The sequence below is a fragment of the Dromiciops gliroides genome, chromosome 4 (genome assembly GCF_019393635.1).
Source record: "Dromiciops gliroides isolate mDroGli1 chromosome 4, mDroGli1.pri, whole genome shotgun sequence".
Classification (NCBI taxonomy): Eukaryota; Metazoa; Chordata; class Mammalia; order Microbiotheria; family Microbiotheriidae; genus Dromiciops; species Dromiciops gliroides.
The window spans coordinates 247077255-247149343 of NC_057864.1; the positions used below are offsets into that span (position 1 = coordinate 247077255).

The 72089-nt window shown below is 39.8% G+C and overlaps 1 protein-coding gene across 8 annotated transcripts; it reads right to left on the bottom strand.

Annotated features, from left to right (window-relative positions):
* Positions 1–3935: 3935 nt before the first annotated feature.
* Positions 3936–45012, bottom strand: STK38 (serine/threonine kinase 38). 8 transcript variants are annotated; one of them, XM_044005115.1, is made up of 15 exons: positions 44891–44996; positions 39273–39359; positions 36998–37130; positions 32356–32407; positions 29851–29973; positions 28141–28224; positions 23856–23979; positions 20949–21103; positions 17356–17458; positions 14921–14982; positions 11098–11215; positions 9842–9965; positions 9216–9311; positions 7708–7802; positions 3937–6177 (listed from the first exon to the last, which is right to left on the bottom strand). In XM_044005115.1, exons 3-15 carry the CDS (start codon positions 37126–37128, stop codon positions 6047–6049), a joined length of 1398 nt encoding a protein of 465 aa, XP_043861050.1. In that variant the 5' UTR covers positions 37129–37130; positions 39273–39359; positions 44891–44996; the 3' UTR covers positions 3937–6046. The 8 variants fall into 8 exon arrangements, with proteins under 8 accessions (XP_043861053.1, XP_043861052.1, XP_043861050.1 ...); XM_044005110.1 differs by lacking the exon at positions 44891–44996 and adding an exon at positions 44529–44806; XM_044005112.1 differs by lacking the exon at positions 44891–44996 and adding an exon at positions 44529–44806 and having other exon boundaries at positions 36998–37133.
* Positions 45013–72089: the final 27077 nt, after the last annotated feature.

Sequence of the window (72089 nt, forward strand, 5' to 3'; positions counted from 1 at the left end):
TCCCTGCCTATGCCAGGAAGCCTCTCTCTTCCTCTCTGCCTCCATTCTTTCATCCTTTAAAACCAAATTCAAATGCCATGTCCTGGTTTCCCTTGATTCCCCCAGTCAATAAACATTTATTAAATACCTACTATGTGGCAGACACTGTGCTGAGCACTGGGGATAGAAAGGTAAGACAAGCCTTGCTCTCAAGGAGCCCATAGTCCAATGCAAATGACTAACTGCAAACAAACTATATACAGGATAAATTTGAAATAGTCAATAAGGGGAGGGGGTGCTAGAATTAAGGGAGATCAGGAAAGGCTTCCTGTCCAAGTCTTTAGCTGGGACTTCAAGGAAGTCAGGGAAGCAAAGAGGTGGAGATGAGGAGAGAGAATATTTCAGGCATGGGAGATGGCCAATGGAAATGCCAAGTCAGGACATGGCAGTGTCTTATTCAAGGAATGGCCAGTGTCAGTGGTTATCAACATATATGGAGGAGTGCAAAGTGTAGTAAAAATTAGAGAACTCTTCATAGGCAGCTTTTAAAGGACCTCCCCTTTTGGGGAAGGAAAGATTGAACGCTCCCTGAAGGAAGGCAGAGGGTGCTTCTGGAATGCTAGGCATCTTCTGGGACTCAGCCCTTTTTCGTGCTTGGCCCTTGTGGTGGTGGGGCATGTGCACTCTGTCTCTGGTGGTGAGAGCAACTGTAAACTTTCAGGTTCGATGAGTTAATTACAGAAAACCCTAAATTCCTTTGAACTAGCTTAACTGGAAACGGTCTGAGGATGGCATAGGTTAAGCTTAGAGTTAAGAGCATTTTTCTGTATTTCTATTTTCCTATTTCCTTATCTTTGATTTTTATTAGTTTCACTTTTGTTGTTTAATTCCCAAGTAATAAAATCTGATCCTTTTGTGAACTAAAGCTTAGAGGCTCCTTTCTTATTGGCCTGAAAGAAATATCTAAAAAGGGCAGTTCAGAGAGGAGGGTGAATCTAAAAGGTCCCTCATATTTCTGGGACCCCAATATTAAGGTGAGTCACCCAAATAACGCTCCATATATCAAATTTTCGCCCTCACAGAAGCAAGATTGGAGGTCAGCAGAGGTAGGGATGTATAAGCGGATCTGAGAATCATCAGGATAGAGATAATTGAATTTGATGAGATCATCAAGTGAAAGAGTACAGAGGGAGAAGGTCCAGGGTAGTGCCCACACAGATGGTTGGCAGGCATGACCCAAAGATCCACCAAGGGAGACTGAGGAGATATCAAATAAGAGAACCAGGAGAGAGTGTCACGAAATCCTGGGGTGAAAGGGGGGGGCAGATCGACGACAGTGTCAAAGGCTGAAGTAAAGTCAAGGATGAGGACTGAGGCCATTAGATTTGGCAACTAAGGATCATTAGTAGGATCACTGAAGAATCACTGAAGGATCATTGAAAAGTGCAATTTTGCTTGGATAATGAGGTCAGAAGTCAGACTGTAGGGAGTTGAGGGCAAGAGGAAAGGAACTGGAGGCACCAATTGCAGATGGCCTTCTCAAGAAGTTTAACCACAGAAGGCAGGAGAGATATGGGATGACAGCTAGAGGGAACTGATGGGTCAAGCGAGGGTTTTTAGAGGCTGGGGGAGACATGGGCATGTTTGTAGGCAGAGAGAAGCAGCCTGTAGACAGGAAGAGATTGAAGATAAGTGATAAAGTGAAGATTATGAAGGGGACAGGCTACTGGAGAAGAGAAGATGGAATGGGATCAAAGGTGAACATGGAAAAGTTTGCCTTGGCAGAGAGAAGGGTCATCTCAGGCGAAGGAGACGGTGGCAGAAGGCATCTGGGTGATATACAGTGAGAAAGGAAGAGGGAGTTCTCAGTGAATGGCCTTGCTTTTGTCAGTAAAATCTGAAGCAAGGGTCTCAGTTGAGAGGGCAGGCTTTCTTTTGCCCTACCTAGCCCAAAATCTCATGTAAGGCCTCATCTGCAGCCCTCAGGTACACTCATCATCAACTTCTTGGTACCATGTTTACTCATGTATAAATGATACACCTCTACTAAACAGATAAAGCATTTGAATGCTTATGATGTGCCAAGCATTATACTAAGCATGGGAAATACAAATACAAGTTTAAAAAAAACCCAAACAGTCCCCGCTTCAAGCTTACATCCTAACAGAAGACAACAAACAGAATTGCTGGCTGACAAGAGGAGAGGGAAGAGGAAAAGCACCCGTGTGGTGGCTAAGCAACACACAAAGACTCCCCTCTCCCTTAATGCTAGTGCCTTCCCTCTGTTGAAGAAACTTATCCTATATGCGTCTTATTTGTACCTAGTGTTTGCCGTTAGACTTGTCTTCCCCATCAGACTGTGAGCTCCTTGAGAGCAGGGACTGTCTTGTCTTTCACTGTATCCCCAGCACTTGGCACAGTGCCTAGCATATAGCTGGGGCTAAATAAATGTTAAATGACACAAAGAGAAAGAGTCAAGGAGAGAGTGAGGTAAAGCATGATTGAGGTCCTTTGCAAAATGGTGGTCCTAGGGAGGGAGTCACCAATGAGAACCCCAGGGTATTACCTACTAGACTATGTTCTATAAGGACATGCCATTTTTTATTCATTTTCTTTGGCATCTAACACATAGTAGGCACTTAAAAAAGTGTTTGTTGGCTTTAATTCACCAACCATGCTGGGTAACAGTTTACTATAATTAGGATCCATTCACAAGCCAGAGTATCCCAAATCCAAGTATTTTAAAAGGGGGCAGCTAGGTGATATAATGGAAAGAGCACTGGCTCTGAAGTTAGGAGGACCTGGGTTCAAATCTCACCTCAGACACTTAATGACTGTGTGACTCTGGGCAAGTCACTTAAACATCTTCAGCTACCTCCAGTCATCCTAATATACATCTTTCCACTGGAACCAGATGGCTCTGGAGAAGAGAGTGAGGCTGGTGACTTTGCACAGTCCTGCCTCACTTAAATCCAATTTGCTAGAAGTCAAGACATCACCTGGATGTCATGGTCCTCTTGGAGAATGAAGGACAAACAACAACAATATTTAAAAGACTGAAAGTTCATCAAGAACAGGCATTCTAAAACTTGGAATCCATGGACTCCCTCTCCCAAAAGACCCAAGGACAGATTTCAGGGGATGGGGGGGGGGGGGTTGTGAACCTGGATGGGAAATAAGTGACATCTCTATTTTTAGTAACTTTTCACTGAAATTTAACATTTCCTTTAGATATGATTGTGGGTAACAAAGCATTCTTCTGAAAAGGGGCCTGTAAACTTTACCAGACAGAACCCCGAGTAAAGAGGCAAAACTGATCTTTCCTGCTTCCTCTCCCCCACATACTCTCCTACTCTCCGTCTGGAGATGCTTCATTTGGGGCAGGACATGTTTCACAGCTCAGACATCAGGTATGCAAACTGCACATGTTGTGCTGAACAGACCAGAGAATTCTCTTGTGTACGTTACTGCAGCCAAGATCTCAAGGCTAGCAGTATGAGGCTGTGCTGTAAATAAAAGAAGGGAGAGCCAGTGGCTGACAGTCCTCACACCAAACCTGCTGATATCATGAACAGACTAGTAAACTACACGACAGTCTTTAAGGGGGACAAACCCATCACTTAAAAGGAAGACGTAAGTTGTTGTTAGGTCAGTTTTCAGTCTTGTCTGGCTCTCTGTGATCCCACTTGGGGTTTTCTTGGCAGAGATAATGGAGTGGTTAATCATTTCCTTCTCCAGCTCATAGCTCATTTTACAGATGAGGAAACTGAGGCAAACAGGGTGAAGCGAATTGCCCAGGGTCACACAGCTATTAGGTGTCTGAGGCCAGATTTGAACTCAAGAAGATGAGTCTTCCTGACTCTAGGCCCAGCATTCTATCTACTGTACCACTCAGCTGCCCTTAAGCACATGAGAGGTTCACAAAAATTATTTCTTAAATGAGTGGGAATGAATGGATTCCCAGACCATGATGGTCTTGGGGAAAGTTAAAGAAAGCATCAAGGTCCCATAGTTTCCTTGGCTAGTAGGCCAAATCTACTTAAAAATACACACCACAGATTCACACTACAATTACCACACAGTTTATTCAGAAGTTTTTAATGGTTAAAATGTAGAAGTCTTCTCCCTAAACAAATCACAACCCCCCAACCCCCTACTCTCCAACACACAGGATGCACACCCTGTATTTCTCTCTTCATTTACCATTCTGCAAAGCAAGATGGATCCAAGACATGACAATGACTACTTTATAATACAAAGGACTACAAATGTACATGTTAAAATCCCTTCGAATCCCTTTCTGCTAAACAAGCTATTACTGAGCAACTAAGAAGCCTAGTGCCAAACAGGTTTTCTCCATCTGGAGTTGAGACTTTCCTAATTTTCTTTTTTTCCTTTCAATCATTAAACCTGGAGCAGTTTTGTATGCTATCCTTATTCTATCATGCTCCCCAACCAGAGCAGGGGAATTCCTTTTTGCGAATGGCTATACTGACACACTTTCCTTTTAAAATTGATCTAAACGCTTTAAGATGGACAGAAACGAGCCTCCCAGCTGGAGCCTAGCCATGACCCTCTTGCACAGGCAAATTTACCGAACAGGTGCAAAATAATGCTTTAAGAATTATCAAAAGTTTAAAAAAATAATGCATTAATATGGAGCCTCCACATTGTTCTGACCAAGCCAGATTCCTCTAGAGGTGGCAGCTGTAAAAGAGAAGGCACTTTGGGCTAAGTTCAGGGTCTCTCATGGAGAGTACCCCACAGCAGGCATGGATGAATGTGCTTATTTATAGACATTACCCAGTGTCCTTTACACACATTTCATCCAATCCACATGAGACCCTTTGTGAGGGAGGAAGGGTCTCCTAGAAAGGCATCTGAAAAGAAAAACAATTCTCAATCATGGTACCAAAGTGAAAAGGCTACCTAAAGTTGGGAAAGGAGAGATACAGAGGAAGTGAGGAGGAAAGAGCTACAAACAAGGACGAAAGTATCTCTGCACCATTCCAATAGGCTGATTCCTTAACCTCTTTCCAGAAGGCCCGAGGAGTCAGCATGAGCAGAGCAGCCAAGAGATGGCAGTGGCTAATGCACCATTCCCTTGTTGAGTCCCAGGGTGGCTCTTGTTAATCCGCAGTCTTCCAGCTGGGCTGGGTTTCTTCAGGGAAAGTGGGTTTCCTATTGGCAGCATGACAAGATGAGCCAGTGGCCAGCTGGCCGGCCTGCCTGAGGGTTTTCACATACAGCAGTGAAGAGGAAGTAGGGGTTTATTTTTTTTCCACATGATCCAGGACTCCTTGGCAATGCATAATGGCTTTTCAGGTCGTCTAGGAGACCCAACTGGGAGGCCCTATCAACAACTCAAAAATGGAGTATGAGTATTTTGGGCAGGGGTCGGGGGGAGGGGAGAGGAGACAGTGATTGGGTGAGTAATCAAGGCCTAAGTGTGTCTTTCTCCTAGTACCATAAGTAAAGTGCATCATCACAAATGGAGGCCATGAAGAAAACTGAGAAGAATGCCATGAAAGGTGGCAATGGGGGAGGGGTATCTAATGAGGCCAGGGAAAATATTACCATCACTTCACACAACCGAGAAGCCAGAATATGCCCTCCACTTCCATTATTGCTTGATTTCCTGGGAACTGTAGGGCTATTTAGCCATGATGGGAGGACAACTGCGAGGACTAGCAAAGACACATCACAAAGACACAGGACTTGGCTGAGATTGGACAAGAATGAACTTACAGGCTCAGTCATGATGGATGACAGAATTTTCTTCATTCTAAAGAACTTTTGAGTACGTGTGAAACTGGCCCATCCTGCCCGTGAAGAAGCAGGACAGTTGTCTACGTCTGATGCAGTAGAAATGTGTTGGAGTCTTCGGATACCTCAGAAGTAGAAAATCCACCTATCACATTTCAGAAAGTTCACTGTTCACCAGGACAGAACAGGTTCTATAAAACCTCTTAGAAGCTCATAGCCCTTACACACGCATGAGAGAGAAGAAAGCCTCAGGGCTGTGCACAGAACCATGTTCCTCCAAATGATCCCACTTCACTGCTGACTATTTTCCTGCTTTCATATAGGAAGGTATTGCTCCTCGTGCTGTCAGGCCCTCAAAACGTTTGTAGGTGTAATTGATGAAAACCCAATCTTTGTTCTTGTAGTCCGTCTCTGGGTGGTTACTTGTGGCCACTAGAACAAAACAGAACTGGGGTTGACTCATCCTTTGCCTGGATGCTCTATTCAACTCTACACAATCTTGTATTCTCAAGACCTTACTTCAATTTCTAAAGTGGAAAACTTACCTTGTGGCCTCTCCACATATCACTTTTGGCTCTCATTTAAATTTTTAGTACCTAAGAATAATCTCCTTAAAGTGCCCCAATGAAAGATAAAAACCAGCAGCTTTTGCTTTTAGTTTCTGGCAAGTTTTTAAGCAAACAAACCAGGCCTTGAGGGCAGACTTTAAAGGGGCTGACTGAGCTGTATGAATAGGAAGCTTTATTTGCTTCCTGTCATAAAAATAATAGGATTTAGAGCTGGAAGGGACCTTTGAGATCATTTGTTTTAGCCCCTTTATTTTACAGATAAGGAAAAAGAGGCCCCAAGATCTTGCAGAGGGCAGAGCCAGTCAGTCTTCAAACCCCACAGCCCAGCTTCAGTCCTGTGGTCTTTCTACTAGACCAGTGCCATCAAGCTTAAATAGAAATAAGGGCTGCTAACCTGTATATAAAGTTCCCTGTGGGTGCATAATGACTTAGAAAACCACATATTAACATTATCTATGTTCAACTGTATTTTTACTTATTTTATTTACTATTTCCCAATTACATTTTAATCTGGTTTGCTTGCCCCCTTGAGTGGGTTCAGTCCATGTGCTTGATACCTCTGGACCAAACCACACCTTCATCTTTCCACATCCTTCAATGCATCACTGCTCTTAGGGGTTGATGCAGCTTCATGCTGAAAGAAATAATACTTAGGAAGGATTGAAAGGGTTTTAGCTTATGCATATGATCTGCATCCTTATGGTTTGGTTATTACTATTCCAAACTTGGGGGAAAGCTATGGCAACTATTAGAATAAACAAAGAGAATGGGAATAGAAAGGAATATAACTTCTTCTCAGTAATACATGGGACCTACATAAAAATTGACCATGTATTAGGGCATAAAAACCTTACAACCAGATGCAGAAAAGCAGAAATAATAAACACATCCTTTTCAGATCATAATGCAATAAAAATTACATTCAATAATGGACAATTGAAAGAGATTAAAAATCAATTGGAAATTAAATAATCTGATCCTAAAAAACAAATCGGTCAAAGAACAAATCATAGAAACAATCAATGATTTCATTAAAGAAAATGACAATGATGAGACAACGTATCAAAATTTATGGGATGCAGCCAAAGCAGTACTTAGGGGAAAATTTATATCCCTAACTACTTATGTCAATAAAATAGAGAAAAAGCAGATTAATGAACTGGGTGTACAACTAAAAAAACTAGAAAATGAACAAATTAAAAATCCCCAACTAAACATCAAATTGGAAATCTTGAAAATCAAAGGAGAGATTAATAAATTAAAAGTAAGAAAACCACTGAATTAATAAATAAAACTAGAAGCTGGTTTTATAAAGGAAAAAAAAAAACAATAAAAAAAAAATAAACCGTAATCGAAAAAAATAAACAAAGAGGAAAGCAGAGAGTGTTGTTACCTATTGGTTTAAGAATATCGGATTCAGGAAACTCATCAAAGTTTGAGGTGTCATCAATGCTTCTTATCTCAATTGATATTGCAGCAGGTCTCTCCCTGCCAAAAAGAGACACATCAAGAATAAAATTAGTATAGTTATCCCTTTCACATTGCCACTTTCCCCACTGCAGTTTTGATATGTTATGGGTCAGCATAAGAAATACACTAAGAATTTTGGGGGAGTTTTCCACAAGGCACAGATGACATGTGAAGACCAACAGATGACACAGAGCCTATGACCAAATACTTAACACAAATTTTACAGTAAGGTACTATAAATACCCTATAAAAGAAAAAGGAAAAAACCCCCAAAACCCAGACTTCTTCTCTAGTACTAAGGAAGGGGCCAAAATAGTTTATGCAGATTTTCCAGATCATAGGGACACTGCACCCTGAACACCCCCTACCCAATGTGGAAGGGATAATTGTAATTATAGGGGACAATATCAACCAAATTGAGCTTTATTCCTTTGGTAAAGGTACTATAGAACTGCTTAGGTCTTAGTAAGAACAATTATCTTGTCAATCTGATACTTTGGACTAGAAAACCAGTCTGGCCACAAGAAAGACAGCTCCAGATAGATGACATGCATTTTCTCTACTAGACCGGGAAAGGCTAATCAAGGCAGGGCAATGAACAGGCTCCAACTAAGTAAAAGAAACATATGGATAATTCCTCATCTTTCATGGTTATACGGCAGGGCAAGGAGAGAAAAGGTAAATGAAAACCAAAACCACACTAGACATTTCAATCTCCTGTCCCTTTTACTAAGTCAGCTACTAATCAGGACAGAATGCATTTAACCTCTCCTCTCCTCTTACTCACTTTCTAGGTATGAGAAATCTAAAAAGGCTGAGGGAAGGAAAAGGAAAACTATGGATCTGGTACATCTACCCTTGAGATGCTGGGGCTCTGATTCCTCAATGTCAGGGGGCTGGAGCCAGGCTGATTTCTCAATGGCCTGTTCAACACCAGGTGTTCAATACTAAACAGCCACTGAGGGCTGGCCCCCTCAAATCACTGTGGACAGTGCTCTATCACTGCCCCAAACCATATAGACTTCTATTCCTTCTTTTCTCTCCTCCAACTTCCCTTTCTTCTCTTTCCCCACATATACCTAAGGTCCAACACTAGCTTCATTTGCATCATCTGACCCTTAATGTTAGATCTCAATTTTCAAATTCAATTTCTGATTAAGTTGAACATTTATTGAGCAATATGTATGAGGTAATATAGAGACTGCTTAGCTCTAAGTAAGAATAATTCTTTTCTGATTATGATCCTTTAGTCTAGGAAACCAAAGTCTACCCATGGTTACTCCCTTAAGCACAATCATATATAATATAGATATCAGGAATGGCTGGCTTTCAGTCCATGTACCTAACTTGGCAATGATGCAGGTTCAATTCCCAAATAAGAATAAGCTTTCTAAAATGCCACATGGACTAAATGGTTTTCAGTAGTATTACCTGATATGTTCCCAGTCAACTCCTTCAAAAAAAGGATTACTCTTTATTTCTTCAACACCAGGTGCTCCGATTCTATGCTCCCATTCACAGCAGAATCTAGAAAAGAATAAGGCCAACAGGTCAATCTCTTTCTCTTCTATAGATGTAGACTTAGATGTGTATATGGAGATCTACATACATATCTATGTACACACATACACATGTATGTATGCATGCATGTACACACATACACACACACACAAACATACATACACACCCTATCTGCACCAAGCCTGGAATTTAGTTGGTATAAGGCATACCAATTAATTAACTGATTGATTAATTAATTAGTTCCCTCTACCAAAGCAGATCACCATCTGCTAGGCAAGTTTTGGTCTTAAGAGAACTGCTAAGTTAAGTGAATTGCCTAGGGTCACATATCCAGTACATGTCAGAGGCAGGACTTGAACTCAGGTCTTCTTGCCACAGAAAACAATGTACTACGTCATGCTGCCTTTATCATTAGAAAGAGACAGGTTGTTGTTGGTTTTTTTTTCATTTCCTTCTTGAAAGAAAGGGTTAAATGTTAAATTTTCAATTTGATTCCTAAGCACCAAAGACTATGCAGAGTTCTCTCTATTGGGTACCTTAAAATAAGATCCTTGGCTTTCTCAGAGATTGGAACTTCTGGAGGAAAAGTCAGCGTTTCTTTCCAATTCATCACCTTCTTATAAGTTTCTTGAGGAGTCTCAGAACAGAAAGGAGGGTAACCTGGAATTAGAAAAAGAATATGAGGGTCCCTATCCAGAGTCTAATATTTCCAAAGTGACTAATTATGATTACTTTGCTTAGCTGCTAAACATCGCAAACTCTTAACTAAACTAATTAATGTATCTTGCCATGACACAGGATTCCCACTGATGTTAGAAAAATCTAAGTTATCATTTCATTTTCTCAGAGTTCCTGAAACAGTAGGACAGTCACCCTCTTTGATGCTGCTGGGGAGACACCAGCCAAAAGTTTAGAGTGAGAGAAAAAAGAGGGAAGTAATTAGCCCAGGGCAGAGGAACCAAAACTACTGAAGCAGAAATGAAACAATACTAAAAAAACAAAAACCAAAAAAACCCACCTCAGACAGGAACATTCTCATATGAAAATGGAACAAAAGAACTTAAGTAGGTCTAGGAAGAAAATGCAGGATTTGAGATGACCTTCATTTCTCAGTTTGAAGACCCCTGAGAAGGACAGGCACAAAAGCATGCTCTCATCTACTACCTATTGCTCCTTCACACTTTCACCTCATATACATGTATCCTCGCCCAGATACCTCAAAGAAAGACACTACCCTTCTTTTAGAAGACTATCTTCATCCAAGTGTGTGTATGTGTGTACATGTATGGTCTGTACCCAGATAACTGCACAGATATATGCATCCCCAAACACCTAATCAAAACTGATGGTGAAGAGATACACATGTGGTCATTTTATAAGTGAAAATAAGTGAGTGAGTGAACACAAAGATGAATGATGGTATGGGATAAGTGGAGTAGAATCCAATTTTCCTCTATAGGAAGCAAGTGTTCCATAAATTTCACTGATTAAAAAGAATAGAGATGAAACGAATGAAAAAAGAAGCTGAAAAGTAAGGTGAAATCCAAAAGCAACCAATGAGACACTGAAAATCTCATGAATAAGTGACTGCTCTGAGATTTAAGTCTCATTTTGAGAAATTAGTAGGAGGAATCTTTACCACCAGAACCAAAGGAAATATTGTTTATGAGGAGTGAGCAGGGGGTGTCTACAAAAGGGATCCTTAAGACCTCTCCCAAAGACAACTGAATCTAAAGTCACTGAAGGATCTTTGGTTAGAAAGAATTAGGTCCTCAGATAGCCTGTAACTTACCAATGAGCATTTCATACATGATAACTCCAAGAGACCACCAATCGCAGAGTTTATTGTATCCAGTTTGCAAAAACACTTCAGGAGCAATGTAATCTGGAGTGCCCACTGTGGAGAAGGCCTGAAAGATTTACCAAACGTCAGAGGAAAATGCAGAGGGAAAACATATCCATTGTCATCCTGACCTACACAAAGAGCCCCACACGCCTCCAGGTCAAGTTTTTGATTTGCCCAAACAGTGAATCTTTTTAATATCATGAATACAGGTTTGTTACTGAGATAAAAGCATATGACTAAAATCTGGTAGTTTACTGAGCCCAAAGCCAATCTAGGTGAGGAAGAAAGGATATAGTACAACGGAAAGGATTCTGGCTCTGGAACTGGAGGACCTGGATTCAAATCCCAACTTTTAACATTTAATGGTACCTATGTGACCTTGACTTTCCTGGATCTGTTTCCTTATCTCTAAATGATGAGGATGGATTAAATGGCCTTGGAGGTTCCTTCTGGCTATCCATCTATAATGAGTTTCTTGTATTTAAAGAAATCAAAAGGTTTAGCCTTTGGTTGTAACATTTATGTCTAAAAGCCTTATTTTAAGATACGACTGAGGATCCTCCAGGACTTATTTGGCAAGTCTAAATGCTGTGTTTAAAATGTTATGTCCAAGGGGCGGCTGGCTGGTGCAGTGGATAGAGCACCGGCCCTGGAGTCAGGAGTACCTGAGTTCAAATCTAGCCTCAGACACTTGACACTTACTAGCTGTGTGACCCTGGGCAAGTCACTTAACCCCAACTGCTAAAACAAAACAAAAAAAGCCCCCAAACATGAAATGTTATGTCCATATGAAAGTCATGTTTTTAAAATCCCAATTGGGTAGTACCAGTAAGCCCCTAGAGAGCAAAGTATTAGTAAGAAGTATATGTAGGTACTAGGGGAAAATGTTGGTTTATTTTAAAGTTCACTTAAAGTTTTAGATTTGAAACTTATAGACTGGGTACTCCCCAAGAAAAGCAGGTATTTGCAATGCCAACTACAGATAAAAGAAGCTAGAGCTAGGTATCCTCTGCTTTAAAGAACAGATATTCTTCAACAAAGTTAGCGGTAAATGAAATTCCATTTTCCCCAGTGACTTACATCAAACAATTAGAGTATTCCTTTAGAAAATAAAAACCCTTTAACAGAATAAACTGAATATTCTTGGTAAATAAGGCATTCAGATGGTGGCAGAGCTGGTATAATATGGGGATATTGTGTTGCTTAATAGCATGTCTCTACTGGGAGTTGTCCTCCCCATTAGAGAGTTCACTTTTCTTTAGGCCACGTTCCTAACTTTGAATTCTTTCCCTCCAATCATTTGACCGATCCTTCTTCCTTATAACATGCTCGGAATATTCTCAGGTGTCGATCTGTTTCACCTTCACATTTACCATTTCTAGACCTTGACTAAGCTTTTCTCTCCCTCTCTCAGGACTGTTTGACCCCTGTAATAGCCATCTAAAACCGTATTTTCTATGACAACGTGCACGTTATTTCACATCAAAGCTTCGTAACCAAATGAGTTTCTCTGTTTGACTACTCCTACACATTTTATAGAAATGAGTTTACTTAGAACAATGGACACATATATTTGACCATTGGAGTCACGTTGGGGAAGCTTTCGTTTTCATTCTTATCTCTTAAGTATACATTGTAAAGTATATAGACATTCATCTACTTCCAAGTGGTTGAAAAGACACCCTGGAATCCTACTATTTAAACACACACACACACACACACACACACACACACACACACACACACACACAATAAAGCTGCTTGAGATGGTCAGTGGAGTAGAGGAAGTTACACTGCTGACACTAGATTAGCTCTTGTTGAACCTAGTTTGCAGCCTAATAGGATTTATGATGAAAGGTCAAAGGACACAGTTCTTTGCCCTAAGGATGATAAAACTAACAGGTGGCATGGCTTCAGCCCTAGGACAGGATATTATAAGCCTCTTGACCACCTATTCTCCATTTCAGCTGAGAAGGGAATAAAATGCAATAGCCCTAAATCACAGTACGAAAGACTGGTAAATTCATATGTAAAAAAAAAAACAAGATTTTTAACTACTAAGGGTTATAAAAAAAATTGCAACAGGGAAATTGCAAAATCTTCCTGGGTGAGCTAGAAGTGGCTCCCAAGCTATACTTCATGGATTTCAAAGGCTAATTTAAGTTATTTGTACTTGATTACTCAAATACTTAACAAGTGCTTACTATGTATTAAGACCTCTGCCAGGGGCTGGAAATAGAAAACTAAATAATACATTATTCCTACTTTCACAAAACTTAGAATGAACACATTTTTAAAATTAGCACAGTGGATTAAGGTTAAATTTGTGACCTTTAATTACAATGCTGTAAGAAACAATGACTAGGGGCAGCTAGGTGGCACAGTGGATAGAGCACCAGCCCTGGAGTCAGGAGTACCTGAGTTCAAATCCAGCCTCAGACACTTAATACTTACTAGCTGTGTGACCCTGGACAAGTCACTTAACCCTAATTGCCTCACCAAAAAAAAAAAAAAAGAAAAAGAAACAATAACTAAAGAATATAAACATGGGAAGATTTATATGAACTGATGCAAAGCGAAACAAGCAGAACCAAGAAAACTATGGGCAATAACAATAATAACTTAAAAATGTGTAATTATAACAACCAAGCTTGGCCCCAAAGAAGAGATGAGGAAATATGCCTTGTTTCCTTCTTGGCAGAGGCAGCAAGGATGGTGGGGGTGGGGAGCCACTGGGTGTAGAACATAACCTTCACTGTCAGATTCAGTTATGTGCTGGTTAATTTTGCTGAAGTACCTTCCCTCTCTCCCCCCACCCCCTTTTTATTCTTTGTTACAAGGGCCTGGGAAGCCATATATTTGATTTTTAATTTTTTTTTTTTTTGTGAGGCAATTGGGGTTAACTGACTTGCCCAAGGTCACACAGCTAATTAAGTGTCAAGTGTCTGAGGCCAGATTTGAACTCAGGTCCTCCTGAATCCAGGGCCAGTGCTCTATCCACTGCGCCACCTAGCTGCCCTAAGCCATATATTTGAAAATGAAGGTGATATAAAAGCAAAAGACTTTTTTTCCCCCAAGAAAAGATTGTAGGAGTGACTTCTTCATCCTGTTAGATGTAAAATAAACTTCCAATCAGTCTGCACTATTTGAGCAGCAGGCTCTATGGTGAGAAATAAAGGAACTTCTTAGCAGGTTCTGTTTCTGATCTTTTTTTCTCCTTAAGCCCAAAACTGAATCACAGATTTTTAGCAGCTTTGCTATTTAAAGAAGATCTGGAGTTCCCTAGAAAAAGGAGAACAGGTACTACACCAAGCTTTAGTATTCCCGAAACAAATACCTTAATGTCCAAAGAAATCAGAAGTGCCTTTCAATTCAGTCTTATCCAAGCAGCCACTGAGTTTCTTAAAGTGTGAGCAACCTTTATAAAACTTTGCTTTTGAGTACCAGGTTTAACTTTAAGCCACTAGGCTAATTTTTTTTATTGTGGAGGTCATTTAAGCTTTGTAAAAGTAAATAGTAAATGTCCCCCTTTCCCACCATAATCATGATTAAAGTAAGAATACTGATTCCTGGCTCTCAGCTAGTTTGGGACTGTGGAAAGGCAGACAACTGCAAACTCCAAAGTTCTTTACATCAACCAACTATAAATTCTTTATCAAAATCCTTCTTGAACTCCTATATGTTTTTCATTTTGAACATCAGCTCAGGTAAAGGGATTCCCAATGCTTGCTCAGCATTCATTAAATCATACATCCAAAAGATTACTTACTAGCTGTCGTCTATTTCTTTTCCAGGTTTCTGCTTTCCTTTTGGAATTCATATTCTGGAAAGCTAGAGGTAGGAGAAAATGAGCATGAATCAAAGTTCAGAAAGCTCTGTCCTACTTTTAGTTTTCAGATTCTTCAAGGGGCACTCTAAAGTTTTGTTACTTTGACTCACCTTCAAGTAAACACTAATCACTTTTTTTTGGTGGTAAGCTATAAAATCAGGATTCTCTGAGAAGCAAATTTTCTAATTCAGAATTTGCCATAATTCAGATATATAGAATGCCAGGGTATGGAAAGAAAAAAACTCTGTTGGCCAAGGACTAATTCTTAGAGGTCACCTAGTCCAAGCCCCTCCCAGAAGCAAGAATCCCTTCTACAATATCCTAGACAAGAGGTCATCTAACCTCTTCCTAAAGTTGCCTTCTACGACCCAGGTCTTTGGGTAGGAGAAGAACATGAGTAAATAGGTAAATTAATGGGGAAAAACCCCCCACCCCAACTATTTTTAACAGGCCTATAATCTAATATTAATCCCATCAAAGTTCTTAAAAGTACAAAATTTGTTTACTTCATTTCATAAGCACTAATTATTGCACTGCGGTTCATATGGCCCTGCTGTGGGAGTTACATAGCCAGCTGTATGTATCAGAGTTGCTAAATGAATACAAAATTTTAAGTAATTTTTTCCTTTTGAAAATTTTCAGGGTTTTGTTTGTGTGAAAGGAAAACCTAGGTTAAATTGTTTTGTTTTTAAAAAACAACAATGACAACAACAAAAACACAAACCAAACTACGGGCTCTGAAATTAAAGACATGTTAAAATGTATCTCCAGATGTCTAGGCTGTAAACTTCATAAGGGCAGGCAGTGAATTACCTAAATTTTGAATCCTTCAGTTAGCCCAGTGCGCCACACACACAGGCATTTAATAAATGTTTTACAGGCAAAAGAGAAAGATCAAGGAGAAAAAGTAAAAGACAGAAAGAACATTAAGAAAAACAAATAAAACTGGGTGCAGGAGTTAAAACTTTTCTCCATTTAAGATCCTTCTAAAAATGTTTATCTACATCAGCCACATGATCCTGGGAAAGTCACTTTGCTTCAATTTCCTCATCTGTAAAATTGGGATAATCGGTACTTACCTCCTAGAGTTGTTGTGAGTATTAAATTAGATAATAATTATAAAATGCTTAGCACAGTGCCTGGCACACAGTAATATAAATGTTAACCATTATTGTTGTTATAAGGATCAAATGAGATGATAAATCTAAAGTGCTTACTCAGCACAGTGCCTGGCCCACCAACAGATGTATACTGGGAGCTTGCTCAGGTCTGCTACAATTTGCACTCTACTGCCAGGGGCCAAGAGAACCCCAAGGTCATGTCCATGTCATGATCAAGTATGGGAATAGACTTCAGTGGCAACAACAAATTTTAACAATTAATTTGCCTCTTACTTATTAGTACTATTCATAACTTATTACTATATTTTTTTTTCTGGTGGGGCAATGAGGGTTAAGTGACTTGCCCAGGGTCACACAGCTAGTAAGTGTCAAGTGTCTGAGGTCGGATTTGAACTCAGGTCCTCCTGAATCCAAGGCCAGTGCTTTATCCACTGCACCACCTAGCTGCCCCCATTGTATTTTATCTAAAAGTAATATGATCACATTTTAAAAAATGACTCAGAACCACTGTACCAACCTTCATTAGTTAAATTGGTGAGGGGAAGGGAACATCTACACTCCCATAAGAGGTCTGTAATGCTTAATGTATTTATATGCTGCTCAAGGACAAGCACTTTGATCATAGCCATTGGCATGCTATCTCCCCCAGTAACTCTCTGAGCTCCTTGAAAGAAGTGACTGTGTTTTGCCTTTCTTTGTATTCACAGCACTAAGCACAGTGTCTGGCACTTAGTCTGTACTTAATCAATGCTTCTTGACTTGACTTGATCAAGATAAAATGTCTGCTGCTTGGGCTGAGCACTTTTATGGTGATGCTGTCAGTCACCTGGTTTTTCCTCTAGTCCTCTGGTTTTTGCCCATGGTCATCAGCAGTAACCTGAAAAGTGGATATGTAAAGAAATGTCTTAAGGCTCCACCTTCCATCTAAGGTTGGAAAGGACTGTGGGTCATCTAGCCCAACTGCCTCACTTTACAAATGAAGACACTGAGGCCTAAGGATACTGAGTTACTTGGCCATGGTCAGGCCAAGATGGGAGTTTATAACCCCATGATGAGCCATCTCACATGCCATCTATCCCAAATTGATTTCCAGGATCTAAACGGCGGCATCATTCTGAAAGCTAAACCTGAGAAAAAAATGCTTTTCTGTCATGAGTACAACTACACCAAGATAACACAACAAATTTGACTTTTTTGACTTATCCACTTTATTTTAACCACCAGGGAACCTCTTTTGAGGTTTTAGAAACTTACTGAAATCACTTGGGAGACTGTGATTCAAGTTCCTATAAAATTCTGTCCTATGAGCTTTCTTTAGTCCTGTGCAGAGGCCAAAGTCGGAAAGCTTCACGTGGCCCTAGGAAGAAAGCAACAAGGCAAATGAAGACCAGAAATAACAATGAGCAACAGAAAATGACGTACACCCATGGTGGCCACAACAACTCCAAAGTGAATGCTTGGTGATTTTTCAAAAATGAATCTAACTTCTGAAGAGTTCTCTATCTTCTTCAAGGTGTCCCAATAAGCAAACAGAAGTAATTTCCCAGGGCACAGAGTCAGAAAAACTTATCTGGTTAATGGAGGAGCCATGATCATCTGGGACAAGCTATCAAAGCTACTGGGCATACACTTTCACCAAAAAAAACCCACCAACAACCAAAAAACCCCCACAGTTCCATGTGTTCAAATGTGGTAAAGTAATAATAGATAAAAATAGGTAATTTCTGGTACAGGTTTTTGATCTATCGTCTTTGATTCCTTTCTTCTTTCTTTAGACTGGTAAAGTAGCTTGTTCTACAGGTAAGGGAAGAGAATCCAAATTATAAATGTCAAAGTAGTAGGAACCAGACACTTCTCAGCTCTCTGGAATGGAGATGAGTGTCTCCAAAAGCAGCAGAGTAGGTTCTTTGATGACCATGCATGAACAGAGAAGACCTCTCAATCAGTCCCTTCAGAGCATACTCTTTAAATCTTGAATTGCAGGGAAGTCTATAGTTGTGAGTACATGTAAAATTCAGCATGAACGATTACATTTCCAAAGCAAGTTAAACATGTAAATTAAATGCTGGAATGCAGATCCTTACCATATTCCAGCTTTATTTTATTATTTGACCCTACAACTTGAATTCTGCAGTAAGCATTAAAAGCCTAGGCTTTCTGTTGATGCCCAAACCACTGTGAACAAGATAAAGATGATAATTGGTACCTAATAGTCTTTTTTTTTGGTTTAGTTTTGTTTTGCAGGGTAATGAGAGTTAAGTGACTTGCCCAGGGTCACACAGCTAGTAAGTGTCAAGTGTCTAAGGCTGGATTTGAACTCAGGTCCTCCTGAATCCAGGGCCGGTGCTTTATCCACTGTGCCACCTAGCTGCCCCCACCTAGTAGTCTTTCTTTGCCCCACCTAACCCCTCCCTTATTTTAGCCCCAGTTGTCTTGCCTTGAAACCTGTCTTCTCTAGAAAACAAAGCCTAGCTCTGGAGCACGTTGGGCCCAACAGCATGGCAGCCTGGTTTAAAGCAGGCCAAGAGAAGAGGCTGATAAAAAACTCATAAACATTCATTCAGTTAAAAATGGATTTCATCCCCAATTGAGAAATGGTCAAAGGATATGAATAGGCAGTTTTCTGATGAAGAAATCAAAGCTATCTATTCCCATATGAAAAAATGCTCTAAATCTCTAATGATTAGAGAGATGCAAATAAAAACAACTCTGAGGTACCACCTGACACCTGTCAGATTGGCTGATATGACAAAAAGGGAAAATAATAAATGTTGGAGAAGCTGTGGAAAAATTGGAACACTAATACACTGTTGGTGGAGCTGTGAACTGATCCAACCATTCTGGAGAGCAATTTGGAATTATGCCCAAAGGGCTATAAAGCTGTGTATACCCTTTGACACAGCAATATCACTTTTGGGTCTTTTTCCCAAGGAGATTATAGAAAAGGGAAAAGGACCCACATGTACAAAAATATTTATAGCAGCTCTTTTTTCTTTTAATAGCTACTCTTTTTGTGGTGGCAAGGAATTGGAAATTGAGGGGTTGCCCATCAGTTGGGGAATGGCTGAACAAGTTGTGGTATATGAATGTAATGGAATTCTATTGTGCTGTGAGAAATGATGAGCAGGAGAAGTTCAGAGAAACCTGGAAGGACTTGCACGAACTGATGATGAGTGAGATTAGTAGAACCAGAAGAACATTATATACAGTATCATCAACATTATGTGTTGATCGGGCAGCTAGGTGGCGCAGTGGATAAAGCACCGGCCCTGAATTCAGGAGTACCTGAGTTCAAATCCAGCCTCAGACACTTGACACTTACTAGCTGTGTGACCCTGGGCAAGTCACTTAACCCCCATTGCCCCGCAAAAAAACAAAAAACAAAAACAAAACAAAAACAAAAAACCAAAAAAAAAAACCCATTATGTGTTGATCAACTGTGATAGACTGGATTTTTCTCACCAATACAATGGTACAAGAAAGTTCCAGGGGACTCATGATGGAAAAGGCTCTCCAAATCCAAGAAAAAAAAAAAAACAAAACTATGGAATATGGATGCTGATTGAACCATACTATTTCTTTTGGTTTTGGTGCTGTTGTTTTTCTATTTTGAGGTTTTTCCTTATTGCTCTGATTCTTCTCTTATAACATGACTGATGCAGAAATATGTTTAATGTTGTTATGTATATGTGTGTGCATGTGTGTGTGTATATATATATATATATATATAAATAAACTATATCGGATTGCCTGCTGTCTGGGGGAGGGGGGAAGGGAGGGAGAAAAATTTGAAATTGGAAATTTTATGTAAACAAATGCTGAAAGCTATCTTTACATGTAACTGGAAAATAATAAAATACTTTTCTTTAAAAAAAAAATGGGGGCAGCTAGGTGGTGCAGTGGATAGAGCACTGGCCCTGGATTCAGGAGGACCTGAGTTCAAATCGGCCTCAGACACTTAACACTTACTAGCTGTGTGACCCTGGGCAAGTCACTTAACCCCAACTGCCCCTCACCCCACCAAAAAAAAAATGAATTTCACAGAATCAAAGAATGTCAGAGCTGGGATGGACCTTAGAGACCATTTAACAGATAAAGAAAACTGAGGCCCACAAAAGCAAAATGACTTGCCCAAAATCATCCAGCCAGTTAAAGGCAGGGTTTGGAATAGAATACCGAAAGCAGAATTTCCACAGTGTTTGCTGGAGGGCTTTTGGTTGTCACTTTTACTTGTTATTTGTGTGTTTATGTGTAGCGGTCCTTCTCTTTTTGTATTTGCTTTTTCACAACTGCCATGGGTTTTGGAGACCAGAAGACTTTTAAAGCCTATCAGAACCGTCCTCGGCTTAAGAACAAACAGGATGTGAACTCGTGATTGAAGGCTGTGCTATGAGTTGGAAACGTGTGGTTTTCATGCACAGGCTTTGTAACATCTATTCTGGAAGCCCAGATTTCCTATCTTAACTGTGGTCCTGAATAAGTGAGATGTTATTAAAGAGTTAATAATACCAAATCAGTACAATATGACATCTTCTGGGGGCAGCTAGATGGCACAGTAGATAAAATACTGGTCCTGGATTCAGGAGGACCTGAGTTCAAATCCGACCTCAGACACTTGACACTTAGTAGCTGTGTGACCCTGGGCAAGTCACTTCACCCTCATTGCCCCACAAACAAAATAAAAAACAAACTATATTCCAACTATGTCTTTCAACCTATATAAAGTATACAAATGTACCCTTCTAAGAGTGGAGAGAGCTAGCAAGCTACCTCCAAGTTCTCTTATCTTAATTACTAGAAGTAGTATTGGTGTTAAAGCACAGCTAATTGACATTATTCTTTGATACCTTGCTATCCAAGAGGAGGTTATCTGGTTTGATGTCTCTATGGATAAATCCAAGTTGATGAATTGAATCTATTGCTAGCACCGTTTCTGCTATATAGAACTGTGTCTCCTCTTCAGTTAGAGTATCCTTTTTCATTAATAAGGTCATCATGTCACCTGGAAAAAGACACAAAGCAACCACACACAAAAGAATAACAAAAAATAAGTCCTGGTCATCTGACTTTTTGCTCCTGCTACTACTAGTGGAGGGCGGTATAATGAAGGGAGCCCCAGACGTGGGGCCAAGAAATCAGGGGTCACATCTTGGCTCAGCTTTGTACTAGCTCTATGAGCTTGAGCAAGGCACTCCTCTCTTTGAACATCAATTTCCTCATCTGCAAAATGGGAGAAATGAAACCCTTCTCACCTCTCAGGGTCGTTGTGGGGATTAAACTGCAGAATGTAGGCAACATGCTCGGTTAACCCTAAAACCCTAAGAGAACGTGAATCATTTGCTATTCTGTTCTACGGTCACACAGCTGGAAAAATGAGTACTTTTCTGTGTTCTGAAACTCATTTGCGCTCCAAGCTTAGGGTGGAAATGGAAAAAAAGAAACCACCCCAAAATGCAAAATAGCTTTTGTAATCAAGTTGACTAATTTTGTTCATAGGGCTAGAATTCTGCTTTTGGGGAATCAAAGGAATTCCTTATGACTAAGGAAGTGTTAAGAGATGCTAAATGTGCATCATGTTAATCGTGACGTGTCTGAAGGAGGGTACAGAGCAGAGTATCTACTCTGTTTTATTGTCAGTCTCTTCTAATGGCTACGATGCTATTCCTGTTTAAACACATACACACATATACATTTACTATTAAACAGCACTTCCACAAAAGTTGTACTCGTGTGCTATTAAAGAGCTATTGGGCAAATATGTGGACATTCTTCATTTTTAAGGATATTCTCTCTCATTTTTGTTCACAATACTGAATTGGGACACCAAACAAAAACACAAAATTGGCACTCACATAAATGTTAGTTGACAAAATTAAAAATGAATGATAATAATCAGCTGCATATTGGGATCTTTTTTTAAAAAGAATGGTTTCCATAAGCACACACTTAACACTTGTCAGGTTCATTTATTTTTCAGTTTCATAAAAAGCCATGTTAAAGGTGCATAATGTTACACCATCTACAATATTTTGAAAACAATAGAAAAACTTTTAACAATCAGAAGTTAACTTCCTTTAAGTTTCTGTGAAGCCAAAGTTTTATTATTTCTTTCTTTTTACAAATGAAAGGGTAAAAAGAAAATTCTGACCCAAAATCAGGAGTTAGAACAAAGCAAAAAGTAGGTAAATATGCACAGAAAGTACATTTAAAGCTAAGAGTAAGAGATGAAATACACAGTACAGGATTCATATGTGATTATAGTAAAGGAGGCAGTAAACAAGAGGGAAAAACCCTTGGATTTGAATTCAGTATCATGCTGTTTTCTACATTTAATCTCACTCACAATTTAGAAAGAGGGGAAAGTTATTTTTGGAACAAAGCAGATTACAAACAATTATTAAATGATCCAAGTCCTTTCTTTTTTTCTGATCAGATCTTGAAAAATCTGATTTCCCCCACTCATCGCCATGAGTAGGTGACACTCCCTCAGACATATCTGGGTGTACTTCAGCAACATGGCCTTGGCATCACCAAAGAGTTAGGCTAGCCACACTCAAGCATACTCAGGTGACTGGAGGACTCAAGCAGGGTGCTCTGTACATACAGCCTAAGTCCACTTAGACAATGCCAGATGCAGAGTCCAAAGAATGTGAAGAAAGTCATGAGAGGGGGAGCAGGAAGAGCATGGGCGAACTGGGGGCATGGGTGTGAAGGGAGTGGGAAGAGCAGAACTGTGGGCAGGCAGAGAAGAGTTAAAATCAAGAACCTAACGTTGAGTGCCAATTATCAAGCTGGGCCTCTCCAAATACCTGAGCACTCATATTCAATTTTAAGAATGTCTTGGGGCAGCTAGGTGGCGCAGTAGATAGAGCACTGACCCTGGATTCAGGAGGACCTGAGTTCAAATCTGACCTCAGACACAACACTTAACTAGTTGTGTGAGCCTGGGCAAGTCACTTAAGCCCAACTGCCTCACACACACACACAAAAAAAGAATGTCTCTACCTCACTAGGTGTCAATCCACTTTCTTTTCACAGACTGTTACTAAAAGGCAGATAATAATACTGTTTAGGACAAGATGGGAATCTTAAGTAAAAATTATCATTAGCAATTATTTCTTTTATTATTTTGCTCTAGGAAACAAAAAATGTTTTTTTTTTTTTCTTTTCCCCACCAAAACCTGCTCAAAGCTCATCTACCCACTGGGGAGTAATTCATGTTCATGAGCACAGATGGTATCAGCCTACAGTCACTGAGGTTTGCTTCTGATTTGTCTGGAAGATGCACATGCTAGATAAAGTAAAGCTTGGTGTTTATGAAATGTGAAAACTTCTGGCTGTCAATTTGGATAATGAAATATTTCATAATCATTAATTAGGGTTTTTTTTTTCAAAGGTGTTAAGTCAAATAATTGTGTAGCATTGGCACTGTCAGCTGGGGACTTATAAAATGATTTTCACTGGCAGGAGAGCATACAGAAAGGGCTCCCCAGTATACACTGATGTAAAAAAAAAATGGAATGTCCATCTGAAATCATGAGAATGGATGAGAAAGTGACTTATGGCACTAAGGTTGTAGGTAGCAACCCAACCCAACTGGACAGGTTAGTGTCCTCCTTTATAAACCTAAAAAAAAGATACAGAGAGTACCTTCAGTGAGCACAATGAGAAGTAGGAAGGAGGGTTAATTGGTGAGAGAGAAAACAGCCACAGAACAAAAAGGAAAAATGACCTTTTCATCATCAAGTAATTACCTCCAGGCAGGAACTCCATGATTAGGTAGAGGTTTAGCTTATCCTGAAAACTATAGAACATTTTCACAACCCACAAACTGTCTGCCTCCACTAGAATGTCACGCTCCGCACGAATGTGGCCAACCTGGAGGTATATGCATTTGATTAATGACAAGCCTTGCTCTGCTTTATTAGACGCATTTTTGTTCAAACAATTCAAGCACCGTTTGAAGATTCAGTTGCGAAATGATGCAAGAGAGAATAGATTTCTGCTGAAAGCAGTCAAACCTCCCAACCCCCAATTGGAAACACTGAGACACCAGCTTGAAGGTCCTCAGTGGTGAGGGCTCGACTGATGAAAAGGAGAAAAAAAAAAGCAAACAACAAACAAAAAACAGCCACACAGGTGGTTTTTAAGCAAATTGCAACTCACAAAAGAACCCAGTGATCCAAGGACTTTTCATAGTTAGAACTGTCCAGTGATTGCCACTATCCTTTTCCATGGACTCTTCCCCCAAAATAATCCTTAGCAATGGGAATAAGATAGAAACTGGGGCTCTCTAAATAACTTCCACCTCAAGATATATATAGAAATGAAATGAGAAACTCCCTCCTTAAAAATGTGACTGTGAGTCGGCCCTCTATAAGTCTTCAAGTACTAGTGCTTGACTAGTTTGATGCTATGTATACAGTAGGGACTCAACAAATGCTGACCAAACTGAACTGAAAGATGTGAGTGAGGCCCTGAGCCAGTAGAGTTCTTTACATTCCAGCTTGGAATACTAGTCTTTTAATCTCAACACACTATCTCTGAAAGCTTCAGTTTTAAATCGTGTTCCCTGACAGAAATGTGATGGACAGGGTGGGAAATCTTAGGAGGTTACAGTAAAAATATGGAAAAATTCAAACCAGGGGTAGGGAAGGATGGACCAAGAAAAAACTGCTTATTTTCTTAATCTTCCTTTTTCGACTTGTCCTTTACATTTTTAAATATCTCAAACTTGCTAATTTATGAGCAAACTGAACATATAACTCTGTGATCCCAAACTAACAAGTTATCTTAAACATGTAAAATACATTTTCATTTTTAGCTTTTTTTCCCTTTCCCCCAAGGTTTCAAAAATTTCAGAAATGTGAAATACCTACTCCTTGATTGGGAAAGATAGAGAGAGGAAGAAGGAAGAAGAAAGGGGCACCATCAGGAGAGACTGAATTTCTTTCCTTCCCAATCTCCATCCCACGTACAATGGTCTTCAGCTTGAGTGATCCTACATAGATCTCAGAGAGTCCCAATACGGTGCCATATTTTAGAATGTGACGTGGAAGGAATCACATCTTTTCTTGACAGAGTCATCTGATCTCCACAGGTATTGGATACTTTCTTTTGTATCTTTGGGCTCCTACTTACTACTGTGGAGCAGAATGGAAAGAGTGCTGAGGGCTTTTGTCTCCCCTCTCTGGTTCCCTGTAACTCCTAGTCATTTCTACATCTGAAACATCAACTGGCAGCCATAGAAACCCTGTTAGTTAAGGGAGGGCAGGCAGGGCATCACTACTACCTTCTCATCCTGCTGTGGCTAAAACAGCAGTCAGGACCTCAAGAAGTGAAGGTGGGATATGAATGAAATGGAAAACGAGAGGTCAGTCTCCTAATACAACATAAATACAGGTAGAGCTATAGGGTTTGTATGTCCCTTTACCTGCAATATACTGGTGTCTTACTATATATAGTTCTTCCTCTTAAAGTGAAAAAGAAACTGTGTTGACACTTTATCTACTTCACTTTCTACTTAGCAGCGGGACAGAAGGACCTGTCTAAGCCACAGAGGACACATCTACTCTGATCAGCTGAACGAAAACTAGACTCCTTTTCCCCTTACATAAAGTAGTATCTATGCCTCTAACCAAGTCTCTATGGGTCAAAACCATTATTGTAAATGGAGAAGCAGGAAACAAAATGTTCAGTTTTCTTCAGTTACCTTACATGGAAATTTAAAATGCTATCTTTTGTTTATAGAGATGGTTCTTAATGACCCACCGCCATATTCCAGTCATTTTTTGAGCAGAAGTGATGGCTTGCTATTAATCCAATTATATGCTAATTTACTCAGAAAGTAAAGGAATTGGGGGGCCCTTCTAGCTCTAAAATATCCTTTCTCTAACAAGCACCTGGAAGATGACTGGCCAGGGTGAGTGGTAGTCTGTGGCCCAGAAAGTAGCAAAGCTACCTAGTCCGTGCAGATGTGAAAGCCTTGATCTGGGCCCCTTTAGCACAGCGTTCTAAACAACTGAGCCAAGCAGGCACAAATGTAACTCTTATAATTATAATTCTGGTAGGTATTTCCATTAATCAGCATGAGAACATCAACAGAAAAATGGGCCAGTGCAGTGTAATAGAAAGAGAATCCTGCCTTCAAATATCAGGTCTGTTACTCACTAGGGCTATGGCACTGGTAAGGCACTGACCTCTCCTGGCTTCCTTATCTGTAAAATGGGACTAATATCATTTGCCCTGCCTACCTAAGGGGCCTGTTATGAGGAAAGCATGTGGGAAACGGGAAAGAGCTCTATAAATATGAAATATTAGGACTGTGATGAACCTACCACATTAGGGTTGTTACACAGTACTCCCCATCACACACTCTCAAGTTTCAGCCTTCACACTTAGCAGATACTTGATAAATGCTCATTGTACCAACCTGAATTATTGTACCCATAGAAAACAAACATCTGGGCAAGGGCACATTTAACTATACTATGCTGTATTACGATTTACAACAGGAATAAAGAAATGAATAAGCTAGGCTTCTTTACATATTTATTTTCAAAGCTCTTTGTTGAAGTAGGGTCTTCTGATTTGGAAAAAGATGTTAGTATATGAAAATATGCCTGATAGGAAATATGAATGTGAAACTAACACATACTTGTGAAATACAAACATACCTTCATCTAACAATAAATGTGAAAACTCTCAGAGGTTTACAAATAAACATTTAATTCGTTTATTTGGTAGGATTTTTTTCAATTATGGATAATAAGAAATGGTTACAAAAATCCCCCAAAGCATTTTAAATTTAATTGCACCCATGAGCATGTGCTAATTTTTCATTCCAGTCTTTATTGCTGTATGTTTTCTTTCCTTTTCCATCTCTCTACCAGTTATTAGATACTCATACTGCACAAGTGCTAAGTTATAGACTAATTTAGATTTAGTCCATAGGGATGAGTTTTGTGCATTTTGAGTTGGCAGAACTTGAAAATTACTGCTGGCACATCTGGAATCCTCAAAAGACATTTTAGGGACTTGACAGCTTATGGAATTGAGAGGGAAGGATTCCATTTCTAGAATATCTTCAATAACCTAGGGTTTAACCAAATTTCAAGAGCAAGTTGGATTGAATCCTTCACCCTCCTTACACACCTCTTCCCTGGAACCACAAAAGACTGAGTAAGAGTCCTTGTCCCTTCTCCAAAAGCCTTTCCATGAAGCTATGATCTCCAGCCATCTCTTTGTGCTGACTTTACCATATGACCTTCCAGCATGTAGACAATACATCAGGAGTTACAAAAGTCTAACCTCCGATGGTCAGCTTCTTCCTACGAAATACTTAACCAAAAACCTAGAGGTATGACTTAATTAAAATAAGCTCTCATTCAAATTTGTGTCTTTTTTAAACTGCCCTTCATTTCAAATCCCAATAGTTTGTTCTCAGAGTTACAAAATTTGCACTTTTAATTGATCAGTTTTCAAGATGGAGCATGATTTTGCATATAAATCAATCATGAAAGAAAGATTAACATGGTTACTACAGCATGTGTTCAAATTTATTATACTACTCAACTCCACTGACAAACCTAAGTTCCAACCTTCGTTTGTGTGTACCGAAGGAAGTAAAATGGGATAGATAGACTGAAAACCCCAAATCCCAACTCCTTGTTCTCAGTTCCGAAAACTACATACAAACAAGTTCAAACATTCAGCAGCTGGGGCACAATATGCTGCTCCTCCTCTCTGAAACCAGGTTTCACACTTAATTTTTAGTTCCAAATGACAAGTGTTAATACCTCCTGATTCTGTGCCAAGATACTGGTATTTACACTTTAACTTTAAAAAATGGACACAATAGATCCTAAGAACTATTTCCTTCAAAAATCTGCATATAGGAATGTTCATTCTTTAAAAATTGTACACGCTGTAATACAAACATCAGAGGAAAAATGCATTTGAATTTGCAATCAAGCTAAGAAGCTTCTAACAACAGATACTCACATAACCTGAATATTAACAGCTGCAGTTTCTTCTTACCTGCTCTTTTTCAAGCATATCTGCTTTGCGAAGTATTTTCATTGCATACACGTGACCTGTATCTTTCTTCTGAACAAGCCTCACCTAAAAAAATTGTAAAGGAAACACAAAGTCAGAAAGTACCACAAAGCACAAGGCTAATAAAAAAATATTATAAGAAATAACTTTATTTAAAGAGAAAACATTTGTCTTAAATCAGCAGAGCAGAACTGCTGTATTTATTTAAAATTCTTCCCAATTATTTAATCATTTAAAATCCAACAAAAATGCTACAGTCTGAAATATTCCCTGATCCCCTCTTCTCCCTAAGCCCAGCCAGTAACAACCTTCCCACAAACCTGGCAAAGCCAGTTTTAATGGACATGTCATGTATTATTATCATTGGTGTTTTATCTCCTTACCAAACTCTAATTATGACAAGGACCTTGATTTATCTAAGTTCTTTCCTCCCCAGTACTGCCTGCTTGAAAAAAAAATCCATTTATCAGATAAAAAAACCAACACACAGGAATATTGACAAATAATATGAATTTCAATCACCTTTCATATATCTGCCTGATTAAAATCTAATTTAAACTCCATATGGGTTTTAAAGATCTCGAACAAGTGATAGACAATCCCCACCCCCAGACCAACTTACTTAACAGTTTTTATTACTGACTATACTCTAGTTCACGCTCTTCATTCCAGCCAAGAAAACAACTTGACATGCCTTGTAAATGAGTCTCACCACTCTGGGCTATCCCAAATGCTATTCTGCCTACCTGCAATATCTTCTCTCCCCCTTCCTTCTCCCCTCCACCAAACTATGGCCTTCCATATGGCCTTCAGGGACTGAAAGTAAGGATGGTTTCTTCTCTTTCCTATGGGTTAAATAACAAATGATTTCATTTCCCTACTATGACCACATATAATTCTCTTTCATAGATTCTATTATGTGTGGAAATCTTATTGATTAAATGTTAGTCTGATAGCTTGGGGGCAGGGTTGGAAATAGGGAAATGTAGTACTACCACAAATAGCTCTGACAACACAAATGGCCACTGTGTCAAATGAGAATGAGTTTCTGGGAGCTTTGGGCAGTTGAAGAAAACAGAAGCACAAGAGTAATTAAGATGCCAATGTGGGCAAAAGCAATAAGCCAGTCACTTACAGAGGTATGGGTGTGAGAGTTGGACTATAAGGAAAGCGGAGCACCACGGAATCGACGCTTTTGAATTGTGGGGCTGGAGAAGACTTTGAAAGGCCCTTGGACAGTAAGGAGGTCAAATCAGTCAATACTTAAAGAAATTAGTGTAAGCTATTCACCGGAAGGTCGAATTCTGAAGCTGAAGCTCAAATACATAGTGAGAAAACAGGACTCACTGGAAAAGACTCTGATGTTGAGAAAGATTGAAGGCAAAAGGAGAAGGGGATCACAGAGAATGAGATGGATAGTCTCATGGAAACAATGAACATGAAGTTGGACAGACTTTGAGAGAAAGCAGAGGATTAGAAGGGCCTGGCACTATGGTCCATGGGGTCATGAAGAGTCAGACATGACTCAAGGATTGAACAACAACATTACCAGGGGATGACACACACAGCATTTCTGCCCCCTGATTTATACCATGTTTTCCCCCACCCCTGGCCTTAACCTGTTAACAGCTTTGCAGACCTGGTATACAACTGTTACTGTATTATATTTGTTGAACAGTTGTATGTTTTTACCTCACCAAATGCTCCTCTGCCTATTACTTTTAAGGACTCAAAGTCTTCCAGTCCAAGTCTTGTTCTTTTTAATCGAAGAAACTCTGTTTCCTTCCGAGCATGTGCTGATCTCCTGAGTCGTTTCTAAATGGTTAAATTAGGGGAGTAAAATTAGGATTCTGAAACTTCAACAAAATTACCATTTATAATTGACCCATCTGGAAAAATGGACCAAGGATTACTGTTGTTCATTATCATTTTCCATCAGCCCTCCCTCTATCTTTCAGCAAAATGATAGCATCCCACAGATGGACATCTCCTCACAGAGCCTTTATCTCCAAAGAAGATTATTAGATCACCCCTTTCAACACTAAATTCCTTTGTCCTTGGTATGCATGGGGGTCCATCCATCGTATCCAAGCTTTCTGTTTTTCTAAATAAAGGGTAAGCAAACAACAAACGATGACAAACATTTTATTTATCCCAAAAGAAGGTTAAAGAAGGTATCTGAAGTCTGAAAATGTGGGTCCCAGTATCAGCCCTGACACTTACTACCTACATGACAATGGTCACATGACTTTAGGTCTCCAAGAGCTGCTCTTTGTGTGATGAAGATGAGTGCACTACTTGTCTCACCTGGGGGTACAGGGGTCATTGTGAGCAAAGCCAACCTTAAAGGCCTCCGTGTGACTCTTAGTTATCATTCTTTTTTTTTTTTTTTTTTTGCGGGGCAATGGGGGTTAAGTGACTTGCCCAGGGTCACACAGCTAGTAAGTGTTAAGTGTCTGAGGCCGGATTTGAACTCAGGTACTCCTGAATCCAGGGCCGGTGCCTTAACCACTGCGCCATCTAGCTGCCCCCCTTAGTTATCATTCTATGCCCCATTCCCAGATGTGTTGCTCACAAGGTATGCTGTCAGGTTCTGCATCCACAGTGGGGCAGGACCAGGTAACCTCTGAGATGTTTTCTGATTCTAGGATCTTCTAGTCATGAGTAGATCACTCTCTGTCAGCTGCCTCTTCTGTAGAGTTGGAACAGACTTTGCAGAGGAGCAAACTCAAGCCCAGAAAGGAGACATGACCTGCTCACTGCCAGGTGGTAAGCAGCAAAGCTCAAGTTATCTGACTGTAAATCCAAAGCTCTCTCTCCCTGGCACTATCCTGCTAATAACTAGGATCATTACAAGGAAAGCACTTTGTAAATATTGAAGTAAGATAGAAAAGCAAGCTATTAATCATAGGCATAGAAATCTACAGCTGTGAGGGACCTCAGAGGCTATATATGTAGTTCAATTCCCTCATTTTACAGATGAGGAAACTGAGGTTAAGTGACTTCCCCAAAGTCACACAGGTGTTAAGTATCAGAGGTGGGATTTGAACTCAGGTCCTCTAATTCCAAATCACATGCTCCTGGTTCTCTTCTGATCATTTCCTATTTCAATATTTCCTTTTACTCATTTTCATGAGCAATATTTCCTTACAATGATTCAATATCATTTGTCCCCATAGCCCTTCTTTGTGGCTTTCCTAATTTGGCTTCGGCTTGCTGTGCTGTCACAAGTGGATTCCTTCACATCTTCCATGTTTTCAAATGGAAGGAAAAAGGGCAAAAGAGTTTAATTATGCCTTCAATATAGTTTGCCTATGGAACATCCAGGAGTCTTCCTAGAACTCGGCCTTCTAACAGGAGGCCCTTTTGATGAATTCCCTAGGCCTGGTAATGACTGCTTTTCCAAAATAGGACACCATTTTACTAGTTTTGGTCCTTCCTCTTCTTGGCATCCTGAAAGCTAACAATTTATTATCCTTTTTTTTTTTTTTTGGCAGGGCAATGGGGGTTAAGTGACTTGCCCAGGGTCACACAGCTAGTAAGTGTCAAGTGTTTGAGGCCAGAACTCAGGTACTCCTGAATCCAGGGCTGGTGCTTTATCCACTGTGCCACTTAGCTGCCCCTTTATTATCCTTTTTACTAAAGTCGTTTTCTGCCCTTGGATTCTCAATTAACTTAATCCCTGTAGAGAGTACTAAAACTGGGGCAGTTAGGTGGCGCAGTGGATAAAGCACTGGCCCTGGATTCAGGAGGATCTGAATTCAAATCCAGCCTCAGACACTTGATACTTATTAGCTGTGTGACCCTGGGGATGTCACTTAACCCTTATTGCCCTGCAAATAAATAAATACATAAATAAATAAATAATAAAAAAAATAAAGAAAGAAAGTACTAAAGCTAAAAAAATGTGATGGCTCCAGTAAATTTTTCTATCTCTGAATCAGAACATTGTCTCCTATAAGCCCCCTTTAAGACCTTGTTTAACAATACATGATCTGGGGGCTGCTAGGTGGTGCAGTGGATAAAGCACCAACCCTGGACTCAGGAGTACCTGAGTTCAAATCTGGCCTTAGACACTCAACACTTACTAGCTGTGTGACCTTGGGTAAGTCACATAACCCCATTGCCCCCCCCCCATAGAACAGTATATGATCTGTTATACTATTTTCAAAGAATGTATTTTTAGGCATTAGTTACCTCTTCATCTTTTAAGCCTTCTTCTTCCATCACTTTCTCTAGCTTCTTCTGTCTAGACACACACAAAAAAAAAACAAAAACAAAAACAAAACCCAACACTCCACTTAAGACTATGAAATAACCTTTAGATGACATTCTTTCAAAAGTCCATTAAGACTTCTATACTAATTTTTACATTTTAGAAAACTCATTATAGGTAGAGCTTCAATTGTTCACTCAAAAATACATTTGCTACACACACAAAAAGAAAAGTTAATGTTTGTTAATTCTGCATTGCACTGATAATTTAACAGAAAATCCTGTTAAACATTGAACTGTGTGTGTGTGTATTTCAGAATTTCCTCTTCCCCAAACCACAAAACAGCTGGTATATGATAATCTTTCATAACAGGCATGCATACACACACACACACACACACACACACACACTCTCTCTCTCTCTCTCTCTCTTATAAAATGAAATCAACTTCCTTTATTTTTACATCTTCCTTCTCAATGCCATATCATCATTGCCCAAGCAAAGTGAATGGCAAACGACACCTATTAAAGGCACTAGAACCCAATCACTTGGGGGTCAAAAGGTGACAGTTTGGTAGCACTGCCAGAATTTTAGGTTAAGGTGTTTCCATAATGCATCAGAAGAGGTTTTAGGGCTTTATTTTAGAAATCTGTGGCCAAGTACATTTCTGATCTACAGGCTCATATTAATTAGGTCATTATGTAAGTGAATTAAAATCAGCTACCATAATACTGACCTGCATAGGTTTGGGGGTAATATAATTCATTTGTTCATTCAATACCCACCATGAGCCAAGCGCTAGGCTAGGCTTTGGGGATAGAAAGACAAAAATAATAGTTCCTGACCTCAAGGAGCTTACATTCTTCAAGGAGAAACATCACATGCATAATACAAGTGTAAATCAACACAAGATTTAGTTAAAATGAATAAATTTAATATAAAGAAATATGGGGAAGGGTTATATGAATTGAGGCAAAGTTAAGTAAGTAAAGTCAAGAAAACAATATATACAACAACCCCAAGAATGTAAAGGGAAACAACAACAAAAATGAAAACTCAACACTGTAATGATGAGGACCAAGTTTGGCCCTGAAGAGATGAAGACTGGGTGTAGAACCCTGCATATTGGCCAATACATTAGTTACTCTTGCTGAACTGCTTTTTTTCTTTTTCATTCTTGGAAATGAAGGTAATATAAGGACAAAAGTTATCAATAAAAATTTTAAAACAAAATAAAATGAATATAGTTCAAGAAACTGCACTTCCAATCTATAAGATCAGAAGATGCAACACAGTAGGTACCTACCCTCTCTGGCAAATGAGAATCAGATGCTCCTATCCCTCCCTTCCTAGGGAAAGGATAAAGGCATCTATGTATTTCCTAACTCCCCACTTTCTTCTCCTAATTCTTGACTATCTTTTTGCATGAATTTTGTTTTGTTTTGTTTTATTCAGGAGTAGATGAGTGAGAGGAATTTAAAATTCTAAATTTCTTGATGGCAAGAAAAAAAAGAACTCTAAACTAATCAAGAATAGTTTAGCTCATCTCTTCTGTATTAAAAAATGCTGCATTCTATGATATAAACTGATGTACTTCAAAGCTATATATGTACATATTATATATGTGTGTATGTACAGACATGTATATCCATATACACATATACACGCGCGCACACACACACACACATATACATGATGATCTTGGGTTTTTGAGCATATTACTAATGGCTACCTATACTTTTACTTAATTTTACTTCTTCATGTGAGGAAAAGTTGTCATCAACAAAAAGTTCCACATCAGAAAATGATATGATTTTGTCAGTGGGAATGACAAAGCAGCAGCAGCGTCTGCTTTGGTGCTGCTCCCTAAGGACCATGAAATCTTTCTTTCTGACTTGAAGCTGCAGTCACCCACGTGTTGTCTTCCCTATTAGAATCTGAGCACCTTGAGAGTAGGGGCCTTTTCATTTGTATTCCCCACACTTTAACACAGAGCTTTGCATCTTCTAAGCACTTAATAAATGCTTCATTTACTCATTTATTCATTCGTTGTAAAGCTAACCTGATAGTGTATTTTTCAGGATTACTTCTTCAGTACTTCAAGGACCCAGGATTTTATTGGTATGGGTTCTCCTGTTCACTGGTGCATATCTCATATGCACAAAAAACCATGCCTATGAATGGTCTTCATGAGAACTGTGACCCAACTCTGTCTCTGGACTTAGCTAGGCTGATCCTAGTAGGACAGAGTCACTGCAGGTCACTGGACTTACACACTCAAAGTCTTTCTTTCCATTTTGATAAGATATTCTAGAGTTTATGCTCAGCCAGAAAAGTCCTCTAGTTCCCAAAGTCACATTGCCATGCTACATTAAGGGAGTAGTTGAGGACTTCTGTCAAAGAAATCAGGCTCTTTCACTATAGAACATACTTGTTTACAAAAGCATTCCCTTTATGGAGAGAGGAGACTGCCAGGCTCTTTAAGTCTCTTGGAGCCCATTGGAGACCTCGGGTTCTAGTCACTTTGCACATTTCTGGCTTCCAACTTTAAGAGAGAAGATGAAGGATGCCAATCCTACTTCAGGTGGCCAAAGGGAGAGTAAGACTTTAGGAAGAAGGTCATATGAGAGAAGCTAGCAGTCCCCATCGTGTCCCTATCCCAGTTTGTTATACTACAGGCTTTGGGTCTGAGGTGAGATCTAGGACTCTTTCTCACTCCCAGTGGGAGAACTCTTTCACTAGATATTGTCTGGTATGTGTTCTCCTATGTATACTTTCTTTGATTTCTGTTTGCTATTGACTTGAATAAATGGGTTTCTGTGCTACCCGCCCCTCTCCCCGCCAAAGGGAAGCATTCCCTATAAAGCTTCAAGTATAACTCGGTCAACCAAGGACTGTTCCTATGGGCTTTTCTTGTATATCCCCTCCCTTATTAGACTATTAGCTCCATAAGAGTTAGATGCAGGTTTATCTAAATTTCTCTTCTCCAGACCTTGGCATCGTGCTCTGCAAACAAGTCGTATTTAATAAGCATTTGTTGGATAACTGAATAGATCTGTTTCCCAAGGTGACCAGGAAAAAAGGAAAAGAACTATACGTTCTAAAAGGTTTCTAGCAGCACTCTTTGTGGTGGCAAAGAACTGGAAACTGAATAGCTAAACAAGTTGTGGTCTATGATCATGATAAAATACTACTGCATTGTAAGACATGATGAGCAGATTGATTTTTTAAAAAACATGGAAAGACTTGCATGAAATAATGAAAAGGGAACTGAGCAGAACCAAGAGAACACTGTATACAGTAACAGCAATATTGTCGAAGAATAATTGTGAACAACTAAGTTATTCTGAGTATTGTAAATACTTAAATCAATTGCAAAAGACCTATGAAGATGGTATCCACCTCCATAGAAAGAACTGATAAAAAGAAGTATGTATAGTACGGTCTTACATATATTTATAAATCTGCATCAAATAATGGCCTTCTCTAGTACAGGGTGGATGGGAGGAATTTGGAACTTAAAATGTAACAAAATTAATTTAATTTTTTAAAATATGTGAACAAATGACACAGAGCTAGCCTAGTTATATATGGCCAAAATGATAGAATTTTGCTCATAATGCAAATTGTGCCTGTGGTTACTTCTGAAAAGTACTGTACCAGTCCAGCTTTGCACTAAAGCAAAGGCCATGGTATATAAGGAAAATAACACTAGGTGAGAGTGCTCTCAGTTATTTTGATTCTTCCTTCTCTTTCATTCCCCATTATCCAATTAGTTGCCAAGTCTCATCAATTCTACTTCCAGAGCATTTCACACATCTGTCCCCTTCTATAAATTCACAAAACTTCTTTCCTACTTTTGGTCTTCATTACTGGGACTACTGTATAGACACTTAATTGGTCTTTCTACTTCCGTTCTCTTCCTTCTCCAACCCATCCTCCACACAGGTGCCAAAATGAGCTCTATTCCTAAGGCACATGTCTGACTAGGTCATTACCTTACTCCAAAATCTTCAAGAACTCCCTAATGTCTCGATAATATAATACAGATTCTTAAGTATGTCGCTTAACACCAGCTGTAACCCTTCCAAGCCTTAGCTCATCTATGTCCCAGTCAAGCTAGAATACTAGCTATTCCACAAACCCAGCATTTCATGTCCATCTTCAGTGCATTTGCCAGTTCAGTACCTCATACCTAGTGAGCATTCCCCCTTCATCTCCACTTCTCAAAATCATTACCTTCAAGATTCAGCTCCTCTATAAAACGTTTTAGAACTCCTGCCCCACCCCACTCCCAACTGTTCATGCTTGTTCATCTTCAATCTATCTCATATTTACACACACACACACACACACACACACACACACACACACACACACACAATTTTACTACAGTGAACTCCAAGAAACTGTTCCCATTGCTCAGCTGTATTAGAATGTTTACCCAATGATTAATGCTTGAAATGAGCAAGTCGAAGGCTAAGGTGTGGAAACCTTTCTGCTGTAAGTAGACACATCTCACTGCTATTAGCTAGATTACAAAAGATGGTTACAATGGGTTTTTACTATGCTAAATTTCACTTCATGCCCAGAACATGTGATGTCTTCAAGTAACTATTTTACCTCATTTCCCGTTCTTCATGTTGTGCAATAAGGTTGCTGTAAAAATTCTCCAATGTTACTTTTGTCATCGTAACCCGTTCCTTTGTATGGTTACTCATGGATGAACAAGGTGTTGAGCCTGTCATTGCCATGGCTGCTGGAAACCAAGGAAAATGGAGATGTTGGTTATTCAACTAGTTTTGCCATTTCTTCCCATGAAAACAATCCTAAGATAAGAGTCCTTAAAGCTTCAAACTGAAGCGACTTCTTAGTCTATGTACAAGTTCAACTATCATCGGAGACAGTGAGAGATGCAAGTCGTCTCTCCCAGAATCTGCATTACACATAAAAAGATCAATCAAAGTTCAGAGCTAGAAGGAACCATCAGAGGCAACCAGGACCAAGCATTTCATTTTACTGATGAGGAAGCTAGAGTGTGAAAAGCAATGTGAATCAGGCAGAGTTCTGTGGCTTCTCAGTGGCTGAGTAGGGGCCACAATATACCCGACTCTGCCCTCATCTCCTTAACATCATACTTCTTACCACAGTTTTGCAAGGAAAGCGTTCAGCTTTCAGAAGCAAGCCATCAGGGATGTTTTTCTTCTAAAATGAAAGCCATGTTTTTTCCAGACAGTTTTGCCAACCCATGTTCTCATTCCTGGCCAGATGGCTTAAAGAGTCCAACCTGTCCCATCCCTAGCAACATGTTACAGTACTTTACTCCTTCCCCCTCCCCCAAGCTTCCTCTGAAACAACACCCTTTCACCCCAACATAAAACCAGTTTGAAAACCAAGAGAGACTAATGGATAGATTAAGGGACAATCAATGATTTAATGAAAAGCTTACAAGATTCCTCTCTGTTCCCAATCATTTGGCTGTTTTTTAAAGATAGTTTGCTTTTTAGATTAAGATTTAAAAGGAGGAATCCTAGAAAGTCAAGTATGAACATGTACTTGTTATACCTAGGAAATAAAATGTTAAAAGTTCACCAGTTTTTAAAAACACATTCAGGCAATGAACAAAGGCTAATCCCACAAGAGGAAAAAGATTCAAAATGCAGGCTCAAAAACTGCCCCCACTTTCATTCCTAATGTGCCAAGATAAGCAACCCATACAGGCTCCAAATTATTCACTACAGACCTACCTCATCAAAATATACCAACTTACATTTTTACGGAAGGGAAGCAAATTCAAATGTTTTTCAGAGATCTACACTAGAAGAAAGAATTTAGAAACCTCTGCTTGGTTTGTGAAGCTTGGGTGTGGTTCCTTATTTGTCACTCTCATGCCCTCTCCACCCACAATGAAAACCACATGTAAAACTAAATACATTTTTGAGGAAAATTTTAACTCAGTCTTCCTTCTCTCTTTTTAAAAATTCAGATGTAAGAGCCATGTTTATTTGTACCTTTGGGTAGGGATTCTTCTGTCTGATAATGAGAAGAAATTTTAGGCCCAGTGTACCTTTGTTTGCATTTTAAGAACTGAAATGCTTTTGAAAGAAAAATCACAAAATTAAATGACATCATTTTACTGTTAGGCCAGATTTTTCTCATTACTTCAGAGATTGGAGTTAAAGAACAAAGATGATATTTCCACTGGTGGTATACACCCTATTTAAGGCTAAGGGCTGTGACAAAACGAAAAACAAACAAAAACAGTCAAATGTGGACTCCAACAGAAAGAAAAGGGAAAGGTATGAAACAGTTATAGGCTCATGGCATTTAGAGCTGGAAGGAACCTTCAAAATCATCAAGTCCAACCCCATCATCTTTCAGAGGAGGAAACTGAGGCCCAGAATCAGTGGACAGTGACTTGGCCACAGTCATACAGCCAGTAAGTGGCAGAGCCAGGAGTCTTTCTAACTCCAAGTCTAGTGCTCTCACCACATTGGCTCCTCAACATTATTTTTGAAATATTTTAAAGCCAGCAGGTGGTTATGTAAGGAGAAAGGTTAAACTTTTCTTAGCACTATGAATCCTCTGGTTAAATAGCTTCCAACTTTCAAATACAGGCTTCTTACAACTTCAAAGGCTACATTATCACTCCCTTTGACCTTTCTTCAAACTTCCTCTTTCTATAGTCATAACAAGGTTTAAGCCCAATCCTAATAACCTTTAGTAAAAAGATACTATTTCTCTGTAGCAATTCACATATTAGGTGAGGAACTATTCCTCCCTACCCCCACCCCCAGTCTCCCCCAAACCAAGAAAACTGATCTGATTTTATGCCAATGCATTTCCTCTTGCTTTTATTGACTAAATGCTTTCATTTAAAATTTCCTCATGTTCCAACCTGCAGGCCATTGGTAGCCCTGGACCTTTTCTGTTCTAGGTCTCCTCAGGCTAGGCAGAATACCTCTGATGTAGGTGATATGGGTCACTAAGAAGGAAAAGAGAAATCAAGAGATTAACTATATTAAGTGGCAAAATGTAACAGTAAAATTTTTATTTTGAAAATAGCTTGAGAAGCTACTGCAATTTATACAGGAATAGACAAAACATAACATAGCATATATGAGTATTCCCAATCTTGGTTTTAAAACCCCCAAGGATTTTTCTTTGGTTATCTCAAAAGGGTGTCACAAACTTCTCAAAATAAATAAATTTGAATTCATTTTTTGTTAAAGCCATGGTCATTAAAAAAAAATTAGCCTTGCCATTCATATGAGAATAATAAAGTGGATAAACACGGAAGTCTGACAGGACCTGAACAGGAAAAGTAGCTAAGGCTGAATCACATCTGTGAAGGTACACAGCACCATCATCTATCCCTAGCTGTTCCTTTCACAAAAACTCATCTTTTAAACACCAACAATGGAACATAAACACTCATGTTATAGCCATCAATCATGGAAGACTGGAAGAATCACATTGCAACTGACCCTGAGGAAAAGGGAAAGTGAATGTAAGAAAGCTGAGGCATACTGGCTATAAATTATACTGGAGAAGTAGTCTAAAAAGCATTATTGAGGTCCTGTGAGACCAGAAAGGAGGTAGACTGGTCACATAGCAAGAAGGAGGGGCCCTGATACAGTTGCATTAGTATCCACAAAAATTAAGAGAATCAGAGAAAGGCCTCTGCTACTTTGAATAAATCCTTCATGGAGGGTTTATGGAAAGACATGGAAAAGAACAGCACAGGATGAAGGAACTTGGAAGGGTTACAACATGCACTAATGAAAGGAATCTCCTTGATGTTAATTAAAGTTCATGGATCCACTAAGGGAGTTGTTTTTTTCAATTAAAATTCAAATTTCTTAAGAGGAGAGATCTTTACATATACATTTTCATTCTGAAAAAAAAAAAAAGTTCATGGGGCAGCTAGGTGGCACAGTGGATAAAGCACCGGCCCTGGATTCAGAAAGACCTGAGTTCAAATCCGACCTCAGATACTTGACACTTACTAGCTGTGTGACCCTGGGCAAGTCACTTAACCCTCATTGCCTCGCCCAAAAAAAAAATTTCAGCATTTTTTGGGTAAAAGGATATTTCATTACACATTTTCTCCCTCTTTTGGAAAAAAAGTCAGAGGCAAGTGAGACTTTTTTGGGATCTTTCAATATGGTTTTTCTGTCTAGAAGAAAACCACTAACAACTGATAACTTCAAAAAACTCAATAATCCCCAATACAGGCAAATACAAATCCTTCAGTTCTAAACATTTTGATGAAACTTGGGAAAATGATGAGGGAGAAACCTCTGGCAGTCTAAAAAACAAGTTGGTTAGCACTATCAGGTAAGCAGAGATGCTCAGTATATTAAACTTACTCTAAACACGTTCCCCCTACCAACACCTTGTCCGTCCCTGGAATTTATAAGAAGCAGCATGTGGTATAGTGGAAAGTGGGCTAGATCTGAAGTCAGCAATGGTCTTAGATTGATCCTGTCTCAGATTTTTATTAGCAATCGTAGGTTCAATCATAGGTAAGTTGATTAACCTAAGCCTCAATTTCAGCATCTCTAAAATGGGAATAACAACACAGGTTATTGGGTGAGATAATGTATGTCAAGTATGTTTAGAAAACCTTGAAGTGTTGTATGTCAGCTATTAAAAAAAAATATCCTGGGAATAAACTGCGGTATATTACCAACAAACTGTGCAAAAGGAATGATGCAAATGATATGAAAGAGATGTATAATTGAGAAAGGAGAAAGGTCAGTCACGTACCAAGTGTGAGGAAAAACAAATGGACAGCCCAAAGTTGCACTGGTACTTATTTTATATTAAGAAAACTTTAAAGGAAGACCCCCAGCATACTGGGTGAGTCTCCTGTGTGGGATTTATGGTATGACATGGTGAAGACTTAAAGAATGAGAAGGCAACAATCTACATTGTTGGCCAGAGGACCCATATCGTTTCACTGAAATCTTGAACATACCTCACTTAGAATATTGACTTGCATCTAAAGCCAATATTACATATTCATCAAAGGTTAATTGGTTAAATGTTTCATGTGTGTATACTTATTCTCTTCTGCTAAATAGTGAACTCCTGCACAGAATAAGCACTCAAACACCTGCTGAAACATACTTGTTGATTTCCGGTTCTCTTATGTTAAGATCCTTGTGTGTGTATAAAGGGGGATGGGGAAGAGAGCTGGTAACAATAAAGAGTTAGAGAACAGAACCCTTGCAATCACACAAGTAAAAAGTAAACTAATAGCTAGCTGATTTAAGTTTATGTGGGGTTTTTTTTTTAGATTTAGGGAATTTTTTCCTACATAGACTGGGTTGATTCAGAGCCTAGGTGACATTCACCCAATGCATGCTCCCTTGGGAGTTGTACAATAATGAATGAGATAGAACATTTCTTTCATTCCAACCCTGACTTCTCTGCCTTCATATTCTGAATAACAGGAAGGGTCTCTTTCATTCATTCAATGACCATTTTTAAGCTTAGACACTGTGCTAGAAGATGGAGATCCAAAGACCAAAAAAGAGAGTCCCTGTCCTCAAAATGCTTTTGTATATTCGGAAGCAGCATGTAAAGGAGATAACTGAAAACAAAGTTCAGTTAAGACAAATAATTCCAGGAAATTGCAACCTCAATTTACAAGATCAAAACATGCAACCCAGCTGCCACCCTCTTAAGAAGGTGAGAATTGGATACTTGTCTTCCCTCCTTAGGTCTTCAGCTTTTAAAAATCCCTTCAAGTCTCATTCCTTACTGGAGGGGGCAGGACTACCCTTTCTATACATCTTCTGATACCTACCTTCCCTCAATATTTTATCTGCATTCCCTCCTCTGCTCAGATATTCAAATCCCAGGTCTGGCACTTAGTAGCTGCATGGCCTCGGACAAGGCCCGTAACCTTTGAGAAGACAACATGGTGGAGTGGAAGCAACACTGATTGTAGTCAGAAGACCTGAGTTCAAATCAGTTTCTGCCACTTACTACCTGTGTGACTTTGGGCAGGTCATCCAACCTCTCCAAGCCTCATTTTCTTCATCTGTAAAATATGAGAATTGGATTACATGACCTTTAAGATGCCTTTCTGCTCTAAATCTATATCATGTAAACCTTTCTGTGCCTGTCTCCACATCTAGAAAAATGGGAATTATTCTTGCACCTTCTACTTCACAGTTGTTTCTAATAATGTACCTTAAGAACTTAATAAAGATCAGCTATTATTCTACTTTCTTAATCTCCTTAACAAAATCACCTATATTATTATTATATTTCCTATAGCTGTAAAGCACGGTCCCATACTGCACTGTTTTCTGTATTACTTCTTTATAACCATTCCTACTTCTCCTTCTCCTCTATCCAAAGCCTGATCTCCTAAAAATTAACAAGGCATATGGGAAGAAGTAGGCAGTCCCCAAAGTACCAAGGCTTGGGGGGGGGGGCAGGGATGGGGGCTTTGAAACATTCCTTTTCCAGAAAAATGCTCATGGCAACCTGGGAAAGGAAAGGGGATTAGAGATAGTATAAGAAGGTCTGCAGGTGGAGAAAAGAGCAAGCACAATTAGTTTAAAATATGGTGAGGAGAACAGAGAGAAGAAAAGAGAAAAAAACAGGAACAGACTGGGCATTTACTTCCATCCATAAGAATCAAGGGTATGAGGGAGTGTGGGGGGACTGGGAAATATAGAACAAATGAGGATTTGGAGACTGAGAGGTAGTAGGGGATTTCACAGACGGGCTAGGGGCTTGAGTGAAGAGGGCCTTGGGTTGTTGAAAAGGCAACAAAGAAGTCATTCTGAAAGAAGGGCATTGGAACAGGAAGCAGTTGGAGGGTTTTCAGGGGAACAGAAGGGAAGGCGGGGTCAGGGACAGGGCAAAGAGGAGAGACCACAAAAGTTGATCTGATAGGGACTGGAGGGAGAGAAAGGAGAATTCAAGACAAATCTGGGGTTGTTCAGAAGAGGACGATTTGGAGGGGAAATTCTCAATGGAGAGCTGGGGGCAAGAAGTGGGGTATGAAGGAAAGGGGAGGAGGAGAGGTGCCAAGGAAGTGGTGGTAATTCTAGGAGGAAAAGTTCAGTGAATGGGCAAGAGGTCAGAGTTAAGTGAGGGGAGAAGCAGAAGGGAAAGGTTTGGAGAAGCAGTGGGAGAAGGAAAGGTTTGGGACCGGGAAACAAAGGGAAGATTTGGAAGGGCTGCTCTCCGTCAGAGCTGGGAGCCGCTGGGGGGCGGGTGATTCTGGAAAGGGAGAGGGACTCAAAAGGGGCAGTTCTGGGAGGAGGGGGTGAGGGACTTGTCCACGGGGCTCCGTTTTGGGAGAGGAAGCAGAAGAAAGTTTGAGCAGGGCTTGGAGAAGAGAAAGCTGGGAGTGGGCGGTATCTGATAAGTGGGGGGTGTGCATTTAAGAGGAGAAGTCTTGATAGGGAGGAGGCTTGAAATGGGGGGAGGAGGGAGCCAGTTCAGGAAGGGAGCAAAGAAAGATTTAGGGAGAGGGGGTAGGGAGCTGGGAGAAGAGAAAGTTAAGGTAGGACCAGGACTGGAAGGGCAAAGAGGAAGGTTTAGATACTTTAGAAGGCTTAGAGAAGCGGGGTGCAGAGGAGGGAAGGTTTGGGGGTGGGGTGGAAGTAGAGGAAGCAGAGGGGAAGATTTGAAGGAGGGACGTAGAGGGGCTAGGAGAAGCGGAGGGTAGGGTCAGGTTTGGAAAGGGACACAGAGGACAATGGGGAGAGGAAGGGACCAAGAGTGGAAGAAGGGAAGAGTCGGGATGGGCTTGGAAGGGGGGCAAGGAAGGTGGGGAGAGGGAGGGAGCAGGGCTGGTAGGAGCGATGGGTAGGGGCAGGTTCGGAAGGCGGCACAGAGGGCAGTGGGGAGAGGGAGGGATCAAAGGTGGGAGAAGGGAAGAGTGGGGACAGGCTTGGAAAGGGACAAAGCAGGTGAGGAGCGGGGCTGGGAGAAAGAGAAGTTGAGTGAGCTTGGAAGGGGACTCGGTGGACAGTGGAGAAGGGGAGGAAGCAGGGCTGGGAGAAGGGGAGGTTGGGGTGGGCTTGGAAGGGGCCAGAGTAGGTGGGGAGAGAAGGGCGCGGGGCTCGGATAAGGGGAGGTCTGGGACGCGGGACGGGGTGACAAAGAAGAGGCCGCTCACCAGAGCCCCCCGGGCCGCAGGATCGAGCCCCGGCGCCGGTCCCTCCCAGCTGGCTTCGTCGTCAGGCCAGGACCCCCGGCGGCTGCCAGCCTGCCGGAAGAGGGGAGGAGCCTCTCGACGGCTGTTCGGGGTGGTTCTCAGGGGAAGGGAAAGAGAGGCTATTGGGGAGGGCAAGGACAACAGGAAGCGCCCCAACTGCCGGAAAAAGACGGCGGCGGAGAAGGTCCAAGACTCCTTCCCGGGGGCGGCGGCGGCGCCTCGGACTCGGAGAACGGGCGGGGGTGACCGAAGACGGAACGCGCATGCGCGACTCCGCCTCCACGTGCTCGCCTTCCCGACGTAGGCGGGGCGATGGAACGTACCTGGGAGAGGACTGGGACTAAAGCCACACGTCAGCGTGTAGTTGTAAACTTGGTTTCTGCAGTCGCTCCTGGTCCCTAGTACCTAGACTCAGACTGATCCTTGTTCAGTTACTCAGTTGTATTCCTAAATTTAAAGAGTTCCCCTTCTTCGTCCACTCTCTCCCCCCACCCTCCACAGTCCCTCCCCCGGCAGCTCGGGACTGCTGCGGAAAGAGCAAAAGAGCTCTGGATTAGGAAACAGGAAATTTGATTTCGATTCCTGGCCCCGCCCTTCAAGACAAGCGTTTATTAAGGACCTACTAGGTATCCTACATTGGGCTAAACCGTTGGAGATTAAAATAAAGCAAAAACATTGCGGTGCCTGGCCTCCAGGAGTTTACATTCCCAAGGGGGAGGGGGGACATTATGCGAACAACTACGTGCTGCATCTACATGCAGATGAGCTAAATTGGAGGTCATCACAGAGGGAAGGTGCCTGCTTGCAGAAGGAGGGACTTTGGTTGACGCTTGAGAGAAGTCAGGAGGTGAGGAGGGATAGGGTTCCAGGCATGGAGGAGAGCTAGTGGAAATGCCCAGAGGAGATGGATCGTCTTCTAGGAGCACCAGCAAAGAGGCCAGTGGCACTAGACAGAAGAGAAAGTGTTTAGGTGGAGAAGAGGGTGGAAGGTGTGAGATGAAAGCTAGACGGGAGTCAGATTATGAGGGGTAAAATACAGAGTATTTTTTATATTTGATCCTAGGATAGGGGGAGAGAAGGAGGGAGAGTGACAGGCAGATCTTCACATTAGGAAGATTAATTTGACAATTAAGATGACAGCTGTGGGGAGAGGGTAAAAGGAAAAAAAAATTTTAAGCTCTTGTTTGCCTCGGTTTCCTCATCTGTAAAATGAGCTGGAGAAGGGGCAGCTAGGTGGCGCAGAGGATGAAGCACCAGCCCTGGATTCAGGAGGACCTGAGTTCAAATTCAGTCTCAGACACTTGACACTTAGTAGCTGTGTGACCCCGGGCAAGTCACTTAACACTCACTGCCCCCACAAAAAAACCCAAAACAAACAACAACAAAAATGAGCCGGAGAAGGAAATGGCAAACTACCCCAGTATCTCAGCCAAGAAAATCCAAATGGGGTCAGAAGTTGGACAGGACTAAAACAATTCAACAACAACGACAAATGTCACTTAATGACAAGACAGGAGTCATTGGAAAATACCTTGATGTTGGGAAATATTGAAAACAAAAGTCAAAGGGGAGGGCAGAGGATGAGGTGGATAGATAGTGTCATAGAAACAACAAACATGAACTTGGACCAACAGTAGATGATAGAAGGGCCTTGGTCCATGGAGAGACAAAGAGTCAGATCACACTGAATAACAAGAAGTCACATAGTGCCAAGCGATGCTTAAGTGCTGAGAATATAAATAAAGGCAAAAAGACAGACCCTTCCCTCTAGGAGCTTACATTCTAATGGGGAAGATGAGGCAGAGAGAGCAACCAACAGGCTATCACAGTGGTTCAGAAAAGAGGTGATCAGGCCTTGTACCAGGGTGCTGGCAATATCAAAGGAGAAAAGGGGGCCTAAAAATAACTAACATTTATATAGTGCTTACATGTCAGCTATATGCTAAGCACTTTACAAATATTATCTCAATAACCCTGGGAGCTAGGTGCTATTATTATCCCTTTTTTTTACAGTTGAGGAAACTGAAGCAAGCAGGTTAAGTGACTTGTCCAAGATCATATAGCTGATAAGGGTCTGAGGCAAAATTTGAACTCAGGTCTTCTTGACTCCAGGTTTAGCATGCTGTCCACCTTACTACCTAGCTGGCCTCACATAGTAAAGATACCCTTCTCTGCACTTCACCTTTCTCCTTTGTAATATGAGGGACAGCAGTAGATAAACAGCTTATCTCAGAGTCAGGAAGACCAGGGTTTTATTCCCACCTTTGCCCCATGCTAACTGTGTGACGTTAGGGAAGTTACTGTACCCCCCAGACAACTATTTAAGGTTATAAGCTGCACTGGTAGAAAGCTTTTTCCACAAGGGAAATTTCCTACTTCAGAGGTGTCAACCTCAAATAGCAAGCATATTGACTTAGAAAACCACATATAAACATTTTCTACATTCTGTTGTATTTTTAATTTATTTTGTTAAATGCTCCCCAATTGCATTTTAATTTGGTTCAGCACAACAGGCATATTTCAGACCTCGTGGCTTACACAGTATTTAATGCCTCTGCCTTATACCACTGAAATCACAAGTTAGAGTTAACAGGAAAGGAAGTGGACTAGATGGTTCAAAAGGCCCTTTCAGTTCATGATTGACCCATTTTATAATGAAGGCCTTTACTTTCCACATGCACCAGAAGGCTTAACCTGTATGACCTCTTGTGGGTAGAGTTCCCTGAATTTGCCACCTGCTAGAGGAAGTAAAGACTTCCTTTTATCAGCCTACAAGTTTTGGGGGGAGGGGAGAGAAAGGGAGAGGGGTTAGTTCTAGTATTCCAGCCTCTCTTGAGACCTCAGTGATTTTGTCATCTTCCATCCTCTTTTAGAAGCCTTTGTCTTTCCTAATCCCTCTAACCCTGGGGGTGGTTGTCACATCACATGAAAGCTAACTCCCTTCTCTTCAGTGATTCTACTGGTTTGGCCCTGGATTCTCTCCTGCTTTCTGTTATGCCTTTCTTGAAGGGCAACAACCAAAAAGCATGGAGCTCTGCTTAAGGAGAAAATAGTGTTTTCTTTTTAATTTATCTTTCCACTTTTTATGGTTCTCAGCATTTTGTTGGAATTCTTGTCAGCAGCAGATCAGTCTGAACTCTTAAACTAATGACTCCAAGATTCTTTCCCTAGATCAGATTTCAGCATCCCTTAATTTTGCACCCTTTACAGTCTGAATTTGATGCTTGAGATGCTCTGAAGTGGTCTTGGCCCCACATCCTTACATCAGTATTTGTCTATAACAAATGAAACTAATTAGATGCTTTTCTGTCTGTTTAGATAGTCTTGAGACATCATAAAGTCATGATCTCTCAGCTGCAAGGGACCGTAGAGGCATCTAGCAGGGACCTAAATCTTTGTCATTAGGTTAGTGAAGCAGCTTGATTCTTGGTGAGTAATTTGTCTTCTCAGTGTCCCCAAGCAACTCTAAGACCAAGTTGTGGAGGAGTTGCTGATCTACATGAGTAAAAGAGGTTCCTCATGTGGTATTCCCTATGCCAATGAAATTAAAGGTCCAGATTTTTTTTAATGAGGCTATTTTACTTGTGAAGAGGGAAGGGGAGGTAAGAAAGAGGAGGATAAACAAGTGAAAAATAGCATGGAGGGAAACAAACAGTTATCATGACAGTTATCATAAATGTGAATGGAATGAACTCACCCATTAAATAGATGTGGATAGCAGAATGGATTATAAAACAAAATCTTACAATATGTTGTTTACAAGAAACACATTGGAAGCAGAAAGATACAGTGTAAAGGTAAAGGTCTGAAACAGAATCTATTATGCTTTAGGTGAAGCAAAGAAAGTAGGGGTGGCATTCATAATTTCAGACAAAGTAGAAGCAAAAATAGATCTACTTGAAACCTGGAGGGTCTTACGTGAGCTGATGATGAGTGAGATGAGCAGAACCAGAAGAACATTGTACACAGTATCATCAACAATGAGTGTTGATCTACTGTGATGGACTATATTCTTCTCACCAATGCAATGGTACAGAAGAGTTCCAGGGAACTCATGATGGAAGAGGATCTCCAAATCCAAGAAAAAAAAAAAAGAACCGTGGAGTATAGATGCTGATTGAACCATATTATTTCTTTTGTTTCGGGTGCTGTTTTTTTTTTTTCTATTTTGAGGTTTTGCATCACTGCTCTGATTCTTTCTCTTGTAACAGGATTAGTGCAGAAATAGGATTAATGTTATTATGTGTATATATATATGTGTGTGTATATATATCTATCTATATGGATATGGATATGATATATAGATATATAGATATAACCTATATCAGGTTACCTGCTGTCTAGGGGAGGGGGGAGGGAGGGGAGGAAGGGAGAAAAATCTGAAATTGTAAAGTATGTATAAACAAAAGTTGAGAACTATCTTTACATGTAACGGAAAAAAATAAAATACCTCATACATTAAAAAAAATAGATCTACTTAAGAGATAAAGAAGGAAACTATATCTTGCTGAGAGGTGCTATAGACAATGAAGTCATATCAATGCTTAACATATGCACCAAATGGTATAGCATGTAAATTATTGAAGGAGAAGGTCAATGAATGAGTTACAGGAGAAAATAAATAAGAAAACTATACTAGTGAGGGACCTTAACTTTCCCCTCTCAGAACTGGATAAATCTAATCGAAAAATAAACAAGAAAGAAGTTAAGGAAGTGAATAAAATTCTGGAAAAGTTAGATATGATAGATCTCTGGAGAAAATTAAATGGAAGTAGAAAGGAATATATCTTCTCAGTGATAGATGACAAAAATTGACCAGGTATCAAGACATAAAAATCTCACAACCAAATGCAGAAAAGCAGAAATAGTAAACACATCCTTTTCAGATCACAATGCAATAAAAATTACATTCAATAATGGACAATTGAAAGAGAGGTTAAAAATTAATTGGAAAGGGGGGCAGAGCTCCCCACATGATTTCTTCAAAAACCTCCAAATAATGCCATAAGACAATTCCTGGAGCAGTGGAATCCACAAAAGAATGGGGTGAGATCATTTTCTAGCCAAAGACAGATTAGAAGGTTGGCAGGAAAGGTCTGTTGTAATGGGGTAAGAGTGGAGCCCAGCCTTGTAGCTACACTGCGCAGATCCAGCCCCAGGCAGGCTGCACTAGAGGCAGCAGCAGCTACTTCTAGAATCCAGCTCATGAACCAGTGAGGGGGTTGAGTGATTGGCGGGGGGGGGGGGGGGGGGAATAGCAGGGTTTTCTGTTGGAGCTGAGGTGGAACTCTGTTGGGTCACCCATGCTGAGAACCAGGAAATAGTCTTGAGTTGTGGCTCAGGTGGGAGAGGGGTGCAGGCATGCCCAAGCTTGCAACTATAGTGAACCAGATTTCTGTTCCTGGGTTAAAGAGCAAGCAGGCCTGAGGTTACTTACTGACCAGAGCACAGGCCAGGCAAGTGGAAAACTTGCCTCTCCTTAAATCATACCACCTTGGACCCCCTAAAGCTTGGGACAGCGCATCCTGGAAGCAGTACCCCACTTTAAGAAGGACTTAAAAGTCAAGAAATAGTCTAGGAAAATGAATAGACAGAAAAAATGCAGACCATAGAAAGTTTCTTTGGTGACAAGGAAGATCAAAATACACCCTCAGAAGTCAAAGCTCCTATATCCAAAGCTTCCAAGAAAAATATGAATTGGTCTCAGGCCATAGAAGTGCTCAAAAATTACTTTGAAGATAAAGTAAGAGATGTAGAGGAAAAAATGGAAAGAGAAGTGAGAGTGATGCAGGAAAGTCATGAAAAAAAGTCAATAACTTGTAGGGTCAAATGGAAAAGGAAATACAAAAGCTCTCTGAAGAAAATACTTGCTTAAGAATTAGGATTGAGCAAATGGAAGCCACTGACTTTATGAGAAATCAAGACACAATAAAGCAAATCCAAATGAATGAAAAAATAAAGGACAGTATTAGAGGAGACATTTCAATATCGCCTTGGAAAAACAGCTGACCAGGAAAATAGATCCAGGAGAGATAATTTGAAAATTATTGGACTACCTGAAAACCATGATAAAAAAAGAGCTTAGACATCATCTTCCAAGAAATTGTCAAGGAAAATTGCCCTGATATTCTAGAAGCAGAAGGTAAAATAGACATTGAAAGAATCCACCAATCACCTCCTGAAAGAGATCTCAAAATGAAAACTTCCAAGAATATTATAGCCAAATTCCAGAGCTCCCAGGTCAAGGAGAAAATATTGCAAGCAGCCAGAAAAATTAATTGGAAATTAAATAATCTGATCCTAAAAAAAAACAAGTGGGTCAAAGAACAAATCATAGAAACAATCGATTGTTTCATTAAAGAAAATAACACCATATGAAAATTTATGGGATACAGCCAAAGAGGTACTTAAGGGAAATTTTATATCCCTAACTGCTTACATCAATAAAATAGAGAAAAAGCAGATCAATGAATTGGGCATGCAACTAAAAAAAAAAAACAACTAGAAAAATGAACAAATTAAAAATCCCCAATCAAACACCAAATTGGAAATCCTGAAAATCAAAGGAGAGATTAAAGAAAACCATTGAACTAATAAATTAAACTAGAAACTAGTTTTATGAAAAAATGAATAAAAAAGATAAACAATTGGTTGATTTGATCAAAAAAAGGAAAGAAGAAAACTAAATTACTAGTATCAAAAATGAAAGAGGTGGGGCAGCTAGGTGGCGCAGGGGATAAAGGACCGGCCCTGAAGTCAGGAGGACCTGAGTTCAAACCTGGCCTCAGACATTTAACACTTACTAGCTGTGTGACCCTGGGTAAGTCACTTAACCCCAAATGCCTCACCAAAAAAAAAAAAAACAAAAAAAAAAACCCGAAAGAGGTGAACTCACTACCAATGAAGAGGAAATTAAGACAATTGTTAGGAACTATTTTGCCCAATTATATGCCAATAAATTTGACAATCTAAATGAAATGGATGAATATTTACAAAAAATGTAAATTACTCAGATTAACAGAAGAAGAAAGAAAAAAACTTAAATCACCCAATTTTAGAAAGAAAATTGAACAAGCTATCAATTAACTTCCTGAGAAAAAAATCCCCAGGACCAGCTGGATTCACAAGTGAATTCTACCAGACATTTAAAGAACTATTAATTTGGGAAAATAGGTGAAGAAGAAGTTCTACCAAATTCCTTTTATCAGACAAATATGGTGCTGATACCCAAACCAAGGAGATCCAAAACAAAGAAAGAAAAATTATAGACCAATTTCCTTAATGAATATTGATGCAAAAATTTTAAATAAAACACTAGCAAAAAGATTACAGCAATATAACACAAGGTGGAATTTATACAGGAATGCAGGACTGATTCAGTATTAGGAAAACCATCAGCATAATTGACCATATCAATAACAAAACCAACAGAAATCATATGATTATCTCAATAAATGCAGAAAAAGCCTTTGACAAAAAAAGCACACATTCCTATTAAAAACACCAGAGAGCATAGGAATAAATGGAGCTTTCCTTAAAATGATAAAACATCATCAAGCATTTATCTGTAATGGGGATAAACTAGAAGCCTTCCCAATACAATCAGGGGTGAAGCAAGGATGTCCCTTATCACCTCCATTATTGGAGGTGTGAGGTTATACCTCAGAGTTGTTTTAATTTGCATTTCTTTTATCAATAGTGATCTAGAGCATTTTTTCATATGACTATAGATAGCTTTGATTTTTTTGTCCGAAAACTGTCTGTTCATATCCTTTGACCATTTATCAATTGGGGAATGACTTGTATTTTTTTAATAAAATTTTATTTTTTTTATAAATTTGACTCAGTTCTCTATATATTTGAGAATGAGGCCTTTATCAGAGATATTTGTTTTAAAAATTCTTTCCCAGTTTTCTGCTTCCATTGTAATCTTGGCTACATTAGTTTTGTTTGTGCAAAACCTTTTAAATTTTATATAACCAAAATGATCTATTTTACATTTTGTTTTACTCTCTATATCTTCTTTGGTCCTAAATTCTTCCTCTGCCCATAAATCTGACAGATAAACAATTCCATACTCTCTCTCTCTTTTTTTTTAGTGAGGCAATTGGGGTTAAGTGACTTGCCCAGGGTCACACAGCTAGTAAGTGTTAAGTGTCTGAGGCTGGATTTGAACTCAGGGACTCCTGACTCCAGGGCCAGTGCTCTATCCACTGCGCCACCTAGCTGCCCTCTCCATACTCTCTTAATTTGGTTATGGCATCATCCTTTATGTCCAAATCATGTACCTGTTTTGACCTTATTTTAGTATACAGTATGAGATGTTGGTCTATACCTAGTTTCTTTCATACTGTTTTCCAGTTTTCCCAGCAGTTTTTGTCAAATAATGAGTTTTTTGTTCCAACAGTTAAATCTTTAGAACAGTTTTAGTACCTTTTGAGGAAAAACTAACAACATTCACACATGGGAGCCCCTTAAATATTGATTGTGCCCACCATCCTATCCCATTGCAGTTCTCTATTCATGACAAAACATTTTCCCCAAACTCATAATACTCTCATTTTTTCATATTACTTCACTTTGGTTTTTCTTTTATGCAACCATGATATTCCTTTATCTAACCCAAACTTTGGGTACCAGTCAATCAACAAGTATTTATTAAGCCTCTAGAATGTGCTATATATCATAGATAAAGTACCTACTATACTACTAGCACCATGCCAGGTGCTGGGGATCTAAATACAAGCAAGTGAGATCACCCCTATCCTTAAGGAGCTTACATCTTGATAGGGGAAGACAACACATGAAGGGGACTTAAAAAGTGGATAAAGCACTGACCCTGAATTCAGGAGGACCTGAGTTCAAATCTGGCCTCAGACACTTGACACTAGCTGTGTAACCCTGGGCAAGTCACTTAACCCTCATTGCCCTGCAAAAAAAAAACCCAAACCCAAAACAAACCCCCCAAAAAAGGGTATGGGGTATATGGTGTCAAGGTTTGGAAATGGTGGCCAGGAAAGGCATAGGAGCCTAGGTCTAAGTAAGATATAGCAAAACCCCACCAATCAGAGGAGACATTCCAGGGGCAGAATCCAAAGTTCTGGGGTAGGGGTATGGAGATGAAGATGAAGGCCAGGTGCAGGCAGCAAGTTTTGATGAAGTATCTAGAGAACTACCCTGCCTTTTAGCTTAGCACTCGGGTGCTTCGGGAATGATGAAATTCCTGGTTGAGTCTGGCCTGCCAAGTAAGACTGTATCATCTAGTATGACTTAGTTTTTTTTAATTAATTAATTTATTTAATGGGGCAGTGAGGGTTAATTGACTTGCCCAGGGTCACACAGCTAGCAAGTGTCAAGTGTCTGAGGCCGGATTTGAACTCAGGTCCTCCTGAATCCAGGGCCAGTGCTTTATCCACTGTGCTACCTAGCTGCCCCTAGTATGACTTAGTATTGAAAGACAAAGGCACTTTGAGGATAGAAAAATAATCTCCTTATTGACCACTAAGAAGGACTTAACTTTTTATTTAATATTTTCTTTTCCCCCAATTACATGTAAAAATAATTTTAACATTCTTTTTTCAAATTTTGAGTCCCAAATTCTCTCCCTCCCTCTTCCCCTCATTGAGAAGGCAAGTAATTTGACATAGGTTATACGTATGTAGTCATACAAAACACATTTCCATGTAAGTCATGCTGTGAAAGAAAACACAGACAAAACCCCCAAGAAAAATAAAGAAAGTAAAGAAAAATTATCTTCAATCTGCATTCAGGTTCCATCATTTCTTTCTCTGGAGATGGACAGAACCTTTCATCACAAGTCTTTCAGAATTGTCTTGGATCACTGTATTGCTGAGAATAGCTAAGTTACTAACAGTAGATCATCGTACAATATTTCGGTTTTTGTTGTTGTTGTTGTTGTTTTGTTGTTGTTCGTTTTTTTTGTTTTTTTTTTTTTTTTTTTGCGGGGCAATGAGGGTTAAGTGACTTGCCCAGGGTCACACAACTAGTGTCAAGTGTCTGAGGTCAGATTTGAACTCAGGTCTTCCTGAATTCAGGACCAGTACTTCATCCACTGCGCCACCTGTCTGCCCCCTGATCATCGTACAATATTGTGTACAAAGTTCTTCTTGTTCTGCTCATTTCACTTTGCATCAGTTCATGTAAGGACTTAATGTTTTTTTTACAGGGCAATTTCCATATTTGCCATGTTACAAAAAAAGGGGGGAGAAAAATAAAGTGAAAAAATTGCTTTGATCTATACTTAATTCATCAGTTCTCTCTCTGGAGGTGGATAACAATTTTCATCATGGGACCTTTGGAATAGTAGTGGGTCATTGTATTGGTAACTGTATTTCAATATAATTGGCTTCCATTGCAATCCTGTGTATTTTATAGCATGCATATCAGTTGGGTTTTTTTTTTGTTTTTTTTTTTTTACTGAATTAATGATTTTCCTTCCTTCTTCCCTTTTTCCTTCCTTCCTTCTTTTATTACAAAGGAAGCCTGACTGGATAGGGTGTCAAGGGAATGATGGAAAAGTTCAGATAAAAAAATATATATATATATATATATCAGATGATATACACGGGTTGAATTAATGCATTTTAAAACATTTATTATGAGAAGGGTTCACCAGATTGCCAAAGGGGTCCATGAAACAAACAAACAAACAAAGATCGGTATTCTTGGTATAGGAGAAGGGTGACTTATCTGAGCATAATAATTTTTTTCTTGCTACCATTCCCATCAATTTCAACTGATGGCGATAATTCCATTATACCTAGATACCCTGTATTATTCTTCATTAACACGGGAAACACCTGTTCCATCATCATTCAATTACATTCATTCAACTAGCATTTATTAATTAACTTCTATATACACAAAGCTTAGATAAGAAATTACTTCTGCCAATCAAAGAAATGCCTATCAATTTGGGAATGGCTTAATAAACTGTGGTATATGATAGTAATGGAATATTATTGTGCTACAAGAAATGACAAGCAGAATGATTTCAGAAAGGCCTGGAAAGACATGTATGAAATGATATATAGTGAAGTGAGAAGAACCAAGAGAACATTGTGCACAGAGATAGCAATATTGTTTGATGAAGAACTGTAAATGATTTGACTATTCTCAACAATACAATGACCCAAGACAATCCCAAAGGACTACTGATGACACATACTATCCACCTCCAAAGAAAGAGATATTGATGGAACACAGACTGAAGCATGCTATTTTTCACTTTCATTTTTTTCTTTTAATCATGTTTTCTTGTATAAAATGACAAATATGGTAATGTTTTACATAATAATACATGTATAACCCATATCTGATTGTTTGATGCCTCAGGAGGAGGGAGGGGAGGGAGGAAAAGAAGAATAAAAATTAGAACCCAAAACTATAAATAAAAATGTTCATTACCAAAAAAAATGACTTATTCCCTGATGGATTTTACAGTCTAGTAGGATGGGCATGAATCATGAGGCTAATCAGCATTTGTTTCCCTGCTGCTGGCAGAGTGCACCCCACCCATAGAATTGTTTAACCACATTAGCCTTTTCAGGGACTGCATGGTCTTCCCATTATCTTGTATGAACTGGTACTCAGACACTGACCTTTCCCTGTAGGGAAATAAACACAAAGAGTTGTTAGATGTGGGTAGAATCATACCAGGTAGTTGAATGGTATTGTTCAGTTAGGGCTATTGATAATAACAAATGACTGAAAAGTTCATTAGATTAAATGCTATAGAATATAAATAGTTACTTCATATCTAGGGACAAGCATTTATTAAGCACCTACCGTGTGTGCTAATTATCCACATTTTATAGTTGAGGAGACTGAGTCAGGTAGAAGTTACATGAGTTGCCCAGCATTACAACAGCTAGAGTTGAACTCATATTTTCCTGACTTCAGACCCAGCACTCTATCTACTTTATCATCTAGCTGCCTCTGATCTATATGATGCTTTAAAGATTACAAAGTGCTTCATTAATTCACTTAAAAGCATTAAGAGCCTCACTTATATGCTAAAGGAGGTACACATTTTAAATAAAACTTGGCTCCTACCTTCATGGAGTCTAGTATGAATATATTGAAAACTCTGCCACACAATATTCCATTAGAGTTGTATTAGAGAATTACCAAGCAAAACTCTATTTGAGACAAATATCTACAGCCAAGAATCATTCCCCAGTTGATAAATGGCCAAAGGATATGAAGTTTTCAAAAGAATTGCAAACTATTATAAGCATATAAAACAATGCTCCAAATCACTAACAGGAAGAAAAATGCAAATCAAAACAACTCTTAGGTTTTAGCACAGCTTGCAATTGGCAAAGATGACAAAAACTGGGAAGAATCAATGTTGCAGTAGTTATGGCAGAGCTCTGAATTAGCCTAGCCATTCTTCAAAGGAATATGGAATTATGCCAAGCAACCCTTTGGCCCAGAGATCCCACTGCTCTTCACATACCCCAAGGAAATGAATGATAAAAAAGAAAGGTCTAATAGACAGCAAAATATTTGTAATAGTACTTTTTGTAGTAGCAAAGAATGGGAAAAAATAGGTTCCCCTCTAGTGGGGAATGGATTAACAAATTATGATATATGAATATAGTGGAATATTACAGCACCATAAGAAATGGTTAATATGAAGAAATTAGAGAAACACAGGAAGACATAAATTGATGTAGAGTAAAAAAAAAGAACTAAGACAATATACACAATGAATATAACAATGTAAACAGAAAGCAAAACAAAATAAAACTGAACACTATATAATTATTACGGCCAAACTGGAACTAGAGAAAAATGTATCTAACTCCTGTCTGTGGAAAGGTGGGGGACTAGAGGTGTGGAATGTTACACTGACTGTGTCTGATAGCATATGTATCGATTGTTTTTTTACTGAACTGTTTCTTTCTTTCCTCCTTCCTTCCCTTCCTACCTTCTTTTCTTCCTTTCTTCCTCCCTCCCTCCCTCCCTTCCTTCCTTCCTTCCTTTCTGTGGAAGGCTAGGTAGGCAGGGTAGCAGGGGCATGATGGAGAAGTTGAGATGAAAATATATACCAGATGATACACAGAGTGAATGAACTTTCCCCTTGGGAGCAACATATCTCAAATCAACTGAGAGAGAAAGTCTCAGTTCTTTTCCATATGGAAATTCATCAAAATCTCTGGTCGGCTGGGGATAGGGACATGATTGAGGTGCTGTCAGATTTTTTCCCAGTCTTTCTCTCCCTTCAGGGACCTGAAGAGAGTCTGGAAAAACACATATTTCTTCTCTGGAAACTAAAACCTAGAAGACCAAGATAAATCTCTCTTCTCCAAAACTGTTACCAACTATGCCCCTCACACAGCCTCCACCGGTGAGGAAAATCTTATGCAAATGAGCTTTGAGCTACAGATAACACTTAAAATGAGGTTCTGGAAGGAGCCAACCAATCAGAGGGAGGGGCCACAGGGGCAGAGGTGCTTACAATGAATAAAGCCTAGAAGTGCAGTCCGGGGTTACAGTAAATAGGTTTCTGGGGCATTTTAGAGAAAATCTGGGAGAGTCCTAAATGTAACCTGGAGAGGAATGAAAGATCATATAAAGTCCTAGATGAATGACACTTTGGGCATAGTCTGGACCTATGATTTCATCACTGTGGGTAACTCTCAATATGGGAACTTCTAGTGTGAAACTTCTCTGGAACATATCATTTTAGGGAGTTGCTTGGGGCCACTAGGATGTTAAGTGACTTGACCACGGTGGGTCAAGATAATGGAATGTGGTAGATAAAGGGATTTAGCAGATACTCAAAGGCCCACCTGGAGATTAATCTAGACTGATTGAATTAAGTGAGAGTGATTGACTGTTGATTGGCCTACTTCAAGCTAACTAGATTGTAAGCACATCTGGCTAGCCCTTAAGAAGGTATTGTTCTCAGAACCTAAAAACTTTGAACTTAACTTGAGACCACCTTCAAGTCCAGTGAACCAATGAATTTGAATGACCCTAGCCAATCAGCTTGAAGAACCTACCATGTATGGGAGGAGAACATGAAGGAGGAAGTTGATGCTGGTGGAGTTAGTCCTCTTTTGGTTCAAGACATCAGTCTGGTGGCAGAACTTCAAGTGGAAGGTTTAGGAAGGCTAGGATTTCCATGTTATAAGAAATCTGTTCTCGATCTTTCTCTCTCTTTACTATCTTATATCTTTTAATAAACTCTTAAGAAGCCTAAACTCATTTATCAGTGATTTTAGCCAGTTTCCCCCCCAAAACTGGGGGGACAGATTAGAACCCACATTTAGAATTTTAAAATATACAACAGTCACAAAACTATTATGTGTCACAGTCTAAGACTTAAATCCCGAATTTCCCCCATTCCAAGGCCAGTCTTTTCCACTGACATGCTGCCTCTCTAAATATGTGCTGTTATCATCACTGTTACATATTTTCCTCTTTTCCTCCTCTTCCCACTCATTTTGAGAACTCAAAAAATTTTTTTTTCTTTGTATGATTCCTTTTACTTAAAAGCTCTGCTTTGAATCTATTGTAACATGTGCTGGTCAAGCCTTTCCACTTTGGAGAGAGGCCCCCTGAAAAGCCCTTTAAGAAAACTAGTCAGAGAAATTTGCCAGGCAAAGTGTTAAAGGAGCAGGCAAAAGGATGAGGCTGAGGTATTTACACAGCTTAGACAATTGCAGCTTGCTTGAGAATGCCTATAGTCCCTGCTGCTGGGGAAGCTGATGCTGGTGGATCCCTTGATTCAGTAGTCCTGAGCTTTCATGGTACTAAAGCTGATCTAACATCCACACTAAATGCCTTACCAGGCCAGCTATCTCTTCATTTCTTTTTGTTGTTATTGTTCAGTTGTTTTTCAGTTGTGTCAGACTTTCCATGATCGATTTGGGGTTTTCTTGGCAAAGATACTGAAGTGGTTTGCCATCTCCTTCTCCAACTCATTTTACAGATAAGGAAACTGAGGCACATGGGGTTAAGTGTCTTGCCTAGGGTGATATAGCTAGTAAGAGTCTGAGGCCAGATTTGAACTCATAAAGATGAGTTTTCTTGACTCCAGGTATAGTGCTCTATCCACTGTACCCCACTGGCTGCCCTTAAAGAGAGTCGAACTTTCCTAATCCTAGTTCCTCTGCTGTTTTCATCTGTCATTGTGTGCTCAGGACTTGCTTCCAGACTTCAGTGTAGAACATGAGACTTATTACAAAAGAAATATCGATTTTCTATGCAGATTGGAATTTCAATGATATGAAAGTGGGTGGATTTATAAAAAGTTATATGAAGCAGTGTTGATCTTTGCACACAGTTGGTTGCCTGTCTCATCTACCCCAAAGTTTGTCTTTGGCAGCCCATTATAGTGATTATAACCATTCTGTATCTAGGTCCAACTACATCTTTCTCTTATTTCTCATACTTTTTCCTGTCTCTTTCTTACTGCTATGGTGATACAATTGCAAGGCTACCAGTGTTGAACTACACCAGCAGAGAATTTGTGCTGATAGCCAGTTAGAAATTTTGACCAGAGAAAAAGTAATTTATCTGAGCTCCCAAAGCATCTTCAACTTGTCAGGACAACAGTGGAGGAAGGAGCTGGGGCTATCGCAGCTGACTGGTCTTTTTCATTTGCAGTCTAAGACTGTGATCTCATTGGTATAAAGAATGGCAGATAAATTGGGGAGAGATTTCAGGGAGGCTACCTCTATCCATGAAGATGTACAGCTTTTCTGTAACTTGTAGTGTTAAGGATATGCCTGGACCACCAAAGGTTTATTTAAGGCTAGCCCAGATTCTTTTTTTTTTTTTAAGTGAGGCAATTGGGGTTAAGTGACTTGCCCAGGGTCACACAGCTAGTAAGTGTTAAGTGTCTGAGGTCAGATTTGAACTCAGGTACTCCTGACTCCAGGGCCAGTGCTCTATCCACTGTGCCACCTAGCTGCCCCTGCTAGCCTAGATTCTTACAATCAGTATATGACACAAACTGGACTTGAACTGAAGTCTTCCTGACCCCAATATCGGCTCTTTGTGTCACAGCTGGTGCTTCTCTAACCAAAAATACATAGGCCTTAATATTTGGAAAGGGGGGGGGGAGCCTAAATGTAAAAAAAAATATCACTTTATTTAAAAAATATTTTATTTTTCGGGAGCAGCTAGGTAGCATGGTGGATAAAGAACCAGCCCTGGATTCAGGAAGACCTGAGTTCAAATCCAGCCTCAGACACTTGACACTAGCTGTGTGACCCTGGGCAAGTCACTTAACCCTGTTGCCCGCAAAAACAAAACAAAAAAAACAAACAACAAAAAAATTTATTTTTCTCAATTATAAGCTACATTTAAAATTTTTTTGAATTCTAAATTGTCTCCCTCCCTCTCCCCTCTCCCCCTCCCACCTCCTCGACCCAGATGGTAAGCAATTTGAGATAGGTTATACATGAGTAGTCATGCAAAATGTATTTCTGTATGAGTCAAAACATCACTTTAAAAAAGTTTATCGATGCCTTTTTTTTTCATATCAGAGTCATTTCTGGAATGGCCTCCTCTAAAATTGAACCTTTCCTTATAACAAAGAAAAACATGTCAACAAAAATACCTGATAGTGGCCACAGCTGGAGCAACTAGGTGGCACAATGGATAGAGCACTGGCCCGAGAGTCAAGAAGACACACCTTCTTGAGTTCAAATCTGGCTTCAGATATTTACTAGCTGTGTGACCCTGGCCAAACCACTTAACCCTGTTTGCTTTGGTTTCCTCGTCTGTAAAATGAACAAGAGAAGGAAATGGCAAACCGCTTCAGTATCTTTCTAAGAAAACCTAAAATAGGGCCAAAACGAATCAGACACAACTGAAAAATGACTGAACAACAACAGTGGCCACATCTGACAATGTATTGTCACTCTAAATCATTCTTCCTTAGTAGTTCCCTGTTCCTTTGCCTAAAAGGAGAAGTATATTTCATTATCTGTTCTCTAAAACCCTTAATAGTTTTTTAGTTGCTCAGAATTCATCTTTCTTTTAGGAATATTTTCATTTATATTGTATACATTGTTCTTTGGGTTCTGTTTATTTCACCTTAACATTCCTTCATATAAATCTTCCCACGTTTCTCTGAATTCCTCATATTCTCGTTTCTTTTTGCAAAATGATATTCCATTGAATTCACATATTCACCTTTTCAACCATTTCCCAATTGATACCCACTTGGATACTTGTTCTTTGTTCCTCTCCAAAATGCTGCTGTGAGGGAGGCAGCTAGGTGGCGCAGTGGATTAGTCACTGACCATGGATTCAGGAGGACCTGAGTTCAAATCCGGCCTCAGACACTTGACACTTACTAGCTGTGTGACCCTGGGCAAGTCACTTAACCCTCATTGCCCCTCCCCCCAAAACCAAAACAACAACCACAAAAAAAAACCCCAAAACATTTGCTATGAAACAAAATGCTGCTGTGAGTACTTTGGTATTGTAAGGTATGTGTGCCCATGCAGGATATGTAAGCCCATCTGGGTTGTCTAAATGCTGCTCATGGGAGGCATTGATAGCTATGATCTGAGGAATGGACTCCTGAAAAAGAGGAGAACCAGCACAATAAGTGAGGAGGCACGAGCAAGTCCCCGGGGCACAGCTAGGCTACGTGCTCTTTCTTCAGCCTCTGAGGGGACACCAAACGAGAACTATATTTGATCTCCACTAACTATCACTAGGCTAGGAGTACATTGGGTTCAAAACAAAAAGCCACTTTTCTGATCACACTTAAAATGGGGAAGGGGAAATTACCTCAAGTTTATAGCTACTCGCTTTTCACCAAACAGATTACATAAAAGACCATCACAGGGGCAGCTAGCTAGATGGCGCAGTGGATAAGCACCGGCCCTGGATTCAGGAGTACCTGAGTTCGGATCTGGCCTCAGACACTTACTGGCTGTGTGACCCTGGGCAAGTCACTTAACCCCAATTGCCTCACCAAAAAACAAAAACAAAACAAAACAAAAAGACCATCACAAATATAAAAGAATGAGTAAACCCATTTATCCAAGCAAACAGGAACTAGAAATCAGAAAGTTTATACAGATTAGAATATACCAGAAAATATAAAAGAACAAATGAACTCTTTAGGTAGTCGTGAGGTGAGATTCCCCTTCAACCAAGAAAGAAGCCCCAACTTTACCCAAGGGAGGCAAGTCTCTAGGGAGGCGGGCTGGAAATCAGAGACATGCTGAGGATCTGGTTTCCTCTACATTTCTGCAGCTTCCAAAGTCTGTATGTCTGCCTCTCTCCAGGTATCTGGAGTCTGTCTCCAACAGTATCTACAACCATGAGGGTCTCTTTCAAAGACATCTCCTCCCAAAGTTCTCTCACCATCTCTGCCTCTTTCCAAGGTACAAAGCATTGAGTCAGTATTCTCTCCACCATTTAGGAGAGTCTCATGCAAAGTTCACTAGTCTTGGCTAGAAAACCAAGTATATATTGAGCCTTTCTTGCTGTCTTTGACATTTTGGGGGTATGTGTCCAATAGTATACATCACTTTTAAATCGTTTTGCATAGCAAAGAATTGGCAATTGAAGGAACGGCTAAACAAGTTGTGGTATGTGATTGTAACAGAATATGACTGTGCTATAAGAAATGATGAGCTGTTGATTTTAGAAAAAACATGGAAAGACTTGCATAAAATAATGAAGAGTGAATTGAGCAGAACCAAGAGAAATTCTATACAGTAACAGCAATATTATTCAAAGAACAACTGTGAACACCTAAGTTACTCTGAATATTGTAAATACTCAAATCAGCTATGGAGAACCTATAAAGGAAGATGCTATCCACCTCCAGAGAAAGAACTAATAAATAGAAGTGTACATAGTATGGTTTTCTATACATACATACACGTATACATACATACATACATGTATGTATGCATATATATATATATATATATATATACACAGAAATATATATCTGTGTCAAATGGCTTTTAGTGCAGGGATGGAGGAAGACAGTTTGGAACTTAAAATGTAACAAAAAAGAAATAAAATTTAAAAAATTTTAAAATCACTTTGCAAATTATCTTCCCATTCATCTGTTACTGTTTCACAAATGTGTTACACACACTTGGGTATATAACTTGCATGATGATACTTTCATACCCAGATTCTCTTTTGAAATTGCTTGCTCAGGACAGCTAGGTGGCATAGTGGATAAAGCACCTGCCCTGGATTCAGGAGGACCTGAGTTCAAATCCGGCCTCAGACACTTGACACTTACTAGCTGTGTGACCCTGGGCAAGTCACTTAACCCTCATTGCTCTGCAAAAATGAAAACAAAAAAAAAGAAATTGCTTGCTCAAAGTACTTTCACTATAGGCAATCTTTATAGGAACTCAAACCTAAGTCAAGGAGCAAAGAAATACGTAAATCTTTGGAGATCTAGCTAGAAGTCAACATTGCCACTATTTGCAATGTAACTCTTTTTTCTTTTCTTTTCTTTTCTTTTTTTTTTTTGCGGGGCAATGGGGGTTAAGTGACTTGCCCAGGATTACACAGCTAGTAAGTGTTAAATGTCTGAGGCCGGATTTGAACTCAAGTCCTCCTAAATCCAGGGCTGGTGCTTTATTCACTGTGCCACCTAGCTGCCCCCAGCAGGGTAACTATTTATTTATTTATTCATTCATTTATTTATTTATTTATTTATTTATTTATTTATTTATTTATTTGGCTAGGGTCAAGTGTCTGAGGTCGGATTTGAACTCAGGTCCTCTTGAATCCAGGGCTGGTGCTTTATCCACTGCACCACCTAGCTGCCCCTGCAGGGTAAATTTTAATCTCTGTTCTTTAGTCCATGTGGGTGAAGGAAGACTAGGACCTAGGAGCTTGAATAACTCTTCCTACCTACTCCACCTGTTCTAAAGTATCTGAAGGAAAAAGGGAGGAAATTTGGCAAGTAATTATACTGTGCATTGGGAAGAGACAGAGATGGAACTATAATTTCTCAGGGAAAAGTTGGGAAAACAAGCCAAAGAACAAAAAATAAAAATTAACTTAAGAGCAAGAAGTAAACAAGAGAAATTGTCCACTGACATCATCCTGTTTGGATGAGAGCCAGCTTTCAGGAGGAATAACATGCTGAGCCTCTCTGCTAGTCTTAGGAATGTTCTTTGGTTTTCTGAGTTAGGGAGATGGGGGTGGAGAATGGGCTAGGAACCCGGAATGAATCATAAGGCTTCCCTGTAGTTCCCCCAGGACTTTCTGAAGCATCACACACACACACATTTTCAGAGACCTCAATAATAACTTGACGGCTGTTAGCCATTACTCACCTATCCCATTTCCTTCTAATTCCAGGAAGATACTGAGTGGTGTATCCAACTATTCAAGATGAAATCCCCTTACACCAAATATGGCAGAACCTTGTTAGAGCAATCCTTTCAAGGGGACAAGCCTACCTTTTTAGGCTTTCGAAGTTACAGTAAAAGAACGCAATAAATTGTTCTGAACTGGTGGGGGAGTGGGGGGTGGAGATGGTTGGTTATGTTTTGGTGGTATAAATGGAAAGGCCTTTGGCCTAGGAGTCAGGGCATTTGGGTTCTAGTCCTTGCTTTGCTACTAATTAGCTGTATGACTTTGGGCAAATAGATTTATTTCCCTTAGCTTCAGTTTTCTCTCCTGTAAAATAATGGGGTTGAACTAAATAATCCCTTAATATTGCTTCTACCTCATAAAATCCTCTGGTTTCGCTCACTTTATAACTGAGCCCATGGGTTGAAAAGACCTTTTCTAATGGGTAGTTATATTTCAACCAACACTTCTGTATAGTAAAAAAGATTGCCAAGCTCCAGGTTATTTCAAGCAACATTTAATATAATTGGAGGAGGAGAAGCAAGGTGACAAAGTGAGTACGGTTCCCTTCTATCAATTCAAGAATAGCAAGAAATGCACCAAAATAAAAGAATAAAAACCCCCAGAAGAAAAAGTATCTCACAGAGAAGGAAAGCTGCTAACCTGAAGATAGGAGTAAGCAAAAAGAGACTCTAAAACAATAAATAAATATTATAGGGTAAATATTGGGAAACTATATGGGACATTGGATGGAGAGCTGGGCCTGGAGGCAGGAAGACTCATTTTTCTGAGTTTAAATCTGGCTTCAGAAACTTACTAGCTATGTGATCCTGGGCTTCATTCTTAACTCTGTGTGCCTCAGTTTCCTTATCTGTAAAATGAACTAGAGAAGGAAATGGAAAACCACTACAGTATCTTTGCCAAAAACAAAAACAAAAACAACCCAACCCAAATGGGATCATGAAGAGTCAGACACAACTGAACAACAACATAGGGTAAAAGAAACTAGAAAACAAATCAGAAAGAAAAATGTCCTAAAAGCAAAAATGGATCTATCACAAGACTTTTCAAAATGGCTATTAGGCTCTATAGGAGAAATTCAGGAATATTTGACATCTTTAAGAATGGAACTTAAATCAATGAATGAAGAGCAACGACAGATGAATAGGAGACTCAACAGTCTTTAACAAGAGAAATTATGAATAATAGAATGATCCTACTGAGAGAAAAAAAGTGACAGAAGTGACAAAACTGTTAATGAAATAAAATAAAGAACAACACAACTGGAAGAACACTTGAGAGTCTTACAAATGAAAATAGTGGAGCAGGAGGATAGAATTCAGATACAAACTGATAATAATTGTTTTCCTTGAAAAAACAGTCAGTTAATAAACATTTATGAAGTGGCTACTATATACCAGGCACTGTGTTAAGCTCTAGACATACAAAAAAGAGGCAAAATAAAGTCCCTCTCCTCAAGGAGCTTACATTCTAATGGGGAGACAAAGAAATATGTACAAACAAGCTCTACATAGGATAAATAAGAAATCATTAAAAGAGGGAAGACTATAGAATTAAGAAAGGTTGATAAAGTCTTCCCATAGTAGAAGAGATTTTAACTGAGACTTAAAGGAAGCCAGGGAAGCCAGGAGGGAGAAATGACAAAGTAGACCAGGAATAGAGGAACAGCCAAAGAAATGTCCAGAGCTGAGAGATGGGAGTGTCACTGGATGGAAGAGTATGTAGCAGGGAAGAAGGTATCAGAAGAATAAGTTATGAAGGGCTTTAAATGCCAAGCAGAGCATTTTACATTTGACTCTGGAGCTTATAAGGAGCCACTGGAGTTTTCTGGATAGGGAGTTACAGGATCAGACCTCTACTTTAGGAAAATCGCTTTGGTGGCTGAATGGAGGATGGATTGGAGTGGGGAGAGACTTGAGACAGGAAGACCCACTAGCAGGCTGTTAGTCCAGGTTAGTGTCAAGAAACAAAGAATTTGGGTGCAGCTAGGTGGTGCAGTAGATAAAGCACCGGCCCTGGATTCAGGAGGACCTGAGTTCAAATCCAGCCTCAGACATTTGACACTTACTAGCTGTATGACCCTGGGCAAGTCACTTAACCCCCATTTCCCTGCAAGAAAGAAAGAGAGAGAGAGAGAGAGAGAGAGAGAGAGAGAGAGAGAGAGAGGAAGGAAGGAAGGAAGGAAGGAAGAATTTGGCCTTCCCCCAGTGCATTCCTCTCACCCCTCAATTTTACCCTAAAGATGTCATCATGGGGCAGCTGGGTGACACAGTGGACGGAGACTCCACCCTGGACCCAGGAGGACCCCAGCCAAGGCCCAGCCTCAGAAACAAGATACTCACCCACTACACAACCCCAGTTCTAAAATTCTGATGAAGTGGATAAAGCACCAGACCTGGAGTCAGGAAGATCCAGGTTCAAATCTCAACTCAAACACTTATGAGCTATACAACCTTGGTCTATAACCCTGAATCCAAGAGCCTTGGAAATAGTGGTTTTCCTCAAACCACTAACAGCCCTTCTTCCAGTTCTGTCCTTATGCTCATTGAGAGGAACAATCACTGTGGAAAACATGGCCTTTTCCTCACTATCATCAACTCTTCATCAAATGACACTCACAGGTCTTCCTTCTTGATCCATTTGTTTGTTCTCAAGGATTTTAATTGAGTTTTTTTCCTCTCAAGATCTTTGCCTTAATTTCTGCTCTACTTGACATCTGAGAGGGCACAGCTGGTCTCAACTGGATTTCAGTGCCCTTTCCTTCAGGAATCAGGGAGCCCTAAACACATTATGGTATTCTGTCCCAATGACCTGTATTCCTTATGTTTTTTGATGAGCACTGCTACATGAAAATACACAAACTAACACCCCTCTCCCACTTAAAAGAAACAAAGAATTTGAAAGCCCCATGAAACAAAAAATGTGAAAGTCACACTTCAAGGAAATGTACAATAAAATTTCCCAGAGGTATTGCAAACAGAGAAAAAGCTGAGGATGAGCAGAAAACACAGGATTCCAATGGAAATGAACCTCAAATTCAATTAATGTAGAAATGAAGAGGATTTTTCAAGTAGCCTGGAAGAAACCCAATGGCAAAAAAAAAAAACCACCCACAAATAAAAACCAGCCAAAAAACCCTCCATCAATCTGAATTATACTTGAGTTCTAATTCAGACAAGAGATGAAAGGATACAGAATACAATATATTCAAAAGTGAAGGAAATTAGCCTAATACCCCAAATTGTCTATCTAGCAGAACTGAACCTATTAGTACCGTCCAGGCCTTCCAGATATTTTCAAGAAAGAGGCTCGATTTAGCTCAAGCCTTTGCTATGTAAACAGTGCATGAAGAAGAAATTTAATGAGGTAAAGTGGAGAGAGACAGAGACAGAGAGACAGAGATCAAGCAGGGATAAATGGAACTGGTCAATGAGGGTCTAGCCCTGATAGCATGAGCAGTAGGCTCCTCCTGTTGCCAACCCATGTGGGAGGGCTCCTGGAAATGAGTGATGACATACATTAGAGAGTCCCTGCCCCCTGGTTCAGGACAAGCATAGGTAATCTATGAATATTTCCTGTCTGCTCACTGCATTGTGAAGAAAAGTGCTTTAACTGGTTGCTAAGCCGGAACTAAAAAAGGCTCCAATGGAGAAGTCAATGGCGGAAGTCAATCAGTCAATAAGGATTTATTAAGTGCCTATTGGGGTGTTCAGGATGAACACCTCTAGTGTGAGGGCTTGCCAAGCCCTTTTCATGGCTGCTTATCCACCTTTGGTGTCCATCTGTCCCTTAACTCTCACCTATGACTCTAAGAAGCTGTAGGAAGTGCAGTGGCCATACCCTGGTAAAACCTTCTCAGGAGATGAGCTAAACAAGGTAACTGGGCAGCTAGATGGCATAGTGGATAAAGCACTGGCCCTGGATTCAGGAGGACCTGAGTTCAAATCCAGCCTCAGACACTTGACACTTGCTAGCTGTGTGACCCTGGGCAAGTCGCTTAACCCTCATTGCCCTGCAAAAAAACCAAAACAAACAAAACAAAAAAACAAGGTAACTGATGGGACTCAAACATGTCAGTGAGGTAGGTGATGTCTATACCAAGCATTTGAAGACTGGTGGAAAGGGCAGATGAGAGCAACTTGTTCCAAGTGCCATGAAGATGGCTAAAGTAGGTGTTGTGGAGTACTCAGAGCTTGGCTAGATATTGAAGACACCAAGGTTATCCACTACGTCCCTGGCCATTGCAAGTTATCTTGATTTTTTGTCTTACCACTGGATTTCAATGACTCTGGAAGAGGGAGTAAGGCTGATGACCTGGTGCAACTCTGCCTCACTTACATCTAATTTATGCATGAGTCAAGACATCACCCATGATGTCACTGGTCCTCTTCAAAAAGAAAGACAAACAATAATAAGTGCCTACTATAGGTCAGCCACTGTGCTAAGTACTGGAGACACAGATTGGCAAAAGATGGCCCCTGTCCTTGAGTACTAACACTCTTTCCACTCCACCACTCTACTGTTTCTCTTCCTTGGTCAATGATTAACTCTACTAATTAGTGGGAAGGGAGTAGAGCACCATTTAGGGGGCATAGAAATGGTTTCAGGGAGGGTGAGGGAGGGACAAAGAGAGCCTAAGTGAGTGAGAAGGCACAGTCTCCCTAGGAGAGGAGTGAGCCAGATTCCAAGTGTTATCTTTTCATGTTGTTCTCAAACCATATTTAGATAACTCATGAAGATGTTAATATCTTACATGGGCATACACTTTTTACACAAGGAAGATAAGATCTTAAATCAAGATGTAGGGAGTACTTTTCCCACTGAGATCAGTGACCAGTAGGAAAATAATCCATTGAAGATCATGCCATAGGTCTTACTTAGAGTAATAAAGAACCTAAAAAGTCATGTAATCCACCACTTAAATGAAACTTGAATTAATTCCCTTCATAACATCACATATGAATGTTCATCCTATCTCTTATCCTCCAGTGAGGGGAATTTCATTACCTACAAAAGCTGCCCATTTCATTTTTGTTCAAGGAAGAGTAGCATGTAAAATAGAAAGAGCACTTGCTCTGAAGTCAGAGGACCTGGGTTCAAGTCTAACCTCTGATACTTAAAATGTGATCTTGGGTCAGTCACTTAACTTTCCCAAACCTCAGTTTCCCCACCCATAAAATGAAAGGATCGGACTATCTGTACTCTGAGGTCCCTTCTGCCTCTACATCTGGGATCCTATGATCTTATATGAACTCTGTTTATTAGGATGTTTGTCATAATATTATAAACATTTGCATTTTTATAATCCTTCAAGTCTGGGAGTCAGAAGACTTGGGTTTTAAATGCATCTTACCCACTTCTTTCTAGGCTTCAGTTTCCTCATCTATATATAACCCAGTAGAATTTTGCCTTGTCTTTGTGCCTTTCTTGATCTCCCCCAAAGCCCTAACAATTCAGAGGCAGACAATATGATAGAACAAATTCTGAGACTTTTCTACCATAAAGGGCCCACTCTTGGGGTCTTCCCTTGTGGTTATTGTTGTTGTTGTTGTTGAGTCATTCGGTCATGTCCAACTTTTCATGACCCCATTGACCCCTTCTATCCTCTATTTCTTTTTACTTATTTATTTATTTGTTTGTTTTTGTAGGGCAATGAGGGTTAAGTGACTTGCCCAGAGTCACACAGCTAGTGTCAAGTGTCTGAATCTGGATTTGAACTCAGGTCCTCCTGAATCCAGGGCTGGTGCTTTATCTGCTGTGCCACCTAGCTGCCCTATTCTCTATTTCTTGAAGTCTGTACAAGTTCATTGTTTCCATGATACTATCTATCTCATCCTCTGCCATGCCCTTTTCCTTTTTCCTTCAATCTTCCCCAACATCAGGGTCTTTTCCAGTGAGTCCCATCTTCTTATTATGTGGCCAAAGTATTTAAGCTTCAACTTCAGTTTTGAACTTTCCAGTAAATAGCCTGAATTAATTTCTTTAAGTATTGACTAATTTGACCTCGCTGTCCAAGAGATTCTCAAAAGTCTTCTCTAGCACAATTCAAAAAATATCAGTTTTGTGTTGCTCAGATTTTCTTACAGCCCAACTCTCATAGCCATATATAGCTACTGGAAAAACCATAGCTTTGACTATACAGACCTTTGTCAGCAAGGTTATACCTCTGCTTTTTATTTTATCATTTTATTTATTTATTATTTATTTTGGTTGTTTTTTTGTTTTTGCAGGGCAATGAGGGTTAAGTGATTTGCTTAGGGTCACACAGCTAGTAAGTATCAAGTATCTGAGGCTGGATTTGAACTCTGGTCCTCCTGAATCCAGCGCCAGTGCTTTATCCACTGCACCACCTAGGTGCCCTCATGCCTCTGTTTTTTAGTAGGCTCTCCAGATTTGCCACAGCTTTCCTTCCAAGGAGTAAGTGTTCTTTAATTTCATGGCTGCAGTCATTGCAGTGATCTTTGAGCCCAAGAATATAAAACCCCAAACTGCTTCGATTTCTTCTCCCTCTATTTGCCAGAAAGTGATGGGACCAGTTGCCAAGAAGCTTCTTAATTCCTTTTCACTTTCTGCCATAGAGATCTATTACAGAGAGAGGATAATTATAATATATGACCTCTTTTGGGTGGGGGGGTCCATATGAAGTTGAGATATCACTAGCACAGCAGTAATATGGCATGCCCATCAGACCACACCCAACTAAGTCCAAATTCAAGGGGAGATTACATGATTATTAGTCATCCAGAGTATGATATAGACTGAGATGTAATGAATCCAGCCTAGTGACAAGATTGGGTAAGGAGGCAAGAATCCTTGCTTCTCTTAGGTAGTTATGTGACATAGTGAATAGAAAGATGAATATGGAGTCAAGATGACTTGAATTCAAATCTAGCCTCAGAAATGTATAAGGTGTGTGATCCTGGACAAGTCACTTAATCTCTCTTTGCCTCAGTTTCCTTATCTGTAAAACCTCTCAGGATTTTTAGGTGGTAATGCTTGCAAGCTCTATTAAATAGTAGCTATTTTTATTATAATAGAGTTTTGTCAGGATAACTCCCTGGTCATAACAAACACTCTTTTTCAACAACGCAAAAGGTGACTCTACACATGGCACCAGATAGTCAATATAGAAATCAGATAAAACAAGACCTAGATCTGAATGTA

What these genes read in the sequence shown, in the direction of transcription:
- STK38 (XM_044005118.1), bottom strand. Translation starts at nt 37,128, where the DNA reads ATGGCAATGACAGGCTCAACACCTTGTTCATCCATGAGTAACCATACA. An exon ending in ATATGCTTGAAAAAGAGCAG is followed by an intron (nt 23,980 to 28,140) that starts GTAAGAAGAAAC and finishes ATATACCTCCAG; the next exon opens with GTTGGCCACATTCGTGCGGA. An exon ending in GCCAAGGATCTTATTTTAAG is followed by an intron (nt 9,312 to 9,841) that starts GTACCCAATAGA and finishes ATTCTTTTCTAG; the next exon opens with ATTCTGCTGTGAATGGGAGC.